Here is a 72,089-nt window from a genome sequence, read left to right as displayed (position 1 = left end):
TATGTATGAGTCAAGCGGAAAAGGTCAGATAATGTGATGTCAGGAAAATGAACCCTTAGATATGTATTTTAATGTTTTTTTCTTTCATGCATGTGTTTTTAACGAATTTATAAGATTATCTCTTTGTTGCTTTGTATGTCCCTCCCCCACAGTATAACCCCTGCTTTCACTATATTTGATGTCAGTATAACTTGTGGAGGAGATGGGGAAAAACCAGTTGTTTAAGGATACAGGTGGATCTGATGCAACAATGAGAAGTACAAGTTGTCATGTCCAAAACGAGCTTTACAACGTCGGTGTGGGGGGGGTGGAGGGGGGAAGGAGGTGGGGGGGGGGAAGGAGAAGGATTGGGATGGGGGGGAGGGGGGGAGGCTGGGAAGGGATGGGAAGGGTAAACAAAGGAGGAGGCTGCAATGCTTGGTAAGAAATGTACGCACTATCCTGCCCATGCAATTGTAACCCCTCTGTACAGTATGTTCACAAATAAAATAAAATTAAATTAAAAAAAAAGAAAATCCGGTCAAAATGAATTCTACCAATGAAGTATGATTCTCCTGTAGGGGGCGTTGCATTGTAGACTCCATCTGTGAACAAAATGATTCCAAGATTTGGATCCCTGCACTCAGTCGCAAAGTGGGATATATGACTGGCCTTAAATCCTCTAATGCCACATTGATGTCTAGTTGTATTTGTTGGCTTGTTTTACATTTTTAGTGATCCACTTCAAAGTCAATGTTGTAAATTCCTAGGATGTTAAAAAAAATAAACAAACCACAGTAATTTTAAAATCTGCCCTTTGGCTCACAGTGGTGTGTGTGTGTGTGTGTGTGTGTGTGTGTGTGTGTGTGTAAAAGGACAACAGCTAAAATGTAAGAGCAAGCGATGTTGTCACATAATCTTAACACATGGTGTTTCTGTCAATTTCTGCCATTCTATAACAAGAAATTCTGCTCTATCCTAATCAATATGATGGTTTGCTGCTTTTATTTACATTTATAATATTGTAATTCACATTTCTCTGGATGTATTTCCTGGGATTGGCCTTTCAGATCTTAAAAATCCGAAGTGTATGATAAGCATGCACTGAACTGCCCAGATTCAGAAAGACAGGCCACTCACTCCCTTGGAAATATGCTCAGAAACGAATAGAAAATAGTTGTCAATACCATCTTGTCTCCAGTGCAGTGATAAATTGTATTCAATAAGCTATACAAACACACATTAGAATATATAATAAACCATATATTCACATGAAGTTAAGAATGTGAAGTAAGGAAAATTGACATTTTCTTGTAATAGGCCCTTAACTTTATCACAGCCCCCCAAAATCTTTGACAAGTGTATTAGTGTTCTGAATTTTAGGCCATGAAGCCATTGGTGGAAATGGTTAGAACTTTATAGTTACATGGAATATATAATTATTAGGAAAATATTATTGAGTTCAATCATGCTGCAAGCCAAAATATAAAATTTTGTGCACCTTGACTCTAACTCTAATATAAATTCCTGGAAATGAACAACATCTAAGTGTGTTTGTTATGTATATATACATAACAGATGTATATATTTATATATATATATACACATATCTGTACATATGTGTGAATGTGTGTTCATGTATGTGTATATCTGTATAAAATTTAATATACTGTTAGGTGTTATTTTGGTAACAGTCATATATATTTGTATTCTAAGCATTTTTTTCCTTGATAGATGCTAGAAAATATAGTGCTTAATACAGTATTGGCTAAGCCTAACACTTCAAGACTTAAAAGTGTTTTAGACAAGAGCAGTATCTCCTCCACCACACTAGACCTTAGTTATGACATTGAATATCTATTTGTCTTTTTTTCCTTTATTCATTAAAAAGTGTGGCTTCCATCCCAGTAGTCAATCTCAGTAATCATATTGTCATGAGTTTTATACATTCTCCGATTTCCCAGATTACAAATTCAAAATAACTCATTACAGAGTACAAACTTCATGAATTCTGTTAAGACCTCAAGATCCTCTCCCCATCCCAAATCTCAAATTACATAAACACTCCTCGTTTCTACTTTACTAGCTTGAGTAGTTTTATTCGTTTTGTTTTTATTGGTTTCGTTTTGCTTTTTGCTTTCTTCTGTCTTTGCTACTCACTTGCATCTTAGGCGTGTGGGTCCCCCTGGGTGATGGGAATCTCCCACAGTAACTCAAAGTCACTTCCACACCATCTTGGCTCACAGCTCAAGGTCACCAACAGGAGGTTTCAGATTCTGGGAAAGCTTTTAATTCAAATGGTTCCTTCTATAAACTGAAACTGTGTATTGCCTAAAATAATTTCTTGCCATTTCTAACATGGCTCTTTCTTTTTTTTCCTGCCTTGTTCTTCTCTTCTCATTTCCATGCCTTGGTCAGAAAGTTTTTCATTTTACATCTTCTCACAGCTTTATGTAGTGTTCCATATACACATAAATACATTGAAACATACGTACATACATATATACACATATACATTCTTTACCATAAGTCATTCCTATGGAAAACCAACTGTAAAATTCTTAGAATTTAATGTAAATAATGTAGGGATGATTGACTGAATAAGATTATAAATCAATCTATAACCCATAATTTATTATTTAACATCTGTCCTTCAAATACTAAGGTTATTAATGGCAGGATAAATTATATAAGCACAGTTTCTGTCTTTGCTGATTATAAGGATGACTAATAAAGTCAAATGGGTTTCAGATATAGTAATATATATCTATTCCTTTATAGAGAAAACTACCAGTGTTTTTAGTGTCCAGACCATTGCTATACAAAGTTCTAGCTAATATGAGAAAAGTTGTCAAATATGTATATGAGAGTAATTTTATTTTTACTGTTCAGAAAATGAAATATAGAAAATGAAATGCACTCCTCCAAGGAAAAAACAATAACAGGGCTTCAAAATCTCACTTAGATTTCTATTTTGAGAAGTAGTGAGATGCCATTACTAGTGACTGTTTCATAAATATTTATGACTGAGTATGGGCAGGAATAAAGATGTCTGATCTATCTGAATGAATGTCAACAAGTGGATTTATTCCAGTACTCATAGACCAAAGAACAGTGAGTAACTGAAAATGGATATTAGCTATAGTAGCATTATGTACCTTTAGTGAAGTTAACAAAGCAAGTGTGTGTGTGTGTGTGTGTGTGTGTGTGTGTGTGTGTGTGTATGTGCGTGCGTGCGCCAGCATTGGAGCTCATTGTAAGTATGATTACTAGTTCAACCTGTGCTGTTGCTACATTAAATATTGTTCACATTTTATATTATTTTAGAGTAGCTTGTTCTCAGTCCATAAAAGGAGGCACTATTTTCATCCACCACACTTTATTGGTGGATTAAAATCAGGAACAGGACAAGTAGAGCTGTGGAGAACCATCAATAGCACCTACTAGGTGAGCTATCCTGAACATCTCTATGTTGCAGACTCTGTGTTAAGGATGTTACTTGATTCTTCCCAACGAATGCATTCTGAAAGAACTAGGAACTGTCACTGTATTCACATTTTACATGATGAGCAGCAGCCTGAGAGATTTATTAACTTTCTTGATATGTACAAGCTAGCTTCAACATAGCTAAATTCAAACACTGGAATGTGGTGGCGGAGTACATAAAAATTCAATGCTATAAAAAATTCAATACAATTGTACTGATATTCCCAATAATATCAAGAAATTTTTAAGAAATAGCAAACCATATCTTAAAAGAAATTCAGTCCCTTCATACATATCGATTATCATTACATAATGGGTTAGAAATTATTTTTATTGGTACACTGGATATATATTTTGATTAAAACTATTTATACCATAAATGTGATTTGAAAGAAACTATTTCCTTCAATGTCCTTATTTCTTTTTTTCCAATTTGCTTTATTTTTGTTTTAGAGGTGATCTATAGCGGGTTTACCTTTCTATACATTTGGAAATGAGTACATTTTCTTTTGCATAATGTCAGCTGATTCCTCATTCTCTCCCATTCCCTATCTCCTAGCTCTACTTATGAGTTACATGATTCTCTTTCATCAATGTCCAGTGCAGCTAATGCGTTCCACTGCTGCACTTTCCCCCCCTTTCCTCTGATTCTGTGCCCTTCCTCCACTCTCCCACAGATGAGCACAGAATATACTTTATATAAAGAATATGAGGTAAGCCAAGATCAGAGAGACAAATGACACTTGGTCTCCTTGATATGTGGATGTTAAAATCAAAATGCAAGGAGATATGACAAAGTAAACAAGACTCAAGAAACAAAGGACCTCTTTGTAATTTGTCATATCATTTTTAGATCACCCCATGTTCTTGACCTCACATATGGTATGTACATGCGCACATCTGAGGGAAGCTGGGAGGAGGGCACAGAATCAGAGGGAAACAGGAAAAAATACAATAGCAGGGCCCTTCAGCTGCACTGGACATTGATGAAAATGAACTAAGCAACTCAGGGGTAGCGATGGGAGGGAGGGAATGTGAGAAAGAAGGAACAGCTCACAGTAAGCAAAAGGAAAGAAATGCACATATAACCCGATTTGGGAAAAATAGCTGTAGTGTCAATGTTTGTAGAGATCATAAGCTTTATAGACCATAATAATGACAATGAAGGTTAAAATCTGTTTGTGACTTTAAGTATCACTATGTACCATAATATTGTGAATTTTGTGAAATTTATATAATTAATCTCAATAAAGGAAAACACACACGCACAAAAAGAATACAGAGTGAACAAGAAAAGAAAAAAAGATTACCAAAAATGTCCTTTCTTTCCATATCTTTAGAGCTTGTTTTGGTATGTATATTATTTTATATACAGATGAACGGGCACTTTTGCCTCCTAAGACTATCCTCTTTTTAGTACCACTGTGCGTGTGTATCTAGAATTCTGGGTATATTGTCATATTCTGTGCCTTTTAGATCTATTTCCCACATATCAGGAGAACATGCACCATTTGTCACTCCGAACTTGGCTCACCTAACTTAACATGTTTTGTTCTAGTTCCATCATTTCCCTGAAAATGACATCATTTTATTCTTTCTAATGGTTAGGTAAAATTCAATTGTATATGGGTATCACTTTTTTTTGATCCACTCATCTATTGTGGGGCATCTATATTGTTTCCCTGTCTTAGCTTTTGTGAATAGTCTGGAAGTGCAGGTGTCCTTATATCCTAGCTCCTGATGCTCAGGGTAGATTAACGGCCTCATTTCTTTAGATAAAAACAGACTTTAATAAAATAATCAGAGTAAATAAATACAACTTACCTATTTTACATTGTGAAGAAATTTTATAAAGAATGATCTTATGCAATTCACCATTGAGCTTATTTAAATAAATCGACTCAGCTTTCTTTGTCCTTGGAAATTCAAGGTTTACTTTTAAGCCAGCTATGGTGAGTTCTTGGTAGGAATGTTCCTCTTTCTCAGTGTAAGTTAATTTCTCTTCAGGACACGCTCCATTTTAAAGTGGAATAACCTATCTATGGAATGATGACTAAGCAAATAATCCAAGTTGCCACTGATTAGATAAGCGCTCCATTGCCATCTGCATCTCTGAGAACTCAGGCTCCTGGTCTCTTGGCCATGCCTCCCTGCCTTTCTCCCCTTCACCTCTGCTTTTAGAGAATACAGAAGATACCTTTTAGTCACAATGACTAAACTGGTCTGAATCTGTGTATGAAATCTGGGGGCATTACATTTGAAATACTAAACAATAAAACAAATGTTTGATACAATATGCATATGTATATGTATATTTATATGTATATGTATATTTGTGTAGAATAACACAGAATTTTTGGAATATCTGTGCATCACAGAATGATTAAATTGAGCTAAATAATTGTGTAAACATTTAACACACACTATTAGAAACAGATTCCTTAAATTTATTCCTCTTCCCAATCTGGTATCAACTTTCTCAAATCTCTATCTGACTCCCAATCCCTTCACCCTGGTAAATACCATTCAACAAAATCATTTATTAACCTCAAAGAATACAATTATTTATTTATTTATTTAGTCAATTGTGGGGCCTGAACTCTGGGCCTGGGCGCTGTCCCTCAGCTCTTCAGCTCAAGACTAGCGCTCTACCACTTGAGCCACATTGCCACTTCCAGCTTTTTCTGCTTATGTGGCACTGAGGAATTGAATCCAGGGCCTCATACATGCAAGGCAAGCACTCTACCACAAAGCCACATTCCCAGCCCCAAAGAATACAATTTAGAAATTAAGAGTTCATATATAATCTGAAGTGTTTGTGAGTTAAAATCCTATATTCACTTTTGGAAAGAAATTATTTTCAGGTAATTAAATATGGGGTAAATATTGAGTCTCTGTTTCCTATAGGTAATGGTAGAGAAATTACATTAAATGTATTTCAAATGAATAAGAGTGGTCTGACAGACTTGATATCCTGGCCTTCAGGAGACAGATGAAGGAAGACTACAAGGAATGGCCAGCCTAATCTCTACATACGTTGAAAGTTGTAGGCTAGTGTAAATTACCCAACAAGATCTAATCTCAAAATGAGGGAGGGTAACAATATTGGACAAAAAATGTACTCATAACATATGCAACTGTAACTCCTCTGTATATCACTTTGACAATAAAATAAATTTAAAAATATATTACAACATCAAAAAAGTAGATTGGCATTTTCAGGTAATTGGGTAGAGCTGGAGATGATCATGTTATGAGAAATAAGCCAGGTTCACTAAGGAGGATCTAAGATCTGAGGACTACAACTCAAATCCATCCCAGGAAGAAAAGTCTTGACAACCTTATCTCAACTAAGTAGCAAAAAGCTGGAACTGGAAGTGTAGCTCAAATGATTGAGTACCAGTCTTCAGCACAAAGAAAAAGCCAAACTAGAGTGTAAGGCTCTGAGTTCAAGCCTAGTACTTGAACAAATGATGCATTATTAGAAAAATAAAGTGTTCCTACAAAGTGTGTATTATTATAAAATGATTATATAAATTATTACATAAAATGATCATTATGTGAACTATTATATAAATGATTATATACAATTATATGTGTTATTCTAAAAATGTTTTTATGAAAACTATGTGCTTATATAAAAGTGATGTGTTATTCAGTTCATAAAAACACAGCATACATTATCATACTTAGTAGCTCAAGCTTATAATTCTGAGTACTTGGGACATAGAATCATGCTTTGATGACAGCCCAGGCAAAACAATAAGTCTGTGATATCCTACCTAAATCAATGACACCAAGCAGTGGGGAGCAACGATTACCCACCTACAGGGAAGATATAATGTTACATTCAGTGCCCCTGAACTAATAACCAGTAGTGGAAGAGGGAATCAAAGTTATGGGAATCAGAGTCCAGGCCAGGATATGCAAAAAGTGAGACCCTATCCTGAACGTAACCAATGCAAAAAAAGAGCATTGTACAATGCCTACCTAGCAAGTATGAAGTCTTGAGTTCAATCTTCACTACCCAGAATAAAAATGGGTAGGGAGAGGAAAAAAGAAAAGGAGAAGTAGAAGAAAGAAAAGAAGGAAGAAGAAGAGGAGGTAGCAATGGTAGAAATGGAAATTATGCTGTTAAGCCAGTTTTAGAGAGACAAATATCACATGATCTCTGTCCTAAGCAAAATATAGACTTGAAAACATCAAAAAGAAAATGAATGACCTAGGAGTAAAATGGGGGGAGGAAATGTTTGGGGTAAGAATTAGTGGGAAGGAGGTGGTGAACGCAAAGTGAAAAGGGCCAAGGATATGATCAAAACACTTTTTTTAGATACTATAAAAACTACAATAATATCCATTAAAATTGTTTTAAAGCCAGGCTCATGCTTGCAATTCTAGCTACCAAGATCTTAAGATCATAGTTCTGCCCCAAGCAGGATAATCCATGACACACTTATTGCAAATGAATGAGCAAAACCCCAGAAGTGGAGCTGTGGTCATATGGTAGAGGCCTATTTTTGAGTCAAAAATCTCCAAAGCATCATCCAGGCCCTAATTCCAAATATCCCCAGTATTAGGATAAAATAAAATTGTTTCAAAACAGGGGAGTGGAGATAATAGAGGCAGTGAATTTAATCAAAGTATGCTATATGAATAGATATATCACAATGTTGTCTCTATGTTATTATTAGTATTCAATAGTAAAAAAAGTAAAAAAAAATTATTAAGCTCTCAATGCCCCTAAAAATTAATCTTTAGTGGTGGGCCTTAAGGTTGCAAAATATAATGCTGTAGAGTGTTTGAGAATACACAAGGGCATGGCCTCAATCGCCAAGTTGGTAGCTGTGTAGACACTTATTTACCAGCCATGAAGAGGATACCATGGGAAACTGGCTTTTGCTGCAGAGATATTCTTACATGTATGTAGGTAGGAGTAAAAATGAAAGGGAAATGACCTTTTTTTGTAATTTAGGAAGGGATTCTCTCTCTCAATTTCCCTCCAACCGTGGATGAAAATAAAACACTAGTCAGGACTGTCTCTAATCCAGACATATTTCTTTTTGCCCATGCTCTAGTTACCAGCAACTGAGATTGGAGGAGATGAAGGGATCTTGGGGAAAATGTAAAATTCTCACCTTTTAGACTGAGTAAGTCTGTAGTCTTAATTAAAATAATATAATTATACTGCATTACTACTATTGTACATTGAGCATTTGCTGAGAAGATTATAAGTGCACACTCACAGACAATTACAATGTGATTTCTTTCACTGTTTGGAATTTTTTTTCCAGAATATTATCAAAATAGGAGGATTAACATTGTGAAAATAGCAATACTGCCAAAGGCTATCTATAAACTCAATGCAATACCTATCAATATCCCAACCTCATTCTTCAATGAAATAGAAGAAGCAATCCAAAAATTCATATGGAACAATAAAAGACCCCAAATAGCCAAAACATTCCTTAGTAGAAAGAACAGTGCTGGAGGGACATCAATTCCAAATTCCAAACTCTTCCAAATTTCAAAGCCATAGTAATCAAAACAGCTTGGTACTGGCACAAGAACAGACCTGAGGACAATGGAAGAGGACTGAAGACCTAGAAATGACCCCACAGACCTATAGCCACGTAATCTTTGACAAGGGAGCTAAAGAAATAGAATGGAAGAAAGATAGCCTTTTCAGTAAATGGCGCTAGCAAAATTGGTTAAACACTTTTAGAAAACTAAAGCTAGGTCCATATATATCACCCTGTATCATAATCAACTCCAAATGGGTCAAAGACTTTGAAATAAAAACAAACTCCACAAAAACATTACAGGAAGGAATAGGAGATAATCTAGAGTTCCTAGACATAGGCCAAAATTTTCTTAATAGAGAGACTCAGAAACAACAAATTAAAGAAAGGTTGGACAAATGGGATTGCATGAAATTGCAGAGCTTCTGCAAGGCAAAGGACATAGCTAGCAAGATCAACAGAAAGCCTTCAGACTGGGAGATTTTCATTAGCCACAAAATGGACAAGGGTCTCATATCTAAAATATACTTAGAACTCATAAAACTAAATGCCCAACAACAAATTCTCAAAGAGACAACTGTACAATTAATAAATGGGCTAAAGACTTAAAGAGACACTTCTCTGAAGAGAAAATAAGAATGGCCAATAGACACATGAAGAAATGCTCAACCTTCCTAGCCATAAAAGAAATGCAAATCAAGACAATGCTGAGATTCCATGTCATCCCAGTTAGAATGGCTATAATCAAGAAATCTAGTAACAACAGATGCTGGAGGGGATGTGGCCAGAAGGGACCCCTACTGCATTGTTGGTGAGAGTGTAAACTTATTCAACCACTTTGGAAAGTAGTATGGAGAATCCTCAAAAGACTCCACATAGAGCTCCCCTATGACCTAGCAACCACTTTTGGGCATTTACCAAAACAATCACAAACAAGTTCATACCAAAGCTACCAGCACAACCATGTTTATCGCTGAATTACTTAGCATAGCTAAGACATGGAACCAACCCAGTTGTCCCTCAGTAGATGAATGGATCAAGAAAATGTGATATCTATATCTATATCTATATCTATATATATATACATGTATACATATGTATGTATACACACACACAGTGGAATTCTATGCCTCCATCAGAAACAATGACATTACCTCATATGTTGGAAATGGACTTGGAAAAAGACTTGGAAAAAAAATATTAAGTGAAGTGAGCTAGGCCGCAAAAACATGTGTCCCATGGTTTCCCTTGTTTTCATTGACTAGTACAAGTTAGGATAAGCAGAGTAGGTCAAAGGCTATGTACATATGACCACATGAGATAATGTTAAGCAAAATGTACTTCAAGACAGGGACACAAGTGTTTTTTTTTTTTCTTTCTTGCTAGTGTTTTTAACTTACTTGCAATACAGTATGTAATTCTTTTGTTTCTTTTGTATGTTTTTCCTCTGCGGTATAACCACTGTTTTCACTGGATTTGATGCTGGTGTTCTGTATCTTGTACTTACATTTTTGTAATTTGGGGAGGGAAAGGGATATTGCAGAAAGATTAAATGGGGATGCAGGCTGACCCATTGTGACAACAAGATGAACAGGACACCAATGCTCACTAGGAAATGTACTCATTACCATACTCATGTAACTGTAACCCCTCTGTACAACATTTTTACAAGAAATATATAGTTAAAAAATTAAATAATCAATGGTTGTCTTGTACTGAAAAAATATATGAAAGTATGCACTCTGAATGTCAAAGTTCTAACAATCTTGACTAAGCAGAAAAACTAAATTATGGAGACTGAGACAAACAAGAAAACACTATTGCAAAAGTCATGGGTGTTGAATCATAACACAATCCATTTCAGGAGGAATTTTTTCAATGCCAACATCACATCTTTGTTTCGCAAGCAATATATCATGGGATTAAACATGGGAGTCACAATGGTATAAAAGAGAGAAAGGAATTTGTCCGTTCTTGGAGAATGACTGGACTTGGGTCTCAAATAAGTTACGATGCCTGAGCCAAAGAATAAAGCCACAACCATGAGGTGGGAAGAACAGGTAGAGAAGGCCTTGGCTCTCCCACTGGCAGAAGGCAGCTTCACAATGGTCAAGATTATTTTCAGATAAGAGCCAAGTATCAACATAAAGGGAATAGTGACAACTATGAGAGCAATTACATAAATCACCATCTCAATCATAAATGTATTCCCACATACTAGAGCCAAGACTGGAGGTATGTCACAGAAAAAGTGATTCAACTGTTTATGTCCACAGAAAGGTAAAGAGAATATCCAGTAGGTGAAACCAATATGTACTGGAACTCCACTGGTCCAACAGCCCAGAGCCAGTTGGAGGCACAGTCTGCTGTTCATGATGAGAGGGTAGAGCAGTGGGTTACAAATGGCAACATACCTGTCATAAGCCATTGCAGTCAGAATGAAACATTCTGTTACTCCCAGAATTAAAAAGAAATACATTTGTGTAGCACAGGCCATAAAGGAAATGCTTCTGTCTTGTCTACAGAGATCTCGTAAAAGTCTGGGGATGACGACTGACACGTAACATATTTCCGAGAAGGAAAAGTTTCCGAGAAAAAAGTACATGGGTGTCTGAAGGGAAGGATCAGCCTTGGTTATTATGATGATGAGGCTATTTCCTAGCAGAATAATGATGTAGATGATCAAAAAGACCCCAAAAAGAAACCCTTGAAAATCGTGAACATCAGAAAAGCCAAGTAAAATGAATTCCACCAAGGATGTCTGATTCTGCCCAGGGGGATTATTTCCTGTAGACTCCATCTACCAACAAGGCAATTCCAAGATTTGGAAGCAATTTTGATTCTTTGGATTCACTTGCAAAATGGGATGGCTTGGTGATGTCCAAGTCTCTGACACAGCGCAGATGTTCCTGGCTTCTTTTATACTTTTTGTGTTACATTTCAGATTAAATAGTGTGAATTCCTAGGATGTTCAAAAGAAAGTCATCTTAAAATCTATTGTATTGGCTCACAGTGAAATGTGTGTGTGTGAATGTGTTTGTGTGTGTGTGTGAATGTGTTTGTGTGTGTGTGTGAATGTGTGTGTGTGAACAAAACAGGACAATTGACAGCACCAAAATAAGAACCAACTCCTATCAAGTAGTTTGGTCTAAGCATAGCACAACTGCTTACTGTTCCTGTCATTCCCTGAGAGTCTATAATGAGAAATGATGCACTATCATAATCCAAGCACAATCGGTTGCTTTCATTGTCATTTATACTTTTGTTGTAATTCATATTTTGTTCAATGTATTTCCTGTGATAGATACTCAGATAATTACTTCACTGTTCATACAGTATGCCTGCATTGCCCAGTTCCAGCAATGTATGCCACTCACTTTCTTCAGAAAGAGACTTAGACACTGAAAAAATGTGAATGATATTATCTTGTCTCCAATACAGATATATTCTATTTAATAAATTATACATATATAAATTAAAAGTATCCATCATATTTAAACCATATGGTCACTAGAAGATAAGAATGAGAATTAAGTAAAGATTTTATTATATATTTCTATAAAGAAGATAATATGCTTGTAACTGTATCAAGTCCACCAATAATCTTCTACAACTCTACTTATATTCTGAATTTTAGTCTAGTCTTTGAAGACATCTTCAGAAATGTTAAGAACTTTATAATGTTAGATAGCAGAAAGTAGAATATAATTTGAATTTAAGAGAATTTGTTCATCAAGCTTGGTCTGGACACCTGCCAAATGTGAAATTTACTTTTGTCTACCATAGATTTTTATAATTATGTTTCTTATTTTATATATTCTCAAACTTTTACATAATATCTTGTCTATAGAGAAAAATATAAAGAAATAAATTGACACATATAAACATATATACATACAGGTTTTCCCCTTCCATTAATTGTTCCTTTGGAAAAACAACTATAAAAGTTTTGAAATTGAATTTAAGTAACCCAGAGATGACCTGCTGAATAAGACAGTAAATCAATATATAGAGTTTGTTATTGATCACAGTGATTTAAATAGCAACAGTAGTGTTATCAGATAAAATATATGGTCTCAGTTACTGTCTTTGCTAATCTTAAGGGTGTTTAAAGTCGGTGAGTTACAGGTATTCTACCCCATGTACACTATTCTATAGAGAAAAATGACACAATTCTTAGTGTCGGACTTTTGCTTAAAAATTACAGCTAATGTAAGAATTGGTTAAATCTTAAGATATGACAGACATATTAATTTTACTGTTAAGAAAATAAATACACTCAAAATAAAAACAATAAGACTTCTTATACTATTCCAGTAACTAGTAAGGTACCATTGCAGGTGCATGGTTTGTAAATATTTGACTGAATATTGGCAAGACGAAGCTCTCCCATTTTCTGAATGGCTAGGCTTCACAGTTGAGTTTATTTTTCTACTTCCCGTATTTACATGCATATTAAATATATAATATACAATATATTATTTATATATTATGTAATCTACAATATACCATTATATTTCATTTATATATCATATAATATATAACATAAATAATTAGTATATAATATATTCTATATTATTAAAACATATAGTACATACAATATAATATATGCAATATATGATATGCTACATACAGTACATCATATCTATAATACATACTATTATATGTATTATATATTATAAATTATGTATTATATATATATTATTATGTATTATGTATATTATAAATTATATAATACACATAATAAATGATAATATAAGTTACGTAAGTTCTATATATAATATATATAGAGAGAGATAATGCCAATACTCTGGCTTGAACTCAAAGCCTGGCACTATATTTCTTGAGCCACACCTTCACTTCAGGTTGTTATCTGGTTAATTAGTTTGCCCTATCTGTCTCCAAACCTGGATATTCACCTAGGTACTTTCGTGTACCTAGGATTATAAGAAAGGGCCATTAATGTCAGTCTTAATTTTTCTAATTTCTAAACATTTAGAATGATTTATGTTTTTTTCAGTAAATCACCTTGAGAAATAAGGAGCATAATCAATGTTGTCTCACAAAAAATGGGTATTTGTAGGCTTGGGAAGCATTGTTTTCCATGATTATACTTATTAGAATTGCCATTATTATTTCAGGCTTGGCTGTTTTTATCCTTTACCTTTTTCTTGTCCTGGTGTAATTTTTTCTTAATTACAAATAGGAGAGAATGTATAGTCAATGTTTTGATAGAAACACTGAGATGAATGTAAAGAGCTTACTCTACACTGGTAGACTAAAATCAACAGACATTACAGAGGGATACAACTATCCTAAATTTCTAGGCTCCTTTTGTTTTCATTTCTGTAGGTATGTAGAGTTATTTTCAGGTCATAAGAAAAGTATATTTGCAATATAAATGGAAGTAAATACAATTTTAAATCCATTTCATATCATTAATATTGCATATCCTTAGAAATATCATTATTGATTCATTTTCTTTCCTGAACTCAGTCTAATTTCTCCATTAACATTTAATAGTACTTTGGCTGTTCTTACCTGGAAAATTTAGTTTATTTCATAGAAAACTTCCATTTCTTAACAGAAAAGTATTTTTCTTCATTAATGATTCTTTACCATTATTGCTTTTTCTGCCTCAGCAGAGACAAGCATAGCTATAAAGGAGCTTCACTAGTTCTGACTAGTGGAACTACCGTAAACATCTCGTACATTCAAGACACTGTGTTAGCAATTTTATTTCTACCATCAAAACTAATTCACTCTGAAAGAAATACTGTTCTTACTTCCGTAGTCCCCATGATAAGCCTTGAGCATGGAGAAATTCGGTGACTTGCCCCCGTTTGAAGAAGCCAACATGTGACTAAGCTGAATTCCAGCTCAGCAGTGTAGTTATACAGTACATATTCTGGGTGGAATTGATACAGATTTCATAAAAGCTGCAGTAGGAAATGTTATTTGGGATTTGATATTCCCATTCATATTAACACAGTATTTAAGAAATAGTCAACCACAATTGAAAAAAAAATCCACAACACTGTGTATTGCTATTATCATTATAAAGTAGGAAACAAATGATTTTATAAGCAAAGTACATGTATTTGGAAGGTTCACTGCCTAAATGAACGCGGCTGAAAGTATTTTCATTTATGGCTTTAAGATTAAAAATAGACTTTAGTGCTGGGAATGTGGCTTAACGGTAGAGTGCTGCCTACCATGCATGAAGCCCTGGGTTCAATCCTCAGCACCATGTAAACAGAAAAGGCTGGAAGCAGTGCTCTGGCTCAAGTGGTAGAGTGCTAGCCTTGAGCAAAAGAAGCTTAAGGACAGTTCTCAGGCCTAGAATTCAAGCCCCAGGACTAAAATAAAAAACACCAAAACAGTGGTTGGGGAGGTGGCTCAGTGGTAGAGCGCTTGCCTCACATGCATGAGGCACAGGGTTCAATTCCTCCGCACCACATAAGCAGATAAAAGCCAAAAGTGGCAGTTTGTCTCAAGTGGTAGGGCACTAGCCATGAGCTGAAAAGCTGAGGGACAGTGCCCAGACCAGGAGTTCAGCCCCCATGACCAACAAAAAAAAAGTCTTTAGTAACATAATCTGAGGAAACAAATACAACTTACCTATTATTGTAGAAGAATTTTTACTTTTTGATTCCACTTTTATCAAGAATGACTTTGTGTAAGGTAACATTTACCTATTTCAAATACATCCAGTCATTTCTGTTAAAATGCATCGTGTACTTTGAAGTCAATGGTGGTGAATTTTAGGTGGATTTCTCCTTGGGAGGGCAACTCCTTTTCCGGAAGTGTTCCATTCTTAAATCGATTAGCCTGTTTCTTGGAGTTAAGACTTGGTTAATCAAGTTGTCTTTGTTTGGATTATGTTTTCATTGTCACCTGAGTCTCTGAGGACTATGGACCAAGGACTCTGGCCTCTAGGCCATGCCCCCTGCCTTTCTCCCCATCCACACTGCCTTTGGAGACTACAGCGGATTCCCCGGTTGCAAAATAGGGAAGCAAGTCACAATGACTAAGTTGATCTATACTTGTGAATGAAGCACAGGATGTTTATTTTGATATAACTAAATACAATACATAGAAAATATTTCTCCTAGAATAATGTCTTAGATGACTGTTAAATATTCTATTTGTAGGACGTTGCTATTTTTTAGTTTATTTGAGTCTCAGTTCATAAAGTCATTACTTTTTTTAATAAGTTTTTTTTGTAAAAATACTGTACAGAGGGGTTACAGTTACATGAGCAAGGGAATGAGTACATTTCTTTTCAAGTCATTACTTTTTATTGTCATCTCCCTTATGAGTCTTGTTGGAATCTTTCTTCACAATCACCGCCTGCTTTCTCTCTCCATATTACAAACCTGTGACTGTATACACTGGGTCACAGCACAATGGTCAATCAGAATAGGAAAAATAAAGAACATTGGGGAAAAAATTCAGCAAACTTTTGTGAAAAAAAGCTCTAAAGAAATTAGGAATAGAGCTGGGAAGGTGGCTCAGTGGTAGAGTGCTTGCCTTGCATGCATGAGACCCTGGGTTCGATTCCTCAGCACCACATAAGCAAAAAAGAAAAAAAAAGCCAGAAGTGGTGCTGTGGCTCAAGTGGTAGAGTGCTAGCCTTGAGCTGAAGAGCTGAGGGACAGTGCCCAGGCCCAGAGTTCAGGCACCATGACCGGATCCCCCCCCCAAAAAAAAAATTAGGAATAGAAGAAATGTACCTTAGCATAAAAAGGCTGTCAACAAAATGTAAAACCCAGGAAGACTTTCATCCATCAAGTCCACTAAAATGACAGCCTGCTTCAGAGGACTTAGGGTTGGATTTCTAGGCTGTCATGCTATAATTTGTAGGTGAAACCGCTGAATTGGAGAGAAGCTGGAGCAATGATTTGAATACCAATGTCTAATGAACCATGCAAAATCGTTATGTCCCTGAGCAAGTAGGGATTTCAGTGATGTCTGGTTGCCACTTCCCTCCAGGACATGTTCCCCTCTATCACACATGCTGTAAAAGATCATGAAACCCTACATGAACATTCTATCCTATTGTTCTGGCATAAACCATAGGCTTCAGCTATTTTATTTCTTGCCATGTTCCATATTCACAGTCCAGAGAAGAGCACTCAGGACCACTGGGAAAAAAAGATCTCAAACTATGTGGCAAGAGTCATGTCAGCCTTAAATGGAAACAGGTTAGGTATAGGGAAGGAATGAAGAAACCAACTTCCCTCATAGTCAAGCTCTAGGAAACACCTCTGTGTTCGGCTCCCTCCCTAGGACCTCCCAAGTTACTGCTTCTTGTGGGTAATCTGTGGTCAGTTTGAGATTTTGCCCCCTAGAAATAGAAAAACTTTAGACCAGTTCTAACTGAACAGAAGCATCAGTGCAGTGAAACATTAGGAATCCTTCAATTTTTGCTCAACAACCTCCCACTTAAGTCTTATGTATGTACATAGTATGCATGTATGTATGTACATATGTATGTATGTATGTATCCCATATATGTGTTTGTAAATATGATTAGTTAAAACCATGGAATGGTATTATACATGTGCATATGTTTTTCCAAAAAGATCTACCATGTCTTGGTCCCTCATTTCCATAAAATCAGCCCACTAAAGTCATCACAAACTCCTCCTACACTCTCCATAACATGTGTTTACTCTTGGGTCACTTAGCTCATGCCCAAATTTTTCTTATGAATATTTCTCTCCCTGTGTCTCTTCCCCTTCCTTCCCTTCTTATCCTTCACTTCCTTCCTTCCTTCCTTCTTTCCTTCCTTCCTTCCTTCCTTCTTTCCTTCCTTCCTTCTTTCCTTCTCTTTCTTCCTTCCTTCCTTCCTTTTTCTTTCTTTCTTTCTTTCTTTCTTTCTTTCTTTCTTTCTTTCTTTCTTTCTTTCTTTCTTTCTTTCTTTCTTTCTTTCTTTCCTCTCTCACTTGCTTGCTTACTTCCTCTCAATTTAACTCTTTCCTTGCTATTTTATATTTTTGTTTGTGTCTTCATTTATTTCTTCATTAAATGTGCCAGTAATCTGGGATCTTATGCTTCCTGAGCCTAGCAGTCAGAAAATGATCTTTCACTGGAGAGATTGGGGAAAAAAGTGAATGCATTTTTTTTGTAGCCACCTTTTCTGGATTCACCGAGAGTCCTTGTTTTAAATCCTATTATGTTCCTAAACAGTATATGTGGGTTTTTTTTATAGGAAAGCTCAGGTCAGAAGGGATAAAGTTTATTTCCTTACTTGTGGCTATAGGTAATATAACTGCTGCTTTTCCACTTCCTCACCTTTAGACTTCCCTGCATGGCTTCTGACTGTAATGTTCCCAACAGTTCTACTATTTCCATGGGTTCCTGGACTATCTGGAAGAAGTTCAGAACTTTAGGTCTCTATTTAATGTGAAGTTTTATGATTTAAACCTTCTCATTTCCCCCAAATAGTCACACGAGCAGACAGCCATATAGCAGTAAGAAGACATTGTCACAGACAATATAAACATTAACCTTTTTTGACCTTTAACAACCTTGAGTAAAGGTACTGAGTTCTATTTTGAGTTCTATTTCCTAGTGCTAAAGGTACTGATTTGTATCGCTTCCCAACATGATTCAAAATTTGGAAGGCCATTGTTTTGCATGAAAATGAAATAAAGCAAAAATGAATCACATAGGCTAAGGAAATATATAGGCTTACTGCACACAGACATGGTACCTACAACTTCTCCTCTGTGATAGGAGATGCTCACAGAGGAGACCAGAATGGCCTTTGTAGCCTCACTCATACAGAGGTATTAGTCACTCTTTAGAATTTAATCCCAGTTCTCTGAAAACTTTGGTGGCTGCTGTCCTACAGGAAATTTTCCCTAAATTCTTGAGAAATATTAGAGAAAAATAACTGCATTTAGAGCACATGCTATTTTCTGGTGCCTTTTGTCAGGGTCTAGCCTTGTGATGTGGAAATGTAAAGGAATTTCATAGAGCTACCAAAATTGTTCCTGCTGTTGGTTGTTTTTTGTTTGTTTCCTCTCCTTGTGCATTGTTTCTTCTTTCAGTGGTCTCTATTATTAAACGTACAAAAAAAGCTATCTCCATTTAACAAGTCTTTAGGTATCTAAAGATTCATGGCCAACTTGGGGAAGATCTTTTGTATATCTGTATGTGAATGAGTAATAAAGTGTATTGTCAGAATTATTTGGCCTTTTGAAGGGTCAAGTTATATGGTAGAGGCATAGCAAAGCTGGAATTCTCTTTTATGAGGTTAATTGGGAATGTCTCTAATTTAGTGTTGACCATAAAACCCAAAATGATTTTGTAGGTGCTTTCTATTAGCATCAGTTATTTTCCAAAGGAAATATCTTTGGTTTATCCATAAAGGTTTGAATACTATGAACTACAGACAACTTTCTGTAAAAAAGCAAAAAAGGGTCAATACCTAGTGACTGATAGCTAAAGAAGAGACAAGAGATAAGAAACTGAGAACAAGAATTTAGAATGCCCAGGAAGATTCACGGTGGAGGCTGACCAGTTGCTTTATGAGAACTCAATATGGTGCTTCAAAAGTTTAAGTATATTCTTTGTGCATTTTGTGCTTATAAGCAAAATTATAATGTGAAAGAAAAATACACTAAGAAACGTTCCATCGACATATTCCTGTAGAGTGAAACCTCTTCAAGAAGAGCCTCAATAGGGTGCTTGGGCTAGAAGGTAGAAGACGGCATTGTCATAAGAAATGACAGCCCCTGAAGATCTTCCAATGAAATAGGATGAGGAGAAAGACAGTGATTTTCATTATCTTGATTCTGGTATTCTTTAGGTCAGTGCATACATGTATGCTTTTGTTTTTAATTAAAAAATTACAAATAAATTTAAATTAGTAAGTAGTTACAGATTAAATTACAAAAGTGGTTCCAGAGGAAGTATATAAAAATATTTTGTACACCCAACATATTGTCTATTTTAATCTAACTGTTGCTACACAGTCAAAAGATTTTTTTCAAAAGTTCATAAAGTAGAAAAGGTACATTATATTAAGTTTAATGAAATATGAAAAAGTATTCCAAATTTAATGTAACCTAACTTTGTTTTTGTCTGGTGTGGGGCTTGAACTCAGAGAACCTGGGCACTGTCCATGAGCTCTTTTAAAATATCTATTCCTCATGGATATTAATGAGAAAAGAAAGTAGTATCTGTTTATGCAATGTTAAAAGATATAATGTAGTCTTGGTAGCATAGTGGGTAAAATAATTGAATTTCCTCTTTTTTTTGTTTTTTCTTTTTTTGTCAGTTCTGGGGCTTGAACTCTGGGCCTGGGCACTGTCCTTCAGCTCTTCAACTCAAGAAGAGCACTTTACCACTTGAGCTACAGCGCCACTTCAGTTTTGTGGTTGTTTATTGGAGATAGGAGTTTCATAGACTTTCCTGACCAGGCTGGCTTTGAACCTCAGATCTCAGCCTCCTGAATAGCTAGGATTATAGGTGTGAGCCACCAACGCCAGGTTTGGAATTTCTTTTTTAAGTCATTTTAAAATTGCATTGTTTTCTTCAAGTTTATATTTGTGACTAAAATCTCCCACAGTAAAATTCCCCAGTTTTCTAAACATAAATTTATAATTAAGTAAAATATATAACTTCAAGGAAAAAGTATTTGCAGTGAAATCTTATAATTCACTAAACAATATATTAGAAATTTACACTTAAATTATTAACTCATCTTTATATCTAACTTTGAGAATGACATAATTAATTTCCTTCCTTTTTCACATAATGAAAAGCCAAGGCTTAATGGCTTAAGATTAATCAATACTCAGGAGGCTAAAGATCACAGAAGCAAGTGTCCCTAAAGATTGTGCATATGTGTGTATAAATAGATAACTATATTTATTAAAATTGATTTTTATTTAATATTTTAATATATAAACTATGCATCTATATATCTGCATGCACATATATGTATACATACATATATATGAAAACCTCCCTCCAGACAAATCCAGTAGACTCTTATTATCCAATTAACCAACAAAAGCAAAACAAAAAGGCTGAACAGGATGCATGAAATAGTTGATGAACTTTTGTGAGATAAAAAGCCAAACAAGACTGTGAAGCCTTGAGTTCAAAGCCCAGTATCACTAGAATAGAAAAATAATATGACAAGTTGATTCTGTGGTGAACAACTTTTATTCAGGTACTTTAGAGAGGAAGGCAAGGAAATGCCCTGAGCCCAGCATGTCAAGGCCAGTTGGGACAACAAATGATATCCATCTCAGAAAAAAAAATTCTTGACTTATGATGTTTCCACCTCATGTTTTAAGAATTAACCCCTATGGTGATGTCAATGAAATGGCAGGTGAATTGAGGTGACCCTAGATTTACTACCACCTCTGAAAGTCCAGGTGGCATCTGTTTAGAGATTCACAGATAAAACATCTTTGTGAAAAATCCCAAAAGTAGGCATGAAGCCAAGGCAACTTCCTATTTTTATGTTTGTTATGGTAAAAATACTGTACGGAGGTGTTACAGTTACATGAGCAAGGTAATGAGTATATTTTTTGCGGAGCATTGTTGTCTCCTCCTTTGTTTTCCCCCTACCATCCTCTCTTTCCCCCTTCCCCAACTACTTCCCTTCACCACCCCCTCCACTGAAGTTGTAAAGTTCACTTTCAACATAGTGTCTTGTACATCTCATTGTTACAGTGGGTCAACCTGAATCCCTATATCAGCATTTTGTTTTTTCCCTTCCCCTTCCCAAATTAAACAAGGGTATATACAAGCTACAGGGTACTGGAGTCAAATACAGTGAAAACAGGGTTATACCATGGGGGAAGAACATACCAAATAAACAAAAAAAGTCACATAGTACATTATAAATACATTAAAAACAATAGCAAACAAGGAAAAAAAATCATTTGTGTCCCTATCTTGGGGTTCATTTCCCTTAACATCACCTTATGAGCAACTTCTTATTGAAACACAAATTAAGAGACAGAAGGAAGGAGAAGAGTGTGGAAAGTGGGAAGGGAAGGGGGAAAAGGGGGAGAGGTGGAAGGGGAAGGAGAGGAGAAAGGGATGAGGAAAGGAAGGCTAAGAATCAGGGGAAGGAGAGGAGGGAGAAGAGGATGAAGAGGGATAGGTAGTAGGAGAAGGAGGAAGAAAATAACTCATGACAATTGCAGGAAATTGAAAGGAAGTAGAAATCATTGTTATTTTATTTTCTCAGGATCACTCAACTCTTACAAATGCCTAAAATAACTATAACTAAATCATATTCCCTGATATATAGCCCAGGAGTCACTTCTTGGCTCCTAAGAAATTTTTTGTGTCTCACTGACATGATTCTTTAGATACCCAATTACTACCTTGGAATGCAAAGTTTCAGATTCTGAATGGCAAGTATATACCAACATTCCTCTTACCAGCAGATCCCAATCTAGGTCTGAGTTTCTATTTGTTGTTCAATGATAAGCCCACACACAAATGTACTGCCACCATACAGGATAATCACTAGTAATCCTGTATAAAAAAATAAAACTGTCTTCTGGACTCCAAGCCTAATGTATACCCACTGATTCTCCATTGTCAGGAAGGAGAAGTAAGGAAATAAGATATGTGACTTTTTTGATCAATCTAGCTTCTGTATTTCCACAAATTTAGTGCTTATCCAAAAGATGTGTCTGGGCTTATTTTTGTCACCACAATAACCAACTGATATGTCTAAGACTTTTCTGATTTTGTCACACTAAAATAAATATTTAGGGATAGTAAAAATAAAGAAATATTAAGAAATCACTGTGATAAACATCATATAATACTCATTGACACACAGTTTTGCCACAATATCTCTTTAGGTGGTAATGCAAAACCCAGAAATAATGCAGTCCAGTAAAAAGTAATTTGTAATACTCAGCATTTAATCCACTGGTAATATTATCATTATAATAATTATTTCATTTTGCATTCCAGTATAATGCAATCATTTGTATTATGTAAAAATAAATGAGTTAAGGATTTATAATACTATTTAGAAGTGTGGTACGTTTTTCTGAAGTGAAAGGATTAGGGAAATACATTTTTGGATGGAGACATTGTAGTGTTTGAGATTCTTGCCTCTCATGTGGGGTCTCAATACTGAAAACTTTATCTTCAGGTCTCTAGTGAACTACTGTTTTGCAAAACTGATGTTTCCTTGCTTTATCTTAAGAATATCTGTCAAAAGTTTGCTACTGACCATTTAAATTTTTTGACTGGGTAAAGCAAAGTATTGCTCAAGGACATGTCCATCATTTTATGAGATATGGGCTAAGTTAGAAAATTTGGTGCTGCTCATTCAATTCTTATTAAGAAAAAAAGAGAAAGAGAAACAAAATGCCTATAAAGAGAAATCTGAGCACTGCTTAAATGAATTAAATGACTGAATTATTGAATAATGTGTTAAATATGAATGTATTAATAATTGATAAAGTTATTAATGATATTAATGGAAAATATGTTAATGATATATATATACCTGATATATAACATATAACATTATATATAAATCATGTGTACAGACATCATGTATGTAACTATAGCATGTGTATATATATATATCATGTATATCCATACTTTGAGGTGATTTTCAGTACAGATTTTCATATTTTTAACTACATTGAATTATTGCATTTTCTATGGTTAATTTTTCTAATAAATAGAAATGTACTCATTACCTTGCTCATGTAATTGTACCCCATATTTATAAAATAAAAAACCTTATGAATAAAAAAATAAATCTTCAGGGCTGTGGCTCAGTGGTAGAGTGCTTGCCTTGCATGCTCAAGGCCCTGGGTTCGATTCCTCAGCACCACATAACCAAAAACAAAAAAGCCAGAAGTGGCGCTGTGGCTCCAGTGGTAGAGCACTAGCCTTGAGCTGAAGAGCTGAGGGACAGCGCCCAGGCCCAGAGTTCAGGCCCCACGACCGGACCAAAAATAAATAAATAAATAAATAAATCTTCAAATTAAATGACAAGTTTAAACACACTGACAAATTATATTCTTGAGATGTATTAATATAATACTATAATTATATTTTTATAAAAATTCCTCAATAATTCTTAACATGATTTTTTTCACTTTTCAAGTAAACAATTTAAAAACATATTTGGACCATGTTAATTGAAGTATTTACCCAGAATTTTGTATTCAATAAGTATTTGTAACTATAAAATTAATGAGTGAAATCATTCAACTATATATTTTGGTATATTCCTGAAAATCGTTAAGTAACTCAAATTTTAGTGAAGTTTATGTTTCAATCCCTCTTAGTTTGGAAAATATATTAAATATCTTTTTATATAAATTAACTTAAAGATGTTAGCATGTCACTCTAGTAAGCTTGTTAGTATGAATCAGGTACGTGAATGTGATTCATTATATATTGAGAATGTAAGAGAAATTAGTTTTCTGTAGTCATTTCTCTTGCTGAAATACCTTTGTGGGCTGTGTTTTGCACATAATAAAAGTTTTGATTCATTAAATACTCAAAATGGTTCTCAATTTCTCTTGAGATTCTATAAGAAATAACACAGAAAACATTCAGATACTAAACACGGACTTTTCCCCAATGTGAAAAACAGTAATCATAATTTTCAAAGGGATTAATTACTCTTAAGTCTGAAAAGTTCTGGAGGAGTCTGACTTTCTGTGTTCACTGGCTCTCTCCCTCAGGAAAATCAGTGCTTGTGATGCTTTTCCTTCAGTAATAATTGCTCTCTGTACATTCAGTTCAGCCTAAGAAAATGAAGAACTGATTATGGTTAATGAGACCAACTGAGAATTCACTTTGGTTAATCTGTCTCACAAGGTGGCAGCATTAACCTTGGCTGTTTGCAGATTTTTCTCAATTTCAGTCAGGAAATAAAATAAATTTAAATATTATGATCAGTTTTGATTAAAAAAAGAGCAATTTGATGATAGTCACTTTAAAATCATGTAAAAGAAAATATTTTCAAGCTCACTAATGTCTAAAAATCATAGCAATAATACACTAGAGGATACAGCTAATTAAGGAAAAAAACTTTCAAAACATACATGGAACAGAGTTGAAACTTGTATTTGATTTGAAGTCATTAACCAAAGAGAATGCAACAGCTTAAAATAGTGAAAGCAAAACTATATATAGAAAAATGATTTCAAAAATGTATGTCTTGAAATTATATTTATACATATTATATATTTATCAATATCAAATATGCAGATATGTTAAATATAAACAATACTCATTTTAAAATAGTTCATAAGGAAGATGAAAAACATGCAAACAAGTAGAAATTTAAAATTCTATTTTAATAATATATGCTATAACTGTAGTTAAATTGGATTTTGTAAGTCTGAGTTCAAACCTGCATTTAAATTAAAATTTTTAAGACATAGCAAATACAACTCAGTGTAGTGAAATCAAGGTATACGTAATGAAAATGATTTCAAATATATACATATATAGTTGAAACAAATATAAAATATATGAATGTATTATATAAAATGTGTGTAATAAATATGTTTTGCATATATATGGATATATAAATATATTAAATATACTTTATATGTATATATATAATTTATATATGTATATATAAAATATGTATACATGAAATGTATGAATATATACTATATTTTATGTATAACATAAGGAATATATATATGAAGCATTATTTGTGTGTGTATATATATATATATATATATATATGCATGTGTATATGAGTTGTTTTACCTCTGAACTTTTAACTTTAGTTACTTTTCTAGAATTGGTGGCTTTGGTCAATATTGCCACTTTTAGCATTTTGATATGGATATAAGTTATATTTTTCACCTTGATCAGACCACAAATAAATAAAATACTAACACATAATAGGATGTAATTGAAGACAAAAGGAAAATGTATGGGGTAAAATAAACAAAGCTGTGGGGGAAATAAGCTATCTATAGGAAAATTAGATAATCCATTCTTTGTGTATAACCCCCAAATTTCTGTTCAAGATGAAATATGCGTTTCCCCACTACATTGGGATTTATGTAAAATCTACTTCATACAATGTTGCAAATATAAAATATACAGAAATAAACTTAGAAAAGAATTTGTCATATTTTAAGTCGAATTACCTGTACATGACTCACAATAAATACCACTTATTTGCTTAGACAAAATCTTGAATACACTCATACGTGTCAAAGAACGAAACATTTATAAAAACAATGGTCACAAATAAGTGTGCTAAGTCATTTGTATATTAATACATTGTGAAATAAGCTTCAAGGAAATCTGTATATATGGGAGAATATTAAAACAGAACTGTTAAGAACAGCCCAAACAATATACAAGAAAATACTATGGTATTTATGAGACTCAAAATTGTTTAAATAGAATTATTGTGTTTATTGTTAAAAATAATTTGTATTAAAATTGAATTTCAAGCTAGGGCCATTTACTTATGCCTCCATTCTTAACTACTTAGTGTTAAGTTTTTAAAGAAGAGGTTGCTGCATAAGAACACCACCATGCACGCGGTATTCAGGTAAGGGGTAGGTTTATTCATTGTTCCAGCTGGCACCAGGCCATGTTAGCACTCCATGAGGCTGGGAAAGAGAGCATCTGGCCCTGGGCTAGGCCTTATCTAGGGTAGTGGCAGGGAAAGGTGTGGCCACATCGAATCCCGATGTGACCTCAGCAGATACAGATGTGGCCTCTTCCAGGTATGCCAGTTGCCTAGGTAATACAGATACTGGGCGGAGACTTTGCTGTGAGGAGGGTGCAGTCTGCTCACCATCCAGGAGTGGACCTCACATTCTAGCCTTTTAATAATCATGAAATAGGGCATGGATTCTCTCTGGCTACTTCCTGCTGACAAGAGGCAGCGACATTAGAGGTAAAAGGCCAGACAGAATGTGGGCCCCTCCCAGAGAAGGCATCAAGCAGCAGCTGTCCCTTGGTGGGCATGAGTCCTTAGATGAAGTCTGGAGGAGGCAAGTCTCTTGGATGAAGTCTGGAGAAGTCTCATGAGCATTGAGGGGCTGGAAAAAATACTAGAGAGTAAATAAAAGGCAAGAGGAAGGATTGGGGCTGAAAATGTTGGTAGAAATGTCCCTAGCTACTTCTGACATCTGGTGACTAGGTTGAAGAGAAGTCAGGTAACAAAGGCAAGAATATAAATTCCTGTCCAGCTAATAGGTAGATAGGTATGGACATTGGATGGACAGGCTTCTTACTTCTACTGACCTCCCAGCTCTGGTTAATTTTGAAAGGGCAGGCACAAAGTGGCTGATATGACATCATCTCCTCGTACTCCTCTCCATGGTCCCTTGTTCCCCAGACTGGCTGAGTCTGGATGCTCATTGCTGAGATGGCTTGGGCCTGGGCACTGTCCCTGAGCACCTCTGCTCAAGGCTAGTGCTCTACCACTTTGAGTTATAGTACCAATGCCAGTGTTTGCTAGTTAATTAGAAATAAGAGTCTTGAGTCATGCTTCAAGCCTGGCTCTTTGTAGGTTAGTTGGGAGATGGAGTCTTGGGATTTTTCGGCTTTGGCTGGCTTTAAATTGCAATCTTTACCACAAAACCTTTTATTATTTCCAATTAAAGCAACAAGGAGATCAAATAGAATAAGTAGAGCTTAACTGCTCCTTATCAAGAACTGACCAACAAATATTCTGCAATGACAAAACTCATTAGATGTGATGAGAATTTTAGCATAGATATTTCCAATATTTTAGAACCACGTAGTTAGTACTAGAATACACAACACCAAACAAAAAAGGAAAAACTCAAAACTTAAATTTTTGACAACAATGTATAGACATCATTGCTAACAAAGCACATCAGATGGTTGGGCCTCAGTTACCAGGGCCTGTGAAAGGAGCAACTTGTTAGCAAGGCACATTAGAAGAGATGGATAGAGTAGTAAACTTGGTGGAAGGGTATGGGTCAGATAGGGCCAAATCCTTCCCCACCTTGTGGCCAAGATGGCGAACTCAAGATGGTGAATTTCTGAAGAGATGCAAAGAAAGCCTGCACAAATAAATCATACTAGATTGGTTAGCCTTTGAGAGGGAACCTAAAGGGGGGGTCCCTGGGACTCAGCAGGTATTGTCCTCTTAAGGGCACAAGCCAAAAAGTTGTAGACAAGAGAAAAGGAGAGATAGAGAAAGTTGAACATGATTAGCAGAGAGCGCAGAGAGCCTGAAAGTAATCAGACTTCTGACCATTGATTATTGCAGAGGCAAAAATTGTCTAAATCTGCAAACAGCATAAAAATTAGGTGCCCTGGCTTTCCAGGGAATGCAGGAGTCATTTCAGAGGGGTTTCATGGCACAGGGGTGACACACAGCACCCCATTAAAGGCATAGGAGATACCTGGGAAAGAGAGTGTCTGGCCCTGGGCTATGCCTTATCTAGAGTAGGGATGGGAAAGGTGTGGCCACGTGGAATCCAGATGTGACCTCAGCGGACGCAGATGTGATCTCTACCAGGTGTGCGAGTTGCCTACTAGAAATCTACTCATTCATTAGAGAGAATGATGTCAAACCATTTGTAAGAAAATAGAAAGACTTGGGGAGGATTATGTTAAGTGACGTAAACCAGACCCAGAAATGGTTTCCCTCACTGGTGATAGATAGAATGTGTTTATAAATCTAGAGGTAGACAAGTGGTTACAAATGAAGTAACGACAGCATAATAGATTCTATGGAGATCTCAAACAGTACAAATGTTTAGAAAGACCAAGTCAAAGCCCAACAATATCAGAACCGGGAAATGGGTACTTGCAAGAGACAGGGGTGAGGGGAGACAAGGGGAGAGGGTTAGAAGAAGGAAGGGGGGAAGGGTAGAAAATGCAGAAATTACAGAACGGGAAGGGGCGGGTCGAGGGGGGTGTGGAGAGCATTGAAGGGGCTGACATTGGTCAAGATGCATTATATTCATACATTGCTTTGATAAATGTCACCTTTGCACAACAACTTAAAGAAGCGAATACATTTTTAAGTTATTATGTGAGAAATAGATGCATACATGAGAAACAGAAAAGAACTAAAAACATTAACTAAAGAAAACAATTTTCATTTAGTATGTTTGGTGATTGTAAAAAATGTTTTCTAATAAATGCACAGATAAAATCACACATAAATTATTTATCTTTACAACAGAGTACAGAGCATCTACCTATAATAATGTTCATGAGAAAACTATAAAGAATTTCTCTAACAGCAGAATAGAAATGAAAGAGGCAAATTTATATATTATAATAGACTAACAATGCTATTGTTTTTCAAATTTTCATATATTGTAGCTAGTCAAGTGCATGGTTTACATGCATGCATATATATATATATATATATATATATACATATATAACTGTAATAGAGAGGTTAGATAACTTCTCTTGGGTTGCACATATATTAAGAAGGAAAACCAAGATGTAAGTTCAAGTCTCTAGTTGCTGAAAGAAAATCCAAAGGGTTAAGGAAATGAACAATAATGTAATAATTTAACCAAACAGCTACCAAGATGGTGCCTGTTCTTCTTGTATTTGCTAAACATTAAGTTCTTAAGTTTAAAACAATTTTGAACTTATAACTACTTGTTATTCACAATGTCTACTTTTATTTATTTTTTTGGGGGGTGGCTGATTGTGAGGCCTGAACTCTGGGCCTGGGCGTTGTTCCTCAGCTCTTCAGCTCAAGGCTAGCACTCTAACACTTGAGCCACAGTGCCACTTCCGGCTTTTTTTCTTATGTGGTGCTGAGGAATCAAACCCAGGGCCTCAGGCATGCAAGGCAAGTGCTCTACCACTGAGCCACCTTCCCAGCCCCACAATGTCTACTTTTATTAATAATTCCCATTAAAATAATCATTCTTTGTATTCTTCAATGCTCTTAAATTTATTTTGTGTTTGAACTTAGTGAACTTGCTATTAAAAAGGCCAAAAGAGAAATATTTATTGTAGCATCAAAAATGTTGAATCCATCTAGGTGTGGGCAGCTCCTGCTTTTAATCCTGGTTACTCAGGAGGCTGCCACCTTGTGGATTATATTTCAAAGTAGCCCAAGCAGAGAAGTAGAAAGAATCTACCTCCAATTAACTAGCAAAAGGACAGACTCAAGGCATGGCTCAAATTGTAGAGCACTAATCGTGAATATGCAAACCAAAGAGGCCCTGAGTTCAAGTCCCAGTACCAGCAACCAACAAATAATAAATAAGGACCGCATCTGATGTATGATCAAAGTACACATTACACAAGAATGTAATGTCGTGATGTAATATCTTACCAAACACAACATAATATGTGCCAATAAAAAATAAACTTTTATGGCAAAATCATGTAAATGAACTTAAAGTAAATGAATAAATGATTATTTAGAGATTCAAATACTTGCACCTGAAATAAATAGCACAATCAAAGATACAAAACCAGGCCTCTGATGTAATGGGGCTGAGGAGCTAAAAATTAGGATGATCTCAGGTCAGGTGTAGCCCAGACCAAATGTTAATGAATGTCTGTTTCAAATGAGACTCCATCTGAGTAAACAAGCTAGGTATGGTGATTCAAGTTGTTAATGAATGTCTGTTTCAAATGAGACTCCATCTCAGTAAACAAGCTAGGTATGGTGATTCACGCTATAATTGCACCTGTGTGGGAGGCCGAGTTAGGAAGATTATATTCTGAGGATAGTTTAAGACAAAAACTGCAAGACCGTATAAAAGTGCAAAAGGGCTGGGTGATTATTATTAGTAGTAGTATTACCATGTCTGACCAAATTAGTCTATACATATATACATAAATAATGATATCTAAACTACTTTTCCCACACTCTGTTATTTGAAAACATAAATTGTTCCTTAGATAGTCTTATCTACCCAGTGACCTCATCTACCTGCAGATTTTAATTTCTACTTAAAAAGTATCTCTTTGGCCTCAAAAGACTTACTCTATCTCAAATACCTTGTCTTCTGGGTTTGGGTAGAATATTGTGTTCAGTACCTTTTACACCAGCTGAAAGCTGTTGTCCAACAGTTAGCAGGGGGAAGCGAAGGTTGGTGAGGAGGTGCCAGTGTAACTATAATACTGTATATTGCCTGAAATCCCACTGACTTGGAAGGGTGGGAAAGAGAATCATATACCTGAGGTTAACTCTGGCAAAGTTACCCAGATATATCTTAAATACAAAATGCAAAACAAAACGTATTTATAATGTACCATATGATTTTTTTGTTTCTTTGTATGTTCCTCACCCCTGTTTCACTGTATTTGATGTTGATGCCCTGCATCTTGTATATACACTTTTCTAATTTGGGGAGGGGAAGGGAAAAATAAAAATGCTTAAATAGGAATACAGATTGCCCCCATTGTACCAATGAGATGCACAAGACACTATGTTGAAAAACAAACTTTACAGTTTAGGTGGGGGGTGGAGGGTTGGGGGGTGAGGAGTATAGTTGTGTTGGTGGGAGGGAAGGGATGGTAGGGGAAAAACAAAGTAACAATGCTTGATAGGAAATGTACTCATTACCTTGCTCATGTAACTGTAACCCCTCTGTACAGTATTTTTACAATAAAAGCATATGAAAAAGGGATGCTGTCATCTCTGAAGTTGTAGAACACTTATCTTCAGTATCACACATATACATACACAGACACAGACACACACACACCACACACAAACACTGTCTGAGAGTAATAAACCAAAAAATTACCAGGATATATTTGTCAATCATAATCTTAAACCTACAATTATGAAGAAGAGCATCACTTCTAGGAATTTAAGTAGTATTCTGAATATTCTCATGATTCTGGAATGTTCAGAGTGAGTGCAAACGAGTTACTAACATCACAGGTTGTTTAGGCTCTACACAGAAAGTCAAAGATCATTGACTAGTCTTAATGACAAGTCACACATCTAGTCCAAAGATAATGACAGAGCCTTTCCTCAAACTCACTATCAAAAAGAGTAATGAATAAATTTGATAGCATTGAAATGATTCAATGATCTTTTAAAAATATTTTTGACAAATCATATCAAATTTACTAATTTAAATTTTTCAGTCGTGCGCTGGTGGCTAATGCCTGTAATCTTAGCTAACTCAGGAGGCTGAGATGTGAGAATCAGGATGCAAAGCCAGCCTGGGCAGGAAAGTCCGTGAGACACTTATCTCCAATAAACCACTAGAAAATAGAAAGTGGCACAAGCAGTAGAGTGCTCTCCTTGAGCTGAAGAGCACAAGGACAGCGCCCAGGCCCAGAGTTCAAGCCCCACGACCGACAAAAACAAAAACAAACAAAAATTTCATAACCTCCTTGTCGCTTTAGCCCATAAGTCTTGCAAAAGGTGCCGGTTTCTTTACTTATGGTATCCAAAGCTGATATCAAGTTGTCAGAGGGGACAAGTTCTTCCTTGCAAGTGGTAGGGGAAGAAGATTTGATTGTTAGCAGAATTTCCTGAACAGATATTAATTAGAGCCAGTCTTATGTCCTAGAAGCTAAGCAGCTAGGGCATGAAAGAGTAAACTGTAGGCATATCACAATATCTTAATATATTCTAAATAATGTGTTTAACATCACTTCTTATTTTGTCTTGCACTATTAAGAAATGAAAATCAAATCCTTAAAAAGCTCTGAGACAAAAAATATAGGCAGATACATTCTTTCTTGTTTAGTCCTACAATGGGACTCCAATTCCTTTTCTGACACTTTCTCTCATTGGCTGGTACTCTACCACCTGAACCACATCCCCAATCCTAACAGAAATTCCTTACTAAGTATTATTTAGGAATATAGTATAGTATGTTGTTTCATTTTAGAATAAAGAGAGTAAATATTTTACTTTTCATCAGTTCAGAAACTTAGATGCACGTACAGAAGAAAAGTGAGGTACATCATATGAAGTTGCTTTGGGTTATTTGAGTAACTGACCTTCATTAGGGGATTGTTAATGTTGCACATTATTTTCCTAAGCCTACATTAACTCATTAACATATATTGAATGGAGTAAAACAATACAAACACTGTTACTGACATTTCTATAAACCAGAGTCAAAATACCAATAAAGTACTTTATTGGAGTGTCATTCCTAGCCATTTCCAGGAATATGCTCTTTCTGTGTTTTCGTACTTCTCTAAACTTCTGCCTCCTGCCTCTTGCCAGATTAAATATCTACTTCAGGTCATCTTGATCTCAGTTAAAAGTCCTTACTTAGATGTATGTGAAATATCCCTCCCTCCCTCCCTCTCTTCCTTCCTTCTTTCCTTCCTTCCTGCCTTCCTTCCTACCTACCTTCCTTCCTTCCTTCCTTCTTCTTCCCTCCCTCCCTCTCTTCTTCCCTCCCTCCTTCTTTCCCTCCCTTCCTCTCTCTCTTTCATTCTTTTTTCCTTTTGCTCTTTTTTTTCATTTCTCTTTTTCTTGTTTTCAGAAAAGGAAACATTTTCTATTTTAATATCAGATATAAGTACATTTCTTGTCAAACTTGTTATACTGAGAGACAGATGTTAAAACCACTAAAATATATGTTGATAAGTTATAGTTTCCATTAAAAATTTGAGAAAAATTTAATGCTAAATAAATATAATTAATGAAGAAGAGAAAGTAGAGCGGTTGGGTAGAAATGATTAGAGAATGAGTTGCAGGAGTGTATAGAAGTTGAACACATTCGGGAGGGGGTGGGGGAGCTGGGAAGGGATGGGAAGGGGAAACAAAGGAGGAGGCTACAGTGCTTGATAAGAAATGTACTCATTATCTTGCCCAGGTAATTGTAACCCCTCTGTACAGTATTTTCACAATAAAAAATAAATAAAATAAAAAAAAATAAAAAGTTGAACACATTCATCATTTGCAATTGTAAAAGAACAGGAAGAGGAAGATAGGTGGAAACAAGAAATATAAGCAAAACAACATAACATAAAAACAAAAGAGAAAAAAAGAGAATGGAAAAATTTGCTAGAGTGCTGTTCATTAGAAAACTTAGATACATTTCCAATAGGAAAATTCATGGAAAAAATGAGAATGTTGAAGAAGCTCAGCTTTTAATAAATAGATGTTGTAATTTTTCATTGAGCAACCCAGGAAATGTTCCAACAAAGCTAACAATGAAAGGAAGGTTGATCTATCTATCTATCCACTTACCTACCTATATCTTTATAATTGAGTTAATGATCTGATATCACAGAAATCTTTAAATCCTGAAAAAGTGCAGTTGGGCCACAGTGTAGACTGTTAGCTTAATACTATAGAATTTTTAAAGCATAAAGGGAAAAAATCACTTTTATTCCTTTTGAGTACATGCCAAACCTGAAAGGCTCATATGTCTGAGTTTTCCAGTGTTCACATCATTTCAATAACTTTGTTCTTAGTTTTTTGAGTGCCATCATGATATCCTTGTTCCTCATAGTATATATGATGGGATTCAAAGTAGGGATAAAAACAGTGTAGAAAAGAGACAACAATTTCCCTGTTCCTTTAGACTGACTTGTTTTGGGTTGTAAATACGTGATACTAGCTGATCCATAGAACAGGATTACCACTATCAAATGAGATGAGCAAGTTGAGAAGGCTTTAGACCTCCCTTTGGCTGAAGACAATTTCAGAATGTTGGAGATGATTTTGCCATAGGAGACAATGATCAACAGAAAAGGAACCATGATAAACACAACAGTGGCTACATAGTCTTCTATTTCATTCAAAAATGTGTCACTGCAAGCAAGCTTGAGTACTTGAGGGAAGTCACAGATGAAGTGATTGATCCTGTTGGGCCCACAAAAGGACAAAGAGAAAACATGGTAGGTTTCTCCAATCACAAATGGAATTGTACTGATCCAGGCGGCAGCCACCAGCTGCAGGCAGACCTTGTGGTTCATGACGGAAATATAGTTCAGAGGGAGACAGATGGCCACGTAGCGGTCATAGGCCATTGCTGTCAGCAGGAGGCATTCTGTGCCCCCAAAAATAAGGATAAAACACATCTGTGCTGCACAAGCAAACAAAGAAATATTTCCTTTCTTGGTACAAAGGTCCATGAGCATTCTTGGGATAGTGACTGTTACATAGCAGATTTCCAGGAAGGAAAAATTATTAAGGAAAAAATACATAGGTGTCTGAAGATTAGGGTCAAGTTTGGTTATTATGATTATAATGCTGTTGCATACAAGGATAGTCACATATATAAGTAAAAATAGTCCAAAAAGAAACCACTGAAAATGGGGGCTGTCAGAAAAGCCCATGAGAACAAATTCCAGCATTGAAGAGCTATTGGATTTTTTTGTTCTAATTTTTTCTCCATCTGTTGATACGGTAAATTCAAGAGAGTTAGTTAGTTGACTTTAGAATTAAGTTCTCTCATATTTTCCGGTATGGGTGCATGAATGTACCTACCTGCTCTCATAAATTAATCACATTATTAACTTACTCAGTTCCTGAGATTTAAAACTTCTGAAATGGACATTACTGCTATTAAAATCAATTAAATTCAAGAAATAAGTTATTTGGATAATCTTGATGAAAATGAAACGAAGAATTTTGAGAAATTAGTTATTTTTGCAAGGATGATAGTGATGATATAGTATCTTAATTTGTCATCATTCTTAGAATTATGTTACATAGATTTGTTTGCTTTCTCTGGGTTATTATTCTCTGCATTCATAATAATATTATATCTTCCTTGAGTCTACAAATATCCCTTAACTTTTTTATCTCTTATCCCAAATCAGTCATTCCTCTAACAATCCAAAGAACCCATTTTCCTAAATCAATTTTTATTACTGTGAAAATTAGTACCTTTATTAATACTGTTTTAATATCATTACTTCTCCCCCCACTGAGAGAAAATATGAAAAACATTTAATCTCAGAATGCTGTATGCTATCCAATATTTGAAAAATGTTAACAAAGCTTTAGCATACTGGGAGAGAATTAGGGAATAGAAGACACTGTCTGAAAGAAAATGTACACATTAGCTGAGTCATGTAATTTTAATCCTTGTGTAAATCACCTCCATAACAATAAAATAACTTAATTAAAAATAAATAAACATATCCAATTCCTCAGTTATTTTTCCATATTTCCTTTTCTTTCCATGTAAAATTCACCATCAAATTCCCTTCATGCCAAATGTAATTCCTTCTTCTAATTGCCCTTCAAGTTGTTACCTTTTTTTTTTTTTTTTGCCAGTAATGGGACCTGCACTCTGTCCCTCAGATCTTCAGCTCAAGACTAGTGCTCTACCACTTGAGCCACTGTGCCACTTCCAGCTTTTTCTGCTTATGTGGTGCCGTGGAATCGAACGCAGGGCCTCATGTATGCAAGGCAAGCACTCTACTCTAAGCCACCTTCCCAGCCCAAGTTGTAACCTTTTAAAATCCCTCTTAGATGAAAGCCAACACTGATTTACTTCAGTAATCCAATTGGGCAGATAAACAAAATGCTCTAAAACATTAGTATCATATAATTCAAAGCCGTCAGTACTGCTTCCTGCTACAGGTCCTTACGCTTCTTTACTAGCTTTCACATCATATGCATTTTCTAACCTGCTCTTATCTACTGTAACTCTAAAACTATTAGCCCAATCAGTTCATGAATTTGACTTCTGTTGTTAAATAAAATGGCTCAGATGTGATTTTCTATTTCCATTAGTATTGCTTTTCAAGTTTATGCTAAAATATTTTGCTGTTAATGTCATTATTATTATTATTTGACATATATCTGAAGAGCTAAAGTAACTCCATTTTAAGATCAAGCCCCCTGAGCTATGCTGCCCTCTGAGTAACCTCCAAAGAGAACTGTGCTGCCAAAGAGAAAAATAGTTCTCAGAAAAACCGCAGGTTGCCACCAACCCTGCCCGCCCTTAAGGAACAGAACAGTTGCCCAGGTGTTCCAGCAGAAAAAGGGAAATGCGATCAGGGTGGACTTAAACCCCCTGAACTTGTGAACTTGCTTGTGTGGAAACCCCCTAAACTTGTTTATTTGATCCTATAAAAGCTGTTCTAATTTTATGCTCCGGTCCTCTTAGCGTCACCGGTTACAGAGTGCGCGGAGGACCAAGCTGGAACTTGCAATAAACGACTCTTTGCTGTTTGCATTGATTGTGGTCTCTGGTGGTCTAAGAGGGGGCGTCTGAAAATCGGGTACTTCAATATCTACTGCTGTGTAACTTTACATGATGAAACCTAAGTTATAATTTATGCATTGTATAAAGAACTTAAGGTAAAGAACACCTAGTTTCATAATGTTGTCTTTTATTAATTCAAAAGTATCCTCATACACTTTAAGTAGCACTTTTAAAACCTACCTTGATAAATTTTCATGATGAAGTCTAAATAACTATAAACAATCTTAACCATATAAAATTTTAATGCTATTATGGTAGGAAGTCACACTAATTCCACTTTATATGGTTGCTTCAAGCATCAATGCTTGTAAGGAGAATTCATCCCATGGACCCTGGGGATCATTTACTCATGTGTCAAATTAATTTCTTCAGAATTATGTTGGCAATCATTCAAATTCATTTCTAAAAACTACAGTTTTCAGGCCCTCATTTGTACACAGTTCTCACTGTGTGGCAACCAAGTATCGTTGAATTATCTATTATTTCTAGCCATTGTATTTTATCCCTTAATTTTGATGTGGATATCCTGCCCTAGCTTATTTTTCTTTAATATGCATAAATCAGATACATGTTGATAGACACCTGCATTTCATACTTGATTTCTTTGACATTTAATATAATGAAACTCTTTTCATAGTTTATGAGCATTATTCAAAACATCAAATTATTTATTGTTCAGTGCAGAGAACATTGAGGGTAACAGTGGAAGCTAAATTAACATTGATTACATTGCCAAATCTGTATTTGTATAGTATATGAACATTTATTTTAAGTAATAATACTAAGTATTTCTACAACAGCTGGACACTGGAGGCTCATGCCTATAATTCTAGCTATTCAGGGGGCTGGGATCTTAGGATCACAGTTCAAAGCCAGCCTTGCTAGAAAGTCAATGACAATTTAATATCCAAAAAACAACTTGAAATAAAGCCATAAGTAGTGCTCAGCTGTAGAGAGCTATACTTGAGCAAAAAGTAGCTCAGGGACATACACACACAAAGTGTATCAAAATTGCATCAGTTTGAAACATCAAAAATGTTTATGTAGATATTGACTACTAAAGGAAGCACAGTAGGATTTTTTATTTAAGCTGTTGATATTAAATGACAACTTAGATATTAATTTCTTTTAATATTTTTATTCAGAGAATGAAGGATACATGGATAAAAAGTTCTTATAAGAGGAAGTACTATTAATACAGGGTATTAGAAAAATATGTATTAGTTTTGATCTTATTGAAAGTCTCAATCTATAAAAAATATACACGGAAATTGAGATTCATAATAGTAAATACTTTACACAGAAGTACCCCTGTTTTTGCTAAGCCAAATAAAAAGCAATAGCCAAATTTCCTAATAATACACTGGAAATAGTTTGGTTCTAAGCATATCTTTCCAAATCAAAGTGATCATATAAAGTTGTTATGATTTCAAAAGAAAAGGCATCTGAATGTTCATGTCCAAAAGGCTTTACTTTACCAAAAGGCTTACTGTATTAGTGGATACATTCATTGATGGACATATAATTTGATAAGATTACAAAGTACACCAGCGACATGGATAAAGTGGCTCACTGCGGGAGAGAGGAAGAACAATTGTCCTGCAATGGAACACCTTGTCTCCAGGCCTTTCTCGTTGCTTCTTTTTGCCAGCAAGTGAACAGTTTGTAGGAGCATATAATACCATCACAATATTTTCCCACAATATCCACAAACTCACAACCAAATTCCAACAAAAACTGGCTTCCTGAAACACACCTGCATTCCTTTCTTCTAGAGATTTTTCCAGAGGTGAGAGTCACAGTCAGAAGATGGCCATCTTATATTTTGTTGGCTGTGCAGCTCAATCATTTTCCTCAGTATCTGAACACTGTCCCATTCTCCAGTTTTAGCCTGCATCTAACAAGAAAAGAATATTTCCTCTCCTATAGAAAACAACCCCAAACAACAGGGTTGTGAATCCTGTTAAGAGACCAAAGGAGGATACTCTTAGGAGAAAACACAACAGTGCAATGTCTAAGTGGCTTTTCACATTTATATAAAACAGAACTGCCCAGGTATGGAAACAAGAGATCTCTTTTCTTTTCTTTTTTATTTTTTCTTATTTTTTGATGATTCTTCTTTTTCTTATGTATGAGGCATTCAAGTGTACATCTCTGGAAAGGTTGAGAAGAAGGGTGGAAATGTGCAGCAGTGGAGCTCACTGGACAATGATGAAAGTCAACTATAGAATCCATGGGTGGAGACAGAAGGGAGGGACTAGGAGAGAATGAGGGAACAGAAGATACCATATGAAAGGAAAGGTACCATTACCTGACTTGCATAATTTATTCCCTCTTTATGTCATCTCTAAAATAACAATGAAGTGTTAATTTTTTAAACAAATGAAAGCAATGTATCCACCACAAAGCCCAAAATCATGGTAAATTTCATAAGTATTTATCGTCTGTGCACTGCCTACAACCAAAACACACACACGTGCATGCGCGCGCATGCACGCATGCATGCGCGTGTGCACACACACACACACACACTTGCACACAAACCAGGACCGGTCATCTATTTCTTTTAGTCAAGATAAGCTGCATTTTCTATATCTTGACATAAATATAGCATATACTTGAGTGATCTGTGTCTTGTTCTAGCTTTTATACTAAGCCTATTTTAAGATTAGCAAATTGCTAGAAATACCAAATTGGGTATTTTTTAATGAGATATGTGCAAACTCAGATTATATGCAGTCATTATTAAAGAAGCTTAATTCTATTATCAGGAATAAAAATTAGTATATATAAAGTGCAATGTTCTTGCTTTTCCATCAATGGATCTTTTCTTCTTTTGTTTTATCGTGCCAGTACTGGAGCTTGTGCTCACTCGTGGCTTTCTGGCTTATGGCAAGGCCTCTAACACTTCAGACAGAAGTTGGGTGTTTTTGTTAGTTAATGAGAGATGGAACCTCATTGACTTTTTCTAGCCAGGCTGTCATCAGACTGCGATCTTCCAGATCTCAATCTCGGGAATAGATGGAATAACAGACATGAGTGTCTGCCAATAACCTCTCATTTGATGCCTCTTGAAATCCAGCACTCTCAAGTGCACACACCTAGTTCTCTTTCTTGTAGTAAGTATAGATTTTAATCCACTGTGAGTTTTCATTTATAGATCATGGGAAAATTTCTGCATATTCCTTCAAGATTTCTCTTCATTAGTTTTAATAAACAAGCATGCATAATAACACACACACACACACACATACACACATACACACACAAAGAACAAACAAACTGACTAAAGGATGGGTGCTACACCATAGGGAGAAATCCAAATGTGCAGCTACTAGGAACAACAAACAGTGTAACAAAATAAATATCAGGAAGTTCAGAGAACAGAGGATGAAAGAGGGGGTACACAATGGAAGGAGAAAGCATGAGCAAATGCAGTCATTAAATTCAATGTACACTATATAAAAATTGAGCTATATAACTTGAGATTAGGGATGAGATGGGGAAGGAAGGGAAGAGAACAATGGAAGGGGTGATATGGGTCATGATGCACTGCACTCATAATCTGACTTTTGGAATTGAAACTCCTTCATACAACTACTAAATAATTGTGTGTGTGTACGCACACGTGTGCATGAGCATTGGTCCTGGAGCACAAACTCATGGGCTAGGTGCTAGCCTCAAGTTTTTTTGTTCAATGCTAGTGATCTACCACTTGAGCCGCAGTTCTACTTCCAGATTTTTCATTGGACATAAGAGTCTCATTGACTTTCTTGGACTGGCTTTGAACTGTGTTCATCAGATTTTAGCTTCCCGAGTAGTGAAGCTAAGAGGCACAAACCACTGAAGCCTAGTTATAAATATGCTTGTCCTACACAGCAGTGTCATGATTGCTAGAAATATCTTGTGACATTCAAGTCTTCTAATGTTACACATTTCCTGTTTAATCTAGTATAAAATTTTCCCAACTGACAAGGATATCATATGGTAAAATCTTCCTTCTTTGATTAGCTTTCCTTCTTTATTTTTCTGGGTTCTTCCAGAAATCTTCTGAATTAAATCACATGGCTTAGCTCTATAAAGTTTTGCATCATTGTGTTTTAGTTTTCCTTTCATATATTTGAAGGCAACTGCAATTAATGAAGGCTCTTCACACTGCTTACATCCACTGGTTTTCTCTCCGATATACATCTTTCATGCAACTGAAGGTTACTGCAAGAAATAAGGACTTTCATAAATTATATCTGTAGTTTTTTTTTAACCAGTGTGCTTTCTTTCATGTCTCTTAAGGTGAATTAAGTAAATGAAGGCTTTCCCACACTGCCAGCATCCATAAGGTTTCTCTCCAGTGTGAGTTCGTTCTTGTCTCTTCAGTTGATTGAACAAGTGAAGGCTTTTGCACATTGCTTACACCCGTAAGGTTTTTCCCCAGTGTGACTTCTTTCATGTATTTGAAGGTGACTGGAAGACCTGTATGCTTTCCCGCATTGTTTACATCCATGGCGTTTCTCCCCAGTGTGAGTTCTTATATGTGCTTGAAGGTGACTGGAAGAAATGAAGGCTTTGTCACACAGCTTACACACATAGGGTTTCTCTCCAGTGTGAGTTCTCTCATGCCTTTGCAGGTCACCTGAGTTATTGAAGGCTTTGTCACACAGCTTACACCTGTAGGACTTCTCACCAGTGTGAGTTCTCTCATGCCTTTGGAGGTAACTGCAAAATGTGAAAGCTTTGCTGCACAGCTTACAGACATAAGGTTTCTCCCCAGTGTGAGTCTTTCATGCATCTGAAGGTAACTGGAAGTATTGAAGGATTTCCCACATTGCTTGCACCCGTAAGGTTTTCTCTCCAGTGTGAATTTTTTCATGTATTTGAAGGTAACTGGAACTATTGAAGGATTTCCCACATTGCTTGCATCCAAAGGGCTTGTTTCCAGTGTGATTTCTTTCATGTCTTTTGAGGTAACTGGACGAAGCAAAAGATTTCCCACACTGCTTACACCCAAATGGTTTCTCTCCTGTGTGAGTTCTTGTGTGTATTTTTAGGTGACAGGTAGATGTAAAAGCCTTGCTGCATTGTTTACATTCATAGGGGTTCTCTCCAGTGTGAGTTTTCTCATGTATTTGAAGGTATCTGGAAGAAGTGACGTCTTGCTCACATTGCTTACATTTGAAGGGCCTTTCTCCTGTGTGACTTCTTTCATGTATCTGAAAGTACCTAGTGGATGCAAAAGCCTTCCCACATTGCTTACATCTATCAGGTTTCTCCCCAGTGTGAGTTCTTTCATGGATCTTAAGTTTAGTGAAAGAAGTGAAGGCTTTCCCACAGTGCTGACATCCAGTGACTTTCCATCCAGTGTGAATTCGTTCATGTATTTGCAGGCTTTTGTATAGAGTGAAGGCTTTGCCACAGTGCTGGCATACATACTGTTTCTTTCCATGGTGGGTTTCATGTTCTTGGAGGTTATGAGAAGTACTGGGTTGAGGACATTGCTTAGATTCTTGAGGATTCTCTCCAGCATGAATCCTTTGATGTTTTTGAAAGAAACGACAACAACTAAAAGTTTGCCCACATTGCTTACATCCATAGGATTTCTGGACTTTTTGACTCCTCTTATGACTCTGAAGTTTGCTAAAACTGAAGGATTTCCCCAACTGCTTATATCTATCGTGTTTCCCTCCAGTGTCAAATCTCTCATGAGCTTGTAGACTACCACACGTAGTAAAGGCTTCCTCACAACACTCACATTCAAGGTGTTTGTCTTCATTGTGATTTTGTTTATGGGTGTGAAAGAAAGTCTAAAAGCTTCTCTGTATTGTTTACACCATAATGGATTCACTTCCTTGTGAGTACCTTCATGTTTTTGAGTGTCATTGCACATCCTGGAAGCTTTCCCACACCAATTATATTCATGATGTTTAACTTCAGGGCTCTTATAATTCCGATCAGAACCCATCAACACAGTTTTGGTGATGCTGTTGAATGCATCAGCACATGGTTGAGTCTCTCCAATTTCTTTCTCTTCGTGTCTCTCAAAGCAACAAGAATAAAGGAAAAGCTGATAGCATTGCTTATGAGTAAGTGGGTTTTCTCGATATTCCTGTTTCTTATGGGTTGTGTGACCAATGTGACCTTTGAGGGCCTCATTGATGGGAACTTCTATACAACTTGTGCATGATGTTTCTCCAAGAAGAGGTTTAATATTCACAATATGGTCTGGAGGTTGACAGAGAAATTCTGTACAATAAATACTTTGTTTAGGTTCACAGAGTTTCTTTAGTTTTTCAGTTCTGTAAAATAGGAAGAGTGAATTATGACTGTTTGAACTGTAAATTATCTATCATGTTTTAGTTTTAAATCTTATAATATTAAACAGGCCTTTATTTATGGATTAAAGTTTCTGCATCAGGATTTGAGGAAAGTCATTACCTAAACATAGATATTTGTAAGTTTTTGATCAACGTTATTTCCATGTTAAGCATTTACCTATCTCTAATCATGCAGTGCTACTGCTAGAACCATTTATAGAATGAGAAGCTAAGGACCAAAGGCATGTTGGATTTATAGTCTTTGAGTATACCTATGAGATATGTTATAATGTGTCTCATGAGGTCAATATAAAATTCTTTTTCACTTCATACACACTTGGAACCCAAAATCTGAAGAAATTTGATAAAATATTACAATGTATTTCCTGTAGTATCTTGGTGCCTTTCTATTCCCAATATTGGCATATTTCAGACTTTGAATTTTCTAATTCTGAATGGTCAACATAAATGTAGATTTAAAGAAAAATTTCTGAGGCTAAACCAATTTCCAGCTATGTTTATATCATTTGTTGGATTTTTAAATGTGCTATTATTCCATAGTACCTAAATGAAGTGCTTTATCTTCTTGGTATAATATGTTGTTGTTGTTTTTCTTTTAGTACCAGGTCTTGAATTTAGTACCAGGTCTTTTCTTTTAGTACTAGGGCCACATGCTCACTTGGCTGGTGCTCTAGCACTGAAGCCATGACTCTAGCCATTTTTGTGCTGATTTTGGAATAGGAATGTCACAGACATTTCTGTTGCAGTTAACCTTGAACTTTGACCCTCTGAATTTAAGCCATCAAGTAGCTAGGATTACAGGTGTGAGTCAATAGTGGCTACCTTACCGTATTTTCTTCTTGAGATTTTTGTAGTCATCTTTAATATCCACTCCTTCCCTTGTTATTCCTATAATAGAGACACAGGGAAATCAATGTCTTATTTGGAATTATTTTAAAAACTTAGATCAAATTATATTCATGGCATGATGTATTATGCCTAGAATTTTCAACTAATAAAAATTCCATTATCATCATCCAAATAGTGCAAAAGCACTGATTATGAAGAATCAGTAGTTCAAAAGTATTGAAGGAAATGATGCAAACCATGTTTACCTATAGAAATTAGGTTCCTGAAAGTTTCTAACATCACATCTCTGTAAAGTTTCTTTTCAGAATGATCCATCAAAGCCCATTCTTCCACAGTGAAGTTTATGGCCACATCCTCAAAGGTCACAGGCTCCTAAAACATGTACATACATTTCCAAAGAGAATGGTGAACATTACTGCACAAGATAAATGGATTCAATGCAAACATACATGAGGATGAGTTCTCCCAGTATTCATGACCACCAAACTATTCTTGAGCTAAATTTTCAGGTTCTTCAATACCAATTCTTTTTTTTGGGTCCGGACATGGGGCCTGAACTCTGGGCCTGAGCACTGTACCTCAGCTCTTCAGCTCAAGGCTAGCGCTCTACCACTCGAGCCACAATGCCACTTCCGGCTTTTTTCTTTTTGTTTATGTGAGGCTAAGGAATCGAACCTAGGGCCTCAGGCATGCAAGGCAAGCGCTCTACCACTGAGCCACCTTCCCAGCCTCAAAAATTGATTTTTGACAGATCAAGCATCACACAATGGTGGTCAGAACCACACATTTCTAATAAATGAGGAAGCAACAAATTCATATCTAGTTGGAAACATGCATAATACTCCCTTCTTTGCTATTGAAATAGATGCAAAAAACTATATCACTATGTTGCTAAATGTTCATAGGAATAGCAGTGGGCTATATAGCCAGTTCTAAGTCATATGCCAAGACCTGGTCTCACAATAGCCACAAAGAGTATAAAATGTTGAAAGTCACCATCAATTCACCTTTAGATCTCAGAATGAATTTTCTTCTCAATGGAGTCAAAGATGAGCAACAAAGCGAAAACTCTGCACTGGACTCAGCATAAAGCATCAGTATAGAGTGTGTTAATGAGCAAGCAAGAAAAATTGACAAGACATCTCTACTTAAGATACAAACCATGTACAAATGATGAGTTATGACCCTGATGCATAAAACATCCAACTGACAGAGAGGTTCAAAGTCACAAGATAAGAGCAGAGTTGGTTAAGAATGGAGGATCATGAACACAACTTCCACTGGCATTCCTGTACCTTCAACCCTATATCAATCTGCAATCCAGTTATTTATCCTAATATTCAGTGGCTGCATTGTGGATTTGTACCTGAGTTTTATTTTAAAAAAAACCAAAAAGTCATCTTGAAAAAGTCTCATGTTTCTAGTATGCTAGAAAGAAACTTAAAACAACCAGACATTCCAGTAGCTCAGGAAGCCCAAAGGCTCTAGGATCTCTGTGGTGGAAATGACACTCCAACGATCCTTAAAAAATCATTCTACTCACAGATCATCTCTCAAATACACCAAATTTGGCCCTCTGCAGTCAGGACACTTCACGTCCATGGAAGAAGCTAGAGTTAGTGGCAAACACCTATCATCCGAGCCATGATGTGAAGCCTAGAACCAGCCATATTACTTGGTGGAAAAACAAGTCCTGTCTCAAAAACTAATTGGTGCAAAGAGAAGCACATGTGCCTCAGAAATAAGAGGTAGGGTACCTCCTTAGCAAGGGTAAGGCCTAGAGTTCAATTCCCACTACCAAAAAGAGGAGAGAGAGACAGACAGATAGACAGACAGACAGCAGACAGACAGACAGACAGACAGAGACAGAGACAGAGGAGGGAGGAGGGAAGGAGGGAGAGAGGGAGAGAGAAAAAGAGAGAGAAACTGGGAGGAAAGGAGGAAAAGGAGGAGAATGGAAGGAATAGAAGAGGAGAGAAGGGGAAGGGAGAAGAGGGAAGAGAAAAAGGAGGTGAAGGAAGAAAGGAGAAGTAAAGGAGTAAAGCAAGGATAGTAGTAGAGGGAAATGAAAAAGAGATTATACTGAAATACATCCCAACTCCTAGGAGGTTATACATTGCCAGACACTCACTATAATACTCCACCCATTCCTGGTACACACTGATAGTTTTAAAAGCTGGCTTTGTGTCATATTTCTCCTAAGTGATTGATTGGAGAGTCTCTTGTGAGTATTAATTCAATAACTGGGACCAGATGGAGGAGAAACACAGAGTGAACACCAAAAGAACAAAATGGGCACCTGAAGCCTTAAGAGACATCTTGACACCAGCAAAGCACCCAGTTGGACTCAGTGAAAAATGTGGAGGAGGTAGCTATGTAGAAGAGCAGCCGCTACAACTGCCAGTGACCAGGACAGCTGAGCCAAGAGTCTCGGCAAGAAAAGAAGCCTCTAAAAAGGTCCTGCTCTATACCTAAGCAAATGTGTCATTGAAAAAACGATTGTCCCAGGATTGAAGGTATCTGGGATCAAAGACCAAAAGGTGATTGACCGCTATGTCCTACCAAAGCTGCCCAGGCCCTCTGAGTCCCTTTCTTTTTCTTTTCTTTTGTTTTGGCTTTGAATATTCTATTTTTAATTTTTTAATATTTTAATTTGTTTTTCCCTTACATCCCTTTCCTCCCCCACTCCTCCTTCCCTTACCCCAAAGTTGTAAAGTTTGTTTTTAACATACTGTTTTGTACATCTCATTGTTGCAATGGGTCAACCTAGATCTTTGTTTCAGCATTTTCTTACTTCCCTTCCCTTCCCCAAATTAGAAAAATGTATATACAAGATGCAGGACACCAACACCCAATACAACTCTGCATCCCTTTCTCCACAATCAACTCCAGCAGGGAGGATCTCTGGGTGACCATGGGCACATTCAGGAAGCCAGTTTTCTTTCTTGGCCAATATGGGGGCCTCTTCAGGTTTGTTTCCTCACTCTATCTTCCACTTTGTGAGTCCTACATAGTAACAGCTTTGACAGAATCAGGACTTTACTGCCTTACCTGGGCATCATCCTGCTCAGTATAAGAACACTCCATTTGTAATGGCTTGTAGAAGCCCTTCCCTCCTAAGTTTGGTCTCTTAATATATTCAGAAACTCTCATTTTATCCAAAATGTCTTCAACCTGGGGAAGATGCAACAAGTCCAGCAATAATCTGACACTCAGATTCTTTTGTCAACACCCTGCCATGGTCAACCTGGAGGTCTACTCCTTGTCAAGTCAATAATTTAAGATTGCAGTTTGTTTAAGAGGAAGTACACAAAGTAATTTAAAGCATCCTGACATTTGTTAAGCTAACATATACAAAAGCTGTGTTCATTTGTTCTGAGTTAAACTGTATTTCACAAACCAGATCTTAAGACCAAACATTTGATTTCCTGTGCTTTTTGTTGAGTTGAGAACCTGGAGATAGTCTTTTTGTTGTTGTTGTTCCCCTGACAGTTGTGGGGCGGCTTGAACTCTGGGCCTGGCTACTATCCCTGAGCTCTTCAGCACAAGGCCAGTGCTTTATCACTTGAGTCACAGCACCACTTCTGGTTTTCTGATGGTTTATTGGGAGATAAGAGTCTCATGGACTTTCCTCACCCAGGCTGGCTTTGAACTGTGATCTTCAGATCTTAGCCTGCTGAGTAGCTAGGATTATAGGCGTAAGCCACCAGCACCCTGCTGAAGATCATCTTTAGAAGACAGTCCTCAACATTCTTCATAAATAAGTCAAATATTTTATTTTACCTACACCATCAATGTATATCTTATCTACCTGTACTTTCTTACCATGACATTAAGTCACAACCAAACTCCATAAACCATGAAAAAGTTAGGTGGTTTAAGTGTATTTTCAACGTAGATATTTTCATCCAACCGTGGGAGTCAATGAACAAATTTGAAAAGTAATTCTAATGATGAGAGAAGAGTGTTTAGGATATGCTGTGGGAAACACTTTCTTAATTATTACAAAAGGAAAACCAGTTTCAGCAGATGGGTGCAGACTTTGCATTCACTGCAAAGTCATTTTATACACCTCCAAGGCACATAGACCTACTCAACGTGTAGAATAAACCAAGATAAAATCAAATATATCCTGTGTATGTATGTCTCACCTGTTTCTTTTGTTCTGGGATTATTTAGTTAAGTTACTTTGGCAGCAATGAGATTTAAACACAGGACCGCCTTACACTTGCTAAGCAGATTTTTCTCCCATTTGATCCATCCTTCAGGTTCCTGAGTTCCAATGGCATGTTTTATGTTTATACAAGTTTCTGGACTCAGTGAAGGCTGGTAAGGAATGCTGATTAAAAATGCAGACTGTCCGTCTGTCCTGGAGAAAACAGAACAATTGATTTTCCTGGAGAGAACACTAGTCCTATCAGAAATTCTCTTAAAGATGTACCCCATCTATTACATCTTATTTGATAAAACATTTACACCAGAATGATAAGGCTATTCATATGATGAATGAAGGACATATGAAACATAAGAAGCAGTGAGATTCTTTCCTTCTAACTAATATAAAACTGTTCTCATATATTGGGTTTTCTCTCATTCCATCTTTATAGCCTTCCAGGTTCACAACTATCAGGGAGTAACCAAATATCCATTCACCAGCTCAGTTCACACAGTACAGCAATGAAGATCAGTTGATTTGCCTAAAAGAAAAACTAGTCCTGTCAGAAATTCAATGAGATGTTTTCCAGTCATTACATTGATAAATCCTAAGACATTTATCAAAAAAAAAATACAGGGGTATGACAAAGTGGTTGGTATGATGATTGATGGACAGATTGGATCAAAATAAAAGTATGAAGTGAAATTCATACAAGGTAAGATGGCACAATTTGTAAGCACAAGTTAATCACTGAGCATTAGAGGAAGTATTTAGCAAACAGAATGAAAGTATGTTTGCATGTTAGCAGGTATCTTGTCAGTACATTAAAAAAAAAACAAAAAAATGTTAAAGTATAAATGCTTGAGCCAGGTTCCAGTGGCTCATTCTTGTAAACCTAACTATTCAGGAAGCTAAGATCTAAGGATCATGATTCAAACCCATCCAGGGCAAGAAAATCTTTGAGACTATTGTCACCAATTTACCACCAAAATGCCTGAAGTAGAGTTGTGGCTCAAGTAGTAGAGCACCAGACTGGAGTGAAAAAATTCAGGGACAGTCCAAGTCCTGAATTCAAGCACTAGGACCAGTACCAAAATGTCTGTGTGTGTGTGTGTGTGTGTGTGTGTGTGTGTGTGTGTGTGTGTGTTTGCTTGAAACAGTTAAGAAACTTCTTGAGCAAAGTGTGGTGGCACATCCCTATCATTGCAGCACTCTGGAGACAGATGTAACTTAGCATGAGTTTGACACCAGCTGGAAGAAAGTGTATTGACAGAGCAATTTTTCAACATCTTGTTGGAAAGCAATGTAAATGAAAAATCTGAATGATATTAAAACCACATTAAAATGTCATTCAAGTCAAAATAGTCTGGGATAAAAATATGTAAAGGAAAAACCTGCAATATTAGTCTAATAGAAAACCTCAATCAATTCATAAAAATCTACCTTTTAATGGTCATTAGCCACATTTATGTTAAAAATAGATAAAAGTTAATCCATTAGCATATAGAATTACTTTTCATCCATGAATGGACAGACATGGTTTAAAATAAAAGCAGAAAGAAACAATAGGCATCATTAAACAGGACACTATCAATCTATGTTATAAAGTGATTTAACAAACCTCACAGAATTCTCACCTTAAGGTTTATATTCAAGAACAAAAATGAGAAACAAACTGGGCAGCCAGTGGCTCACACCTGTAATCCTAGCTACACAGGAGGCTGAGCACTGAGGATCACAGTTCAAAGCCAGCCCAGGCAGGAAAGTCCTTGAGACTCTTTTCTCCAATAAACCATCAGCAAACCAAAAGTGGCACTCAAGTGATAGAGCATTAATCTTGAGCCAAAGAGCTGAAGGACAACTCCCAGACTTAGAGTTCAAGCCCCACAACCAACAAAAAAATAACGAGAACCACATAGTCCAGAAATCTACTTGATTAAGAGCCACTGACAAAAACTTTTAGAAGAACACCTACAAATGATGTTTGGATTATTTAATAGAAATTATTGTCAATGGAGCTATTAAAGCTTATATTAGTAGGATTTTACCATATAAGGAATTTCCACAGGAGATTTAAAATACTGCTTCAGCTGATGCCTTGGTTTTAAAAGATTCTGATGCTAAGTGCATTTTTAGTGCACTATGCTAGCACGCCTGAAGTAATTGAAGGCTTCTACACATCCTGTGTGGAGGATTTCACGCCATAATATGTTCTTTTATGCAATTCAAACAAACGCCTAGAGGTGGCCCCACACCCTTGCATGACCTTGCCTCTTTTCACTAGATATTATCAAGTTCAACACAAAGGTCATATGGTAAGGAACTATTTCCACATTATGCATAAAGAAAAAATATCTTCTCTCCAGTGTGGTCCTTCAGCTCATACTCTCTTCTCTTCTCTTCCCCTCCTTTTCTGTCCTCTTCTCTTCCCCTTTCTCTTTCTACTAGTAAAAGGCTTAGAACCTCAGACTTGCTGTGTTTGTTTGCCTAACTAGTCCATCTTACTTGAGTCATTCTTCACATTGAAATCTCAATTTCCTAACCAGCAAGCAACTGGCCTGTTATGCTACTTTATAGAATAAGATATGATGAATGCTTTCTCATATGGACCATGTTCAAAGGGTTTTTCTCACCAAATTCTTTTGTTCAGGGATTTGTTATTTATTCAATTAGTTATTTTGGCAGCAATGAGATTTAAACACAGGACCACCTTACGCTTGCAAAGCAGATTCTTCTCCCTTCGATCCATCCTGCCAGTTTCTCTCCATTGGCATGTTTTATGTTTATGCAAGTTTTTGGACTCAGTGAAGGCTGATAAGGAGTGCTGACTAAGGAATGTGGACTGTCAAATCTGTTCTGAAAACAACAGAGCAATTGATTTTTCTGGAGAAAACACTAGTCCTATCAGCAATTCAATGAAGAATGCTCTTAAAGATGTACCACATCTATTACATCTTATTTGCTAAAACATTCACTCCAGAATGATAAGGCTATTCATATGATGAATGAAGGACAAATTATGATCAAGTAAAAGCATAAAGTGAAATACATATAAGAAAATTGGCATTATTTGTAATGTATTAGAGGATGCAAACCTAAAAACCATCCAATGCAAACAGACACTTTTCTCATTACCCTTAGACAGTCTTACTTTGAAATACACAATGAAGTAAGGCTCTCAGAATTCTCATTGTTCTGACTCAAAAAATCATTCCTTAAAACAACAATAAAAAAGAAAGACTTCTTGTGTCCATATCTTGGGGTTCATTTCACTCAGCATCATTTTATATGGTCATATGTATATAGCTTTTGAGATTTTCTGCTCATCTCATAAAATTATCCTAGATATATACTAATTATTGCAAATGAAGAAAACCACCTTACTTCACTTAATATGATTTTTTTCCAAGTCTTCCCATTTCCTAACAAATAGGGTGGTGTCATTCTTTCTTGACCCATTCATTTTCTTGACCCATTCATCTACTGAGGGGCATCTGGGTTGGTTCCATATCTTAACTATGGTGAATATTGCTGCAATAAACATAGTGGTATATCCCCTGTTGTCACTGTACTTGATTTTGGTACCCTGTATCTTCTATATACATTTGTCTAACTTGGGGAGGGGAAGGGGAATATCAAAACGCTGAAACAAGGACACAGGATAACCCATTGCAACAATGATACCCACAAGACAGTATATTAGAAATGAACTTTACAACATGGGGATGGGGAGTGAGGGAGGTGGGGAGGGGAAGGTATAATGGGAGAACAATGGAAGGGGTAACAATGCACAAAAAGAAATGTACTCATTGCCTTATGCATGTAACTGTAACCCCTCTGTACAGCATCTTTACAATAAAATAGAATTAAAAACCAATCATTCCAGCAGTAACACAAGACAACAGTAACACAACTCTGACAAAGCAAAAGTCCTTTGTTTCTTTATTTCGGGCCTGCAAACTCTGACCCACTGGCCAGCCAAACAAGCACAATCCTGCCTTTACAGTCACGCTGGAGATCAGCCTGCCCCCTTGTCCAGGAGCTGATGTGGCCTCTCCACCAGCCCTCCCCTGTCCTGTCTTTCTACTCTCCTTTACTCCTCCCTGAAAGAACATCTTTCTGCCTTGGCCTTGAGATGGATTTCTGTCCAGTTTTGGGAGATCCCACCAACACAAGGCTCCTTTCAATATAACCTCGCATCCTATCTCAGTTCACTTTTGGAAACACTGTTCAGAAACCGGCCAAGGATACCAATGACGTCAGAGAAGCCGCACCCTGAATCCCACGCACCTCCCCGGAGTCCCCCATGACCATAAATTAGGATAATACCTGTACATTGCAGGGGGCTTGGGGGGAGACTCCAGTAATAGACTTGAGATACCACTTCCAACCATTTAGAAAATGCAGCACAAGCCTGGGGCCCGTGGCTCACGCCTGTAAATCCTAGCTACTCAAGAGACAGAGATCCCAGCAAAGGAATACCTGCAAGACTCTCATCTCCAATAAAGTATCCACGAGAGAGTGGAGCTGTGGTTAAATGGTAGAGTGTGAACAGTAAGCACACCACACACACACACACACACACACACACACACACCATCAGGGATAGCACTCAGGCCCTGAGTTCAAGGCCCAGGATGGGCACAAAAAGGGAAGAAAGGAAAGGAAAAAGACATTTCAAGGTAATATGAAGTGTGTCCTGGAGAAGACAAGAAGGAGCAGGTGCTCCGAGGTCTGCAGAACAGGGACCCCACTCCCCATTCGGGGGTCTGAATAATGTCACCTCCCTTCCCCCCAACAGCTCTGTCTGGGGAGCAGGGCTCTGGGGTGTGTCTGTGTCACTGTCCAGCAGAAGCAGGACAGGAATTCAGGTCTCACCGGGAAGGACGGGGGGGGGTGCAGAGGGCCCAGGGGCACCGGCTGTGACCCCCACCACAGGACTGAGCGGGAAGGGGAGACCCGGACCCATCACAGCCCCTTCAGGGCCCTGACACCCCCCTCACCCTCCTGCAGAGGGTTCCCCACGTGAGCCTCATACTCACCATGTCCAGCTTCCTCGAGTCCCCTGGTCCTTTATAAACACCCGCTCAGGACAGAAGGACAATCTGAGTCACGCAGCTCTGCCTGGAGGACCTGGGCTTTCCACACCACAGCCCGGACCTAAAGTACGTTTCCAGGTTCCAGGAGGGGGAAATCAACAATTACCTGCCACTGATTGGACAGATTTCAGAGTTCCCCGCCCTACAGACACCTGATTGGATAGCGATCCACTTAAGACCAACCCTCTGATCCATGACTGACAGCAGGGTCAACGCCCACTCCAGGTTAATTGCAAAATAACATGTTGCAGCTGCATTCCTTTAGTTCCTTGGCTAGCTGTACACTTTCAACAGCTGAGGGGAGGCTAATCACCTGTCAGTCAGCCTGGCTTGCAGATGTCCAAGTCATTGTAGGACCTAGTCTTACCTTGCCCTTAATTTTGAAAATATGCCTCTCATACCGTTAAATGTATCCCTCCAAAAAGGTCAAATTTAATGCGAATGCCTGGTCTGAAAGGGTGTGTGCCCTATGCCTATTATTTAAAGCAATAAAGTGAAAATCTTACATTTGTTCACAAGCAACATGACTTTCCCAGCAGACGAGGGGCGGGGTGGGGGTTGGGGTGAGGGAACGCAGGATGATTATGGGAATCTAGAGTGTACTGAAGGCTTGCCAGTCCCAGAGAAAGGGTTGGATGATACATTGTGCTTCACTGTATTTTTCTTTTCTGATAAGGGAAACAACTACAGAAAACCTTTATTATATTTCTTGAAAGTTGCCAGTGCTGTTGACACAGAAAAAGAGAAACCTCAACAGGTCCCTCAATACTACTTCCAAAACAACATATCAAAGTTGATCTCATTAGAACATAGTTATTGTTTCAAGCTACTAATTTGTAAACCAAGACTTGCATTTTGCATATACACATATAATGTATAAGCACACACATATATCATACATACACACACAAGTATAATGCAAACAATTAGTGAGCATCTCCTCTACTAGAATGGCATGTCTTTCTTTATAAAAAGCAGTCGCAATTTGAGGACATTTCATATTCACATCTTTCTCCCATACCAGATCAGCCTTATCTGAATTTCCCTTTCAGTAGAAATATGAATTCTCCATTGTTGTCTCTTTATTTATTCAGATCCAGACTCTCTTGGTTTTTCAGCAGCATCTGTTTTACAGCCTGATTTGCTATCACCAGATTCACTGTCAGATAAAGATTTTCTTTATGTGCCATCCTTTTCTAATTTGTGTGTGAATAAAGGCAAAATTAATTCTGGAAATTCTAAATTTTCTTCAAGTTCCCAAGTATCTTCAGCATCTGTAAACCCCTTGCGATTCAGGAGACATTCCACCCTTTCATTCACTACACATCCATCAGGTATTTTTTCAATAATAATTTCTTCAGGCTACTCTTTTTCAATCTGATCCATGTCACCCCATCTCTTCCAATGCCAAACAACCTTTCAAGTTTCCTAATGCCATTTTCACTTATGTACAATGAACATTATGACTACATTCACCCGATCCTACCTCTCCCTATGTGTCTGCCCTTATCCCTTTGAGCTCAACTCACCATAATGCATGTTTTATCTTATTGGTCTTCATTTTGTTAAAGTGCAACTTGGTTGTTTAAAGGAGTTACACCATGGAAGCCATTTTTAATTGCCTGCTTGATGAGTTATTCTCTACTTCAGATGCTCTGCATTGTCGTCTTAAAGGGTCACTTGCCTGTGTGCCTCTGACTCTTTATTCCACTTTTACCAAGCTCAACTCTTAGCCTAGTAGTATTTACCTATTCCCAACTTCCAGCTCCATAGAAGGTAACTACCTATGACACCAAGAAATAGCTTGATGTGGAGCCACAGAAATGGAAGGACAAAGGGTGAACAGCTGTAGCCATGGTTCAACCTGGACACTGTGTTGAAAATGAATGACGCAACTTGTAGGTGGGATGGGAGGAAAAACTGGAGAGAGTAAGGGAAGAGGTGACATTACCTGAATGGAAAAGTGCTTTTTGTCTGACTTATGTAACTATAACTTTTCTGTGTTTAGCATTTTCAAAAAAAGTAAAGAGGAAGAGGAAGAAGAAGAGGAAGAGGAAGACAAAGAGGAAGACAAAGAAGACGACAAGGATGATGACAAAGAAGAAGAAGGAAGAAGAAGAAGAACAAGAAAAACAAAAAGAAGAAGAAGAAGAAGAAGAAGAAGAAGAAGAAGAAGAAGAAGAAAGAAGAAGAAGAAGAAGAAGAAAGAATAATAAGAAGAAGAAGAAAAGGAAGAAGAAGAAGAAGAAAAGAAGAACAACAACAAGAAGAACAACAACAAGAAGAAGAACAAGAACAAGAACAAGAACAAGAAGGAGGAAGAGGAGGAAGAGGAGGAAGAGCAGGAGGAGAAAGAGGAGGAGGAGGAAGAGGAAGTGGAGGAGTAGAAGAAGAAGTAGCTTGAAGAAACAGCAGCTGGCAGTCAGGGTGGACACAAAGGATCCTCCTTAGCATAGTTGAAAATCTGTGTTCTACTACTTACTGGAGAGGGCATTTTTGCTACACTTCTACCCATTGTAATAAAGAACCTCTTTTTAAACTCATGTAATGAGTTTAAATGGAATGGGTTGTTCTGTCCTTGTCAATGTCCCTCTGGAACATAGATATTGGGATTTTTTAATGTAAAATTGATATAAACATGATATATCATATCTCATATGTGGTTTGGACAGACATAACAAAGAAAGAAGCTAGAATTTCATGTTCCTGAACAAAAACACTACTCCAACAATTAAGAAGTAAGTAAAAACCAAGAAACTGCTAGGTGCCGGTGGCTCATGCCTGTTACCCTAGCTACTCAGGAGTCTGAGATATGAGGATTGTGGTTCAAAACCCGCCCAGGCAGGAAAGGCCATGAAACACTTATCTCCCATAAACCACCAGAAAATCAGAAGTAGCCCTGTGGTTCAAGTGGTACAGCATTAGCCTTGAGCTGAAGATCTGAGGGACAGTGCTTAAGCACAGAGTTCAAGTCCCATGACTGACAAAAACAAAAAACAAAACAAAACAAAAAAAAAAGAAATTCTTTTCATTACCAGGAAGGCTTGTCCTAATATTCTTTTTGAAAAGTAATTCATAACAGATTAAGTCAATATTGTACCAAGTATCTTTTTTAAGGATTTCTATACAATCAAATTATTAATCAAAAAATTGCCAGAATATATTTGTATACCAATTTTTTGTTTCATTTATAATTTTGTTGACATTTTTGCCTGAATGGCACATTTGTGGTTGAATTTTTCTAATTTTTTTCATGTATTTACAAATGGTTTAGTTTAGCCATATTAACAATATTATATCAAGTCAGTATTGCAAGCGTTTAAATTTTGACTTTATTGTGTGTGCATATGTGTGGTTATCTGTGCGTGATATGCTCAGGCTATTGTAAAGTAAAGGTAATTGTAAGCAGATTGTGAAGAAATATCATTTCATTATTCACTTCCTGTTATTGAAATTATGTCATATGTATTTTCTTTAGTCATTTCTGAGTATTTTTCTCTGAAGTTATAATCATGTGACTTTTTTGTACTTCTTTTATTGCTTGTTTATTCAAAATGATTTTAGGTCCTTTTTATTATCCTACAGTCAAGAATCGATTTTCCATATCAAATTGTTGTTACTAAGAAAATGCATATATCATTATTGATTTACATTATATTCCTTTGTACTATTTAACAATGAATATAGAAAATATTAATTCTTTAACTTTCCCTATTATTTTTTCTTATCATTTTTATAATGTCATCCTATGAATTATATGGAAATACTTTAAAGATTCAAATATTGGTTATAATCTCAATCTTCCCCAAAGAGTAAAAACACAAGGAACTATGTATTCAGGTGTGGACACTCTGGAGGTTGGAATCTCAACAGTCTATACTGTTTGTGTCCTTCCTTACTGAAAACTGCATCTCCATCTGAGACCTGCTTTGTGCCAAATGTATTACAGGTGTTTCATCGTTTTAGCTTTGAGACATCTCTAAAACATTTCATGTACCTTGCCAAACTTCCTTTTTTGTATTTCTATACTTGATCAGATTTTCCCATCTAATCATCTTATGAAGAAGCATGCATATTGATGCATGGAGTGGGCAAAGAGATTTAGGTTCTTACTTTGTCCATTGTAGACCCCTGATTGTAGACTTTGAGTACTGGTTAAGAGAAATGACACTATGTGAGCTAAAGTGGCAATGTGTACATTTTCATGTCACTCAATTATTATCAAGGCACTAGAGGGAAAAATACATGTAAAAAGATGTTTGAACAAATTTTGTTCCTAATGGAGTTGCTGATTATAATTTCAGTCCATGGAATTGTTGTGTTGTCTACCAGTTAAAAACGATATAGCTAGTTAATTAACTAAGAAAATAAATACATAAAAACTGGAAATTCCAAAATGTTCTGAAGCTCATTGTAAGAAAAGCCTTTATTATATTTACAGAATGTACTAATATGAAAAATATTTTTTATTTTCTCTGTTTATATTTCTCTTTTTTATTTTTCTAGTAAACACTTTTTAAATATCTACCTTTGAAATTATGGACCTGCTGATTTACAGGCCCTCAGGAAATATTTGTACATATTTAATAAATAAATGAATGGAATGATTTGGCTAAATTTTAAAATATATTTTAAAATTTTGAACTCAGTTTCATACATGATTAGACATATTTCCTCTCTTTGTAGATTTCAATCATTGCTGTGAACATTATTTACATAACAATTTAGTATGTTAATATTCACTCCAGGATTTATTTTTGTGTATTAGTAAACCAGGTGCATGTAATTAAAACAATTCCTTTGTTAAGGTCACTTCTGAAGATTATTTTACATAAAAAAATGAAAAAATTCAATTCATTAATATTCACAATGCACTTGACTTCTCTAGAGAGGAAGAAATAGAAAACACCTAGGCAACATTCAACTAGTGAACAATTTTCCCCACTGCAAAAAAGCAGTAAATACAATTGTCAAAGGGATTAATTACCAGTGTCCAACTTCCTTGGCATGTGTTCATTGGACCTCTCTCTCAGGGCAAGCATTGCTTGTGATGATTTTTCTACAGTTATAATTGCTCTTTACATTCACCCTAAAAACTGCCCCAAGTATTATTGCTAATAAGACCCACTGTGTATTCACTTTGGTTAATATGTCTCAAGACAGTAGTAACAATGGAAATTTGCAAGTAAAAAATGAAGTGAAAAAAATAGTCAAGCATGTGTAGAAAGTCACCTACAATAGTTAATTTGATGGTCTATTACCTGATCATTTGATTTTCCAGGTTTATAATGGCAAAATGATATTGTCAACTTTCCTTAGTGCAAACGAAACCTCAGACCAAGCTGGATGAATTACATTCACAAGGTTAATCATGGTTTCCAGTAGGAATTAAAAAGGGAATTTACTCTTATTATGAAGGCTGAGGAAACAAGAATTCAGTGGCATTCACTTTACCCTTATACAAAAATCAAGTTTGCCCAATGATTAAAATTTTAGAAAAAATAGTAACAAAATCATTGGGGATCACAGTTAGCAATAGCAAACCAAACAGAAGTCCCTCTGCCTCTCTGTCTCTGTCTCCATGTATGTCTTTCTCTGTCTCTCTCCATATATATATATATATATATATATATATATACATACATACATACATACATACATACATACATACATACATACATACATATATATGGATAATATATAAAATGTAAGAGGAAATATGACAACTAAAAATGAGTTTCTGAATAGAGTAGCAGCAGTATGTCAAAATTAGTGGTATTATTTCTAACTGCTTTAGAACCTATTTACAATTATTTTTTAAAAGATAACACCTCAAAATAAATAAGGATCTTTCTTATAAATACATCTAGTGAAAAGTGCTTCCATCCAACTTTTAAAAGGTCTAAAAACCACTAAAAACATGGTTTTAAAGGTTCCTACAGAGATTTCAGTTGTATTTTTTTTCTTTTGTGTTGTTACTGGGGCTTGAACTTAGGTCTTGCACTCTTGCTTGAGTTTTTCACACTAAGCTGGCATTTTACTAATTGATAAGACTCTTGCATTACAAAATTTTTTCTTTATATATAACAATCCTTAGTGAAATTTCCTAAAGCAGTCTCAATTATAATGAAGAGCTATTTGTCAAATTTTCAAGAAATAACCCAGACCAAAAAAGGGAAGCCCAAGATGTGATTTTTTTCAAATTAATATTAGGTAACAGTATAGCAATGATATAAGATGAAAGAAAATTTCTTCATTACTAATGAAGAAAATGTATCATTGATTGAGATAACATTAAAGAACACCAGACTGACAAATCACTTAAAATTCATGTTTTACTGATAACTCATCATTTTTTATTTTACTTTTAGAAGAGTGAATTTTTTATATTCCATTTCATTTTGATTTCTGCTAATTGCCATTACAGGCCATGGTTACCTTACTCAAATTGGTGGCACTGAACAACTTTTTAAATCTAATGTAATAACATCTTTAAAACTTTAAGTAACAAGCATTATCACTTAGCCATTCTGATCATTTCTGGTGGAGTCTTAGGGTCTTTTACCCTATTTTTTGCAAGTAAAAATGTTTTGAATTTTTTTCTTTCCTTACTTGTATCCAATCTAATTTTTTCCTCTTGCTTTTTTTTTAGTTTTGCTATGGCTAAGAATTCAAGCACTAGGTTTTGTGAAAGCAAGTCCCTGTGTCCCCTTCTTGATTAGAATTTTCTTTTAGATTTCCCTGACTAGTACAATGTTTGCTGCATGTTTATCATCTATGGTCTTTACTTGGCTGAGAATATGTTCTTGTAAACCTTGTTTATTGAAAGATTTTCCATGAAGGAATATTGAAGTTAGCCAAAGATTGTTTTTATGCCTTTATTGAGATGGTCATGTAATTCTTTGCTCCTGAATCAATTGCGTGCTATATTACATTTATTTATTTGCCTACATTATATAGTCTTTGTATTCCTGGAATGAGAGAAACTTGATCACAGAGTGCAATACTATGAATAGTACATAATAATTATTATGAGATGTAGCATTTAGTTTGAAGAGTATTTTATTAGCAATGATGTTCATGAAGGAAACTTGGTTTTCTTTCCCTAAGGTCAACCTAGAATTCTGTGCCCAGTAAAAAAAGCAATAAAAAAATAAAAGAAAAACCTTTTAAAAGTAAAGGCAAGATAAAGACATTTTCTGACACATCAAAGCTGGTATAATTCATTACCAGTAGGCCTGCAATACATGAAAAGATAAAGGATGTCCTTGAGTTAGGAAGAATGTGATGACAGATGGAAAGAGTCTACACAAAGAAATGAAGAGGACTGGCAATATTAACCAACCTGATTAAAAAAAACGGTCATTTTTAGATGTGCCAGTCCTCAAAATAATCAATAAAGTACTTATGAGTTAACCAAACCATTGGAAATAAAGACCACCGCAATAAAGAATTAACACGAGTAAAATGGAAAAAAGACACTATAAAGTGGAAAAGACATTATACAGAATTCAGCAGAATTGATACTGTGAAAATGGCTTTATTATCAAAGGAAGCTTATTGACTCTATACATTCCAGCAATTTTCTTTTTAAAAAAAATTTTTTTTTGCTGTGAAAATACTGTACAGAGGGGTTACAGTTACATGAGCAAAGTAATAAGTACATTTCTTTTCCAGCATTGTTGGCTCTTCCTCTGTTTTTCCCCTACCATCCATTCCCTCCCACCCCCTCAACTACACCCCCCCCTCCCGTCTAATTGTAAAGTTCGTTTTTTGACAAAGCTAGCCTCTTGTACATCTCCTTGTTGCAATGGGTCAACCTGTATCCCTATTTAAACAATATTTTTCCTTACCCTCCCCAAGTTATACCAACATCAAATACAGTGAAAACAGCAACTTTCTTTACATAAATATACATGTCATCTAACAAGTATGGACCTACAATTAGGCAGTGAGATAGTACTTTAAAGTCAGACTGACCTGTGTTAGCGCTAGAAATACTTTAGAATATTATGATTATATCTGAAAGGTCCTCATTATTTTTAATTGTATTTCTGGATTTGTTTTAATGCTCACTTGAGCACAGCTAATTGCTTCTAATTTGTAGCAATAATTGTGCCACTATTTAAAAACAATGGAGAACGATATTGTATGGCTATGGTCTTCACATGACATTGTAGGACTGACACTAATCCTTCTGTTCTAAGGTGCTCAAGAAATTATAAAAAGAAAAGGAGATAGATCTTTTGTTGTCAAATGATAGAAACAGCATTATTTTAGAAACATCCATTTGTGTCCAAGCCTTTGTCTGGAAGAGGTTTGTGGTTATATAATATTGTTGTCTAAAACTGTTGCAACAGCATAATTTGTATTTCATTTCTAACATCTTAAATTCCATAATGTAGTTTGTACATATCAATAATGGAAGGACATGCTTATTTTGAAAACAATGGAAATTGGATGTCACACACACTATATTCTAAAAATAATCTCAGATGTTTTTGCAATTTTAATTGAAATTGTTAAGAAATTTAGAAGGGGGATTGGGTGGGGGGTTGGGGGAGGCTGGGAAGGGATGTGAAGGGTAAACATAGGAGGAGGCTGCAATGCTTGATAAGAAATGTACTCATTATCTTGCCCATGTAATTGTAACCCCTCTGTACAGTATGTTCACAAAAATTAAAAGTTAAAAAAAAGAAATTTGGAGCAATCAGTGAATCTATCTTCCAATAAACTGTTTTATATACTACTGACTAAATGATGCAAGTTGTCAATGGCTGAGTGATTAAGTAGGTAGCTATTATTAATTGATTGATTTTTCTTCAACTAAATTATACAGACCAATGAGGCATGGATTGATTACTGTGGGGAAAATATATTGTAAATGCACAGCTACTTTTTCATATATATTGTTGGAATATGCTTCATACTTTGACATCAAGATGATAAATGTCAGATGAGATACTATTCTGCAATATTCAGGCAAGGTGTGAATATAGGTAAGAAACAGCTTGATAGGATTAATGAAGAATTAATAAGCTCTGTGAATAGAGAAAGTTTAATAGACCACCTGGGATGCTGGTGACCCTAGATTATGAAATGGCCTTTCTACCTGGCAGTTTGGAAATGTATATAAAAAGCTTAGAAAACTCATTTTCATTTGCAAACCCAAAAATAATTATGGCTGAAATAACAATTATAGCATAGGAGTAGCAATGGGCCAAAGGTACACAATAAAGCATCGTTTGGGTGTAAGAGTTGTTGCAGATCTGTGTTATGATGTGACTACATGGGATATTGAGCAGCTATTGAAATAAATGGATTTGTTCACTCATTTTCCTTAATGGATTTATATTCAATGGATACATTTTTTATAGATGACTTACCCTGAGTGAGTTAAGGGTATTAGATAAAAGAAGAAATTACCTTCACACAAGAAAACCACATATGCCAGCCCAGCAGGTAATGTCCTACTGAGTGGGACAAGGTTGCAGGCATTTTTGTCTCTAAGACCAATAGCAAAAGGAGGAGGCCTGCTTGCACTGCTTCTGTTCAGTGGAGTTCAGAAATCCTAGCTAGAATGATTATCCAAGAGAAAGAAATAAAAGGCATTGAAGAGATTAAGGTTAAATTGTCCCTATAGGAAAAGACATGATCTTATTCATAGAGAAAATAAATACCCCATGCAAAACTCTAGAGCTAATAAATTTAGTAAAGTTGCAAGAACCAGGTTAATATGTAAGTTGATACAGTATTTCTCTGTAGTAATAGTAAAAGTGTGGAAAACAATAAGTGAAAATTTCATTTACAATAGCTACAGAACAAATATTGAAGGACATATTTATATGAATTCTTCAAGCTAAAAGCCATAACATATGGGTTAAAGAAATGAAAGAAGCTAAAAATAAATTAAAATAAAATATTCCATGCTTATTTTTTAGAAGAATGAATTTTAAATATACATGCTACTTGAAGTGACCTACATACCTCAGTTAAAAATAATTATTGGAAAATTACTGGTAATTGCAAATAAGATTTTCATGATCTAGTTCCTGAGGATGAGGCTTAAGGGTTGAGATTTGAAAGAAAATCTAGGCCTTGGTATATCTTAGTTCTTCGGTATATTAGAAGTTTGAACATGCAGCCTCATACTAATTAAGTATGCAATCTAGCACTTGTTTAACCCCCTCCTAAACTTGTGACTAAGCTATATGTTTTTTGTTTGTTTGCTTATTTTGGTTTGTTTTTGCGTTGGTCTGTGGGTTTGAACTTGTGGTCGAGGAACTGTTTTTTTGTTTTTTCTTTCTTTTCCTTTTCTGAAGGCTAGCAACTCTAACACTTGAACCATAGCCCAACTTCTTCCGGATATTTTTTTCCTTTTGGATATGAATTGGAGTTAAGTATCTCATGGGCAATCCTACCTAGTATGGCTTCAAACCATGGTCCTCAGATCTCAACCTCTTGAGTAGCTAGGATTAAAGGAATGAGCCCACCAGCCCCAGCTAGACCTTGAATTCTTGGTCATTTGAAAATCCACTTTCGTTCATAGAGCTTTTTAAAGGCATTCTTCACATCCTTGTTTCTGAAGCTATAGATCATTGGATTAAACATAGGAAAGACAACTGTATAAAACACTGCCACCACCTTATCACTCTCTGGGCCATAGCTGGTGGTGGGGCGTAAGTAGGTGAACAGCAATGTTCCATAGAATAAAGTGACGGCTGTGAGGTGGGATGCACAGGTGGAGAAGGTTTTACTCCTGCCTCCTGAAGACTTGATGCTCAAAACGGTTAAAAAGATGCGGAAATAAGAGACGAATATGACTAGAAAAGTGCTGATCTGGATTGTGCCACACAAAGCAAAGAGCAAAAGCTCATTGATGTGGGTATCTGCACAGGCCAGAGCCAGGAGGGGAGGGATGTCACAGAAAAAATGATTGACCACGTTGGAACCACAAAAGGGAAGCCGAAACGTGAGGGAGACGTGCACCAGCGACGTGACACTTCCACAGAAATAGGCCAGCACAATGAGACCGAGGCAGACGCGCCTGGACACCAGCGTGGAGTACAGCAGGGGGCTGCAGATGGCCGCATAGCGGTCATAGGCCATTGCTGCCAAGATGAGGCACTCGGCGTCTGCAAAGCAAGCAAAGAAAAGCATCTGGACCACACAGCCATAGAAAGAGATGCTCTTTCTGGCAGCCAAGAAGTTGGCCAGCATTTTGGGGGTGATTGTTGTGTAGTAACTGATGTCTAAGAAAGACAAGTTGCCAAGGAAGTAATACATAGGGGTTTGTAGACTTGAAACTGTATTAACTAGAATTATTAAGCCCATGTTTCCCACCACTGTTAATGAATAGACGATGAGAAATATGAAGAACAGTGTGACTCTGAGAGGGAGAGAATCCGTGAATCCAACAAAGATGAACTCGGTAGGCGTGGAATAGTTTTTCTCTGACATCTTCACAGTTTTCTTCTTTTTTTTTTCTCAGTGGTGGTAAATGGAAATCAGCCAATGTAGATGGACTCAAGTAATGAATACACCGAGATCTTTATTCTGCCTTTTAAGGAAGCAAATACAAGGTTAAAAATGTCAGAGATGTGACACTTCATGTCATATAATTTTGTTCAGTTTTTGTATTTAAGGAAAACAATAAAAATTATCATTTGTTTTGGGAAAATATTACTTAACATATATGATTTCATGATGGTCATGAATATTATATGCTAGGTAAAAGAAACATTTGGCTCAGGGGATGAGATCCGACAGCACAAGGAAAATTGGCAATGATCTGCAGAGGTGAAATTCTGCTGTCCAAACTTAAAGTCATGTTTCTCCTTCTAAGGTATAGTTGAGGAAAAATCTAGAAAATATACATATAATTAAACTACATATTCTCTAGCCACTGAAGAATATTTGTGCTCATGGAGGGGACAACTTAATCCGGTAGTTAAGATCAAAGTAGTTATTTGAGAGATGACTGGATTTATGAAAAAAAAACCAGCCATTACAAAAGCTGTAGGCAGAGATTGATTCCTTGTATTTAAAATATATATATATATATAAACATTTTTATAGGCCTAATGAGAACTAGTCTTCTTTTCCTATATTGTTTCTGTCTCCTGAAAGCACACATTTAACAAGGTTAAAAATTAAAAGAAATGGGTATAGATTCAATATCGCGCAATACCTTTCATTTTTTGGTTATGCAGTTGGTAAATGTGTGTGTGTATGTGAGAGAAAGAGAGCAAGAGAGTGAATAAATGAGAGAGAGAATGTGTGTGTGTGTGTGTGTGTGTGTGTGTGTGTGTGTGTGTGAATTCAGGGGCGAAGTGCTATTGTTCAGGTTTATCCACTTAAGGCTATGGCTAGCACTTGTAAAACTTGAGCCATAGCTTCACTTCTTGCTTTTTATATATTTTTCTTAAGTAATTAATTGTAGATAAGAGCCACGAGTCATGTGGCCTTTCTTGCCTAAGCTGACTTAGAACTGTGATTCTCAGGTATCAACTTCCTGAGTAGCTAGGATTACAGGCATGTACCACCAATACACCAGAATCACAACAAATTTCCTAAAGGGAATTCTTTTTTTTTTTTGGTCGTGGGGCTTGAACTCTGGGCCTGGGTGCTGTCCCTCAGCTCTTCAGCTCAAGGCCAGCACTCTACCACTTGAGCTACAGCGCCACTTCCTGTTTTCTGGTGGTTTATTGGAGATAGGAGTCTCATGGTCTCTCCTGCCTGGGCTGGCTTTGAACCGCGATCCTCAGATCTCAGCTTCCTGAGTAGCTAGGATTACAGGCCTGAACCACCAGCGCCCAGCGCCTAAAGGGAATTCTTAAAGAACTAGTATGCTACAAAGAAGAGGTGACTTGCCTCAATTGAACTGTGGCTCATCTGTTCTCAGGGAAATAATACTTAAAAATTAACTGCTTCCAAATATTTTTTTTTATTTTCCATTCTCATGAAAGGACATACTTGTCTACACAAGTTTTAGTAATTCATACTCTTTTATAAATGCCCTTTCTTGTGCTATAATGTTTAAGCACATAGAAAAACTGGGTATAATCAACGCACTATGTATTTTGTATGCAAACACCTCAGTTAATCCAAGGAATGTTTGCAATTAACATGGTAATATGCATATAATGGTGGAAGTATTTTTAAAGCTCACAGAATTTGGATTTAGATAAACTTGTATTTAATTCTAGACTTGATACCTAACCTTCTAGAAGTCACTGAACATTTCTATGGCTACATTTCTTTGTTTAATTAACATAGACTGTATCATAGGTCAAAAGCAGGCTGTTTTAAGGTATTATAAAATATTTCAAGGAGATTATTATATTTGAGATACATAGAAATGCATATTATACCTTATACACTTTTTACTATTAATATAAATGCAATGATTAGAGAACTCAATATCTGACTTTGAAACGCTATATTTTCCAAGTTAATGTTTGGAAGATCAATCACAAATGAACAAAAATGTATTGTCAGTGATCATGTGTTATATGCTCATAGAATTTGTGGCTTAGCTTTGTGATACAGTAGGTCTGATTATTGTCTCAAAAATTTTAATCATAGGAATAAGTTGAAAAATACATTTGTCAATGATTTAATTGGTAATGGTCATAAATAAGTTAATTTTATTGCTATAAACTTTTCAGCCTATATCTTGTTTCCCATATCTACATACATAAACAAACTGCGAAATTTTCAGGGAATCAGCAAAGCCAGAGTTTCTAAAGTCAATTCATCAGCTTGTGACATTCATGAATAGATATTTTTGTTGATTCTTCAAGGAATTACTCACTTACCTGAAGACCATCTACAACTCTGATTTACAGGACTTACTTCATATAATAGATTACAAACATTTCTCTCCAAGCTTTAGAAATGAATTTTAGGAGGGAGGACTATTTATCTTCCAGTTTATGGCAAGTGGGACAATATCCCAAGACAATGCCCAGCCCCAATAGAACATTGTGTGGGCAATTATCTCCTTTCAATGGAGTGGATTAACTGATTTCTTTCAAATGAGAAAGTTGAAGGATGATAATACACTTAATTATAGGAAGGATAATAATAATCTAACATATATTATCATCATTGGTAGATATTTTGTTGAACAATAAAAATAATAACAAAAATATATCATTTCATAGAGGAGTGAAGTAAACCATATTCTTGAATATTATAGTATTCATCAATTTCCATTAAATGGAAAATAACTGAATGGTTTTTGAAGTATACCATTACTAAAACATACTTCCGATCAGTATTAATGAGAAGACACCATGGCAATCTCATTTATGTTTCTTTATCAAGTGAGTGACTGGACAGGAATATATCCTGAAAACAATTGCTGTAGAAATCAGGGAGAATGGTTCAAGCAACTAGAATTTGAATGTTAATGCTACATATCATAAGACTGGGCCTTAATCAATGTCATCTAACTCCTGTTAATTGTTGAATGGTGAATAATGGTTAACTACTTCATGAAATTCTTGTGGATCATGGGGTAATGCAAGCAAGTATATGGAACAATGTTCAGAAAATGATATTTATTTCATAATTCTTATCTTTCTCTAACCATTACAACACTGTTTCTTAATACTTAAAAATGCAAGTCACCTTTTCAATATTGTGCACATTATACTATGTGTACTTTAGTATGTTTAAGTTGGATGGATAGAAGAATGTTCAATATAGCAAGGAATTGACTTCCTTGATATATCTGCTATCTGTTCCATAAGTCCACATAATTTCTGGTATTAAGGGACTACTTGGGATTTTCATGTTCCTGTACTGAGCCATCCTTGTGTCCTTGGACAGCATCTCACTTGATCAGGGTCAATGTGCTGGTAAGAGTGGCTAAAGACTGTTCATCTGAGTGAGATTAGCCTGTAGTTCCTTTTTGTCTTTTTTTTTTTTTGGTATTATCTTGTTCTAGTTTAGGGATCAAGACAGTGTTGGCCTTACAGAATAAATTAGGAAGCACTCTTCTTATATAAAATATTCTGAACAGTGTGAGTAGAATTGGTATCATAACTTAAATTTTTCTCTTTAAGCATACAAGATGGTTTTTTTAAAAAAAACTTTTAATCCTGGAGTCACTTCAGGAAAACAATGACTTTGTTATTCCATCTATACATTTCTCTAACAGAAGTTTTTGTTTTTGTCTGGAGCAAGCATTCAGATTCTGGAGTTCCAACACTTACTGACACATTTCTGAGCATCTTCTCATGTCACCACTGAGTAAGAAGAACTGAAAGAAAAGGTCATATGTTTTGTGGATGATTAGTAAGTGATCTTCCTTCGAACCCTAATCCTTCTCCTAATTTCCAGTCCTTAGTCTTTATTCTTTCTGGCTTCTACCAGTAACTACTGCCCCATAGCTGACAACCAGCTAAAGTATTTTTGACTTCTTTGACTTTGGAAGACTAATATTTTAAGTGAAATATTTTAAGGGATTATTTTCAAAATAAAGTATAATGAATATAAGCACAGCATTGCTGCCCTGTCATTCCTCTGATCATAAAACTCAAACCAAGCACTGACCACTAGAGTGGTAGACCAGTTGGCGAAATTGCCACAATAGTAAATCATAGTTTTTTAGTGTTTCTTTTTTATTTAATATATATTTTTACTGTAAGGATACAGAGGGGTTACAGTTACATGAGCAAGGTAATGAGTACATTTCCTATCAAACGTTGTTACCCCCTCTTTTGTTTTTCCCCTACCATCCCTTACTTCCCCCCACCTCAACTCCTCCATTTCCTGTCTGGCCTCCCTCTCCCCCCCGACATATTTATAATGTACTATGTGATTTTATTTTGTTTCTTTGTTATGTTCCCACCCCCACCCCCATGATATACCCCCTGTTTTCACTCTATTTGATTCCAGTGCCCTGCATCTTGTATATATACTTTTCTAATTTAGGGAGGGGAAGGAAACAAACAAAATGCTTACAGGGATACAGGCTGATCCATTGTAACAATGACATGTATAAGACACTATGTTGAAAACGAACTTTTAATATTTCTTTAAACATTTTAAAGACTTAAACTTGATCCTATTGTAAATATTTTCCAAACAGGAAAAAAATTAAAATATATCTTTAGGACAGAGGTAGCTTGAAGTTTGAGACTTCATTTTCTGTTGTATGTTTATCAAATTACTTTTTATTCAATGATCTGATTGGGCTAAAGTCAATGAACATTTTACTGTTTGAATTTGGTTTCCAAACAACTTTACACATGTTTACAATTTTTCTGCATACTTTTATTTGTATTTACATTTTTCTTTGGATTGTCATACAGATATCGATGTTCACAGAATGAATCAACTGACATTCTGACAATTATAAAATTTTAGCTGTGTATAATTGAATGATGAGGCATTACAGTTTCATAGGCATGGGATAAGTTGTATATAAAATGTTATGTATAAAATTACTTGTTAGATGACATAGTGATTACATGATTAAAATGGAAAAATAAATTTTTAATGTAAAAAGAAGTTTCAAAGGATAATTTTCAAGGCAATGAAGTATCTCTGATGGTCTTTTTAACTACATGAAAAGGTACCCATATTTTCATTGCTTCAAATTTGAACATGTATTGTTTTATACTGTATGATATTATCATATTACTAAAAAGGCATCAAAAAACCCTTAACATCAGACATGGATTGGTAAATACCAAAACTTTTTAAATTTTTGTCACAATATTTACTAATAAAATATCTTATTTTACTAATTCATTTAAATTTACAGAAGTTACTTCTTTGGGTCTTTACTTTTCTAGTAAACTATTATGAAACATCAAACTTTATAATGACTGAACAGCTTTATACACCTTTATAATACTTGAGCAGGTTAACAGAATTGTGTCTGCAAGAGATCATGCATTCAATAAGTAAGACCAGAAATGTAATTAAAAACATTGTAGTTTAAAGTATGGGTAAGAACAGCCAGGTGACAGTGGCTTACACTTAGAATTCTAGCTACTCAGAAGCTGAATGCCTAAGGAATGTGCTTCAAAACAAACCCAAGCAGTAATCTCCATAAGATTCATTTGTAAGAAATCAGCTAACCCACCCCACTGGAAGGAGAGTAATTGCCACACAATGTTCTACTGGGGCTGGGCATTGTCTTGGGATATTGTCCCACTTGTCACATGCTGGAAGATAAATACTGCTTCCTCACAAAACTCATTTCTAAAGCCTGAAAAGAAACGTTTGTACTCTATTGTGCAAAGTAAGGTCTATAAATCAAAGTTGTAGATGGTCTTAAGGTAAGTGAATAATTCCTTGAAGAACCAACAAAAATATATATTTGCGAGTGTTACAAGATGATGGATAAATTTTTAGATGCATTCTGGCTTAGATGAAGCCCCTGGCTTTTTCCCAGTTTGTGTATGTCTGTGGGATGGAAAATAAGGCATGAACTGAAAAGGATGTTGTAATTGACTTAACTTGTTTATGACATTTACAAAAAAAATCATTGACCAATATATATTTCAACTTATTTCTATGAACAAGAACTTTATTTTCTCTATTTAAAACTTTTGGGAAAGTAATCAGACCTACTGTATCAGAAAGCTAAGTCATAAATTCTATGATCCTATAACACATGATCATTGACAGTACATTTTTGTTAGTTTGTGATTGATTGTTCCTTTGTGATTCTATCATTTCAAAGTCAGATATTGAGTTATCCAATCATTGCATTGACTTTAATAGTGAACAGTGTATAATGAGTAACATGCATTTCTATGCATCTCCAATATAATAAGCTCCTTGAAAGATGCTATAACATCTTATAACATCCTGCTTTTGACCTATGATATATTCTGTGTTAATTAAACAAAGAAATGTAGCCATAGTTCAGTGACTTGTAGAAGGTTAGGCATCAAGACTAGTGTTAAAGACAAGTTTATGTAAATCCAAATTTTGTGAGCTTCAAAAAAACACTTCCATCATTATATGCATATTACCATGTTAGTTTCATATATTCCTTGGATTAACTAAGGTAATTTGCATACAATATACATAGTGTGTTGATTAAACCCATTGTTTTTTCTATGTGTTTAAACATCATAGAACAAGAAATGGCATTTATAAAAGAGTATGAATTGCAAGTGTTAATTCTAAAACTTTTGTAAGCAAGTATGTCCCTCCATGAGAATGGGAAATTAAAAATCACTTAGAAGCAGTTAATTTTTAAGTAAGACTTCCCTGAGAACAGATGAGCCACAGTTCAGTTGAAGGAATTTCAGGGACCCTAGATCTCAGTGTGAGCTGAATTCTGATATGAAATTACTTTGAGACTGGTAGTCTCATTTTCAACAATTAAATACAGAAATCAACTAAGGAATTTTATAGTTTGTATGTGGACTGTTAGGAGAAAGAATTGGCTCTGATTTTGCAAACCAGGAATATTAAAACTGAGTATTACATGTTGGATGATTATTTCTTCTTTGGTGTTGGAACAGGGGTTTTAAATCTACTATTTAGTATAAATTCCACATATTTTTCACTGG

At 35.9% G+C, this 72,089-nt stretch overlaps 3 protein-coding genes and 1 pseudogene across 3 annotated transcripts; all 4 read right to left on the bottom strand.

Annotated features, from left to right (window-relative positions):
• Positions 1–10,827: 10,827 nt before the first annotated feature.
• Positions 10,828–11,784, bottom strand: LOC105995436 (olfactory receptor 10AG1-like). The gene has a single exon (XM_013029148.1). The coding sequence runs from the start codon at positions 11,782–11,784 to the stop codon at positions 10,828–10,830; it is 957 nt and encodes a 318-aa protein (XP_012884602.1).
• A 22,550-nt stretch (positions 11,785–34,334) lies between these two features.
• On the bottom strand, positions 34,335–35,243 carry LOC105995370 (olfactory receptor 10AG1-like). Its single transcript, XM_013029073.1, has one exon. It carries the CDS (start codon positions 35,241–35,243, stop codon positions 34,335–34,337), a length of 909 nt encoding a protein of 302 aa, XP_012884527.1.
• Positions 35,244–41,365: 6,122 nt separating this feature from the next.
• On the bottom strand, positions 41,366–44,816 carry LOC105995369 (annotated as a pseudogene).
• Positions 44,817–64,062: 19,246 nt separating this feature from the next.
• On the bottom strand, positions 64,063–65,001 carry LOC105995499 (olfactory receptor 5AS1-like). The gene has a single exon (XM_013029213.1). It carries the CDS (start codon positions 64,999–65,001, stop codon positions 64,063–64,065), a length of 939 nt encoding a protein of 312 aa, XP_012884667.1.
• Between the last annotated feature and the right edge of the window lie 7,088 nt (positions 65,002–72,089).

This window comes from Dipodomys ordii, unplaced genomic scaffold, assembly GCF_000151885.1.
Source record: "Dipodomys ordii isolate 6190 unplaced genomic scaffold, Dord_2.0 Scaffold117, whole genome shotgun sequence".
Lineage (NCBI taxonomy): Eukaryota > Metazoa > Chordata > Mammalia > Rodentia > Heteromyidae > Dipodomys > Dipodomys ordii.
Note: the sequence above shows the minus strand (reverse complement) of the source record. Positions and strands in the feature narration are given on the sequence as shown.

Bases quoted from the DNA above. Each gene is read 5' to 3' on its own strand.
- LOC105995436 (XM_013029148.1), bottom strand. From the start codon at position 11,784: ATGGAGTCTACAGGAAATAATCCCCCTGGGCAGAATCAGACATCCTTG.
- LOC105995499 (XM_013029213.1), bottom strand. From the start codon at position 65,001: ATGTCAGAGAAAAACTATTCCACGCCTACCGAGTTCATCTTTGTTGGA.
- LOC105995370 (XM_013029073.1), bottom strand. From the start codon at position 35,243: ATGCTGGAATTTGTTCTCATGGGCTTTTCTGACAGCCCCCATTTTCAG.